At 41.6% G+C, this 63,734-nt stretch overlaps 1 protein-coding gene across 1 annotated transcript; it reads right to left on the bottom strand.

Moving 5' to 3' along the window:
- Positions 1–17,045: 17,045 nt before the first annotated feature.
- LOC309673905 (uncharacterized protein) lies at positions 17,046–45,509 on the bottom strand (the record flags this gene model as incomplete). The annotated part of the gene is made up of 8 exons (XM_082485787.1): positions 17,046–17,240; positions 18,073–18,220; positions 18,866–19,136; positions 20,038–20,683; positions 36,862–37,038; positions 38,227–38,374; positions 41,224–41,494; positions 44,876–45,509. The coding sequence occupies 8 exons, from the start codon at positions 45,507–45,509 to the stop codon at positions 17,046–17,048; spliced, it is 2,490 nt and encodes an 829-aa protein (XP_082341913.1).
- Positions 45,510–63,734: the final 18,225 nt, after the last annotated feature.

Below are 63,734 nucleotides of genomic sequence, written 5' to 3'. Positions count from 1 at the left end.
AATCCCCCACTTCCACGTTTCACATTCCTGATGCATGCCAGTGATCCCCAGGAAGCATATGCCTCTCGACACAATATTTGTATAACCAAGTACTCTCTCAAAACAGGTTATTTTGATCATCTTAGCTTTTTAAAAAAATAGGGTAGGACTGAATTTTTAAAAATTTGCAAATAACTGGAAGCTTATGACCTTTTCCCCAGAGAAAGTTTGAAGTTGGTTTTGTACTCAGCACCACAGGATGGCTAATGCAGCCCTGTTAGTCTTCCTCAATTCATCAAATAATTAGAGAATTAAATCTGTGTTAAACAAAAATGTTATAAAAACACAGAGATCATACTGTCTCGGACCAAAAATTACAAAATACTTCTACAGTTTCTTTAAAAATAAAATATTGAATCACTGTGGTAGCAAAGTCTAAAGCATCTCATTTGTTTCCAAAACAAGTTTTTATTTAATTATGTGAAGTATCTTCTTCACTAGGAGCCAGTTCTTGTTGGCTTTGGCATGTTTTGATTTTTTGCATAACAGGTATATCCCTTTGTTTACATGTAAAAAGGTGCTCTTCCTGGGCAACAACATAATCCCCCAAAATGACACATCCAAATGATCCGAGGGAAAACTGAAAGGGTACTTACAGTGCTACAAAAAGGATCTTGCTGCGTCCATCTGGTCTTGTCTGCTCCTTCTTCTCTTCAGTACCATTGAACAGGATTAAGCAGAGCGCCCCCGTTAATCATTAATTAGTTCAAATAAAAATTGCCAGCGAGGATGCGCAGCAAGCAGTAATGACACTACATACTCAGGACAGTTTGTCCAACCCAGAGGCAAGCTAAGTGCTGGGTGGTGGGGCTGCGGATGAGACCGAGCAGAGCAGGGACGGCATCTCCTGCCTCCTCCATGCTTGCGGACTGACGCGAGAAGCCTGCTGCTGTGGGTGCCTGGCAGGAGAGCCATAGCCGTACCCTTGGTGGCTGGAGTCAAATGCTGTGACTTCACGTGCAGGCCACCCCTTGCCTGGGTCTGGCTGTGGGGGACAAAGCCGCCAGCACCGGTCACCAGGGAGCGCAGCCTCCCTGCCCGACCGTCCCTCCTGAGCTTGGTCCTGGGGGACCCATAGATGGGACGAGGGTACTCTGCTGGAGCTGTAACCTCTCTGTCAGGATTTCAAAACAGGGTAAGCCACCTTCAGATTTAGAAAGTCCTTCTGCCTTACTGTATACCTCTGTCACAACCTTTGACACCACGTTTAACGGTTTTGGGTCTTTTCCTGAGGGGAGCACACCATATGTGATTGGTGAATGGTCTCTAGATTTCTTTAGAGAATAACGTGACATTGTCACTCTAGTGAGACATTTCCAGTCAATAGAGCTATTTGTTCACTGGTTGCTCTTGGCCATCTCCTGTGACTGAGTACAATCACCTGTGACTGAGTATTTGGGGACCTGGTGAAATGTTTCCCTTGGCTTTTTAGAAAATATGCAACCAAAACACCACTGCTAAGAAACCACACTTCCATCAGACAGTTCCAGAGACTGACTGCAGAGAAAGACAAGTGGGCAGTGAATATCTTGTTTCCTCGGGTCAGTCTTCTGTCTCAGATGCAGCTGAAACGGACCCAACAATAGCACAGAGAACAGGCTGCCAATTCACCTTTCAGCCACTGCTAAAGAAGACACGCTGGCATCACTGGATGCCAGGGTTGAATATCATATACAGACAGATCACTCAAGGACAAACAAAGGCGGGAAATGAATTTTTTAACAGATCTGGTGGCCCCTGTGGGACTCCTCTCCATTGTGTAGGGTGGTTCTGTCATTCCACTTAGCAGTTATAATGTCATTCCCATAACGCAGATGTGAAATGTGCATTCTGCATCCTGTTGGTTCCACGTTGCCAGAACACCCCAAGATGTTGATGGCAACCATCAACCATAATCCATGGATTGATGAACCGTTGCCCAGTAACTACAAGTGGATTATGAACTCTCAAATAGTAGCCAGCAATGCAAATGGTCACTGGCTTATTACAGCTTTTAAGAGAGTGAATAAGATTTACAAGACGGAAAACAGGAACTTGAATATTTCCAATTCAGCAAGCTCTGTAAACTCATACCAATAACCCTAAATTTTCATTAATAGAGATCAGCTTGTTTATTAGCAGTGAGGCAGAAAGGAGACAAATGGAGGGATGGCCTGAAGGATGCCTCCTTTTTGACGGGATGCCTGCAAGGACACAGATACCAATGCAGATGTTCTTAGCTCATACTGGCACTGCGCTAATGTAGATATTTTCAACCTATGGTCCAAGTTCAGGACCTGTAAGGGAACTCTGAAAGGCAATCAAGAAACACAAGCCAGCGTGCATCCCCTCGCACTCATTTCTCCCACCATTGCATTTATGCTTGGAGCACCAAAACAAAGCTGTTCCCTGTAAGACTGCATGCTACTGAATGTCACTGATAGCCATTCAAGGAGGATCTATAAACTCTGCTATGCAGTTGGTGATGCTTCTCCATACCTAAATTTCCATCAAGAGGTAAGACATTGGGAAGGCACCGCAGCTGACAGGGAGGTTGTGAGGCCTGCTGGAGATGCTCCTGTGCCATAACCAAAGCTGCAGGGAAGAACTGGTTGCAGCTCTGAGGATTAAGCAACCATCCTGGGCTGCATCAGAAGTGTGGCCAGCAGGTCAAAGGAGGTGACTCTGCCCCTCTACTCCACTCTTGTGAGACCCCACCTGGAGTACTGCATCCAGCTCTGCAGTCCCCAACATAAGGACACGGACCTGCTGGAGTGTGTCCAGAGGAGAGCCACGAAGATGATCCGAGGGCTGGAGCACCTCTCCTATGAGGAAAGGCTAAAAGAGTTGGGGCTGTTCAGCCTGAAGAAAAGGCTCCAGGGAGCTCTTACTGTGGCCTTCCAGCCCCTAAAGGGGGCCTACAGGAGAGCTGGGGAAGGACTTTTTACTCGGGCACGTAGTAATAGGATGAGGGGGAATGGCTCTAAACTAGAAGAGGGCAGGTTCAGATTGAACATTAGGAAGAAGTTTTTCACTGTGAGGGTGGTGAGGCACTGGCACAGGTTGCCCAGAGAGGTTGTTGAGGCCCCGTCCCTGGAGGTGTTCAAGGCCAGGCTGGACGTGGCCTTGGGCAACCTGGTCTGGTGAGAGGTGTCTCTGCCTATGGCAGGGGGGTTGGACCTGGATGATCTTCAAGGTCCTTTCCAACCTAAACCATTCTATGATTCTATGATCTTACAGCATGGAAGAAGGGAAGGTGGGGATGAGAGCTGGTGGGTAAACACCTGGAGAAAGCAATGAGGAGGAAAGAGAGTGTAGGTGTTAGTAAAGGACAGAAACAATGAGGCATTAGAAAATATCCAGTCCCAGCAGCGAGACAAGAGACCAGAACTTCTGAGTGTCTCTACAGCTGTGTCATTAAATCACTGGCAAAACACGTTATGCCTATTCCCATTCTTACAGACGTTTTTATTACGTCAAGGCTGGACACTATTAATTCTGGTATTTCGTAATAAGGCCTGAATGTTTGGCCTTACAACCACAACACTCTGCTAATATTCTTCTTTGGGATATAACAGACAATTTTGCACCCTCTGTTACCAGACCCTCACGCTTGCGATGAAATGCTGTAGTATATCTTACCTTTGCAGAAAACCAGATATACATAACCTCTGCTGAGAATCAAAGTGCTTTCTACTTTGATCATTATACCTTGTTGTTTTCTTCACTTTCTAACCAAAGGTATATTTGTCAGCCTCAGAGATTCTGGAAGCTGGGTCTCTTTCAAGCTACCTTCTGATACTGTCTAAAACCACATAAAGCAGGAAATGTTTATGTTGCTTGCAACAGCAAAACCACATTTATCATGGTCTATAGCTTAGAGAGCATCATGGGACTATGATTTACAGCTCAACTGCATCACGGGATAGCAATTCAGTGATGCCATGTTACCCAGCAAGTAGCTAATCCATTCAGAGGACTTCCTTTTCCAGGTTCCACTATGCCAAAAAGCTATTTATATATATATAAAAGATTATGCACATAGTTCCTTCCTTACCCTCCAAGGGAGCCAATGCTTATTCTTTTCTGTTTTCCAGGATTTCTTGCTTTTATAGCTTTACATTTTATTTCCTTTTGTTATATAGTTTTCTACCTTGCCATGATATTAGAGGGAGAGAATTAAAAAAAAAAAAAAAATCCCCCACTAATTAACAATTTCGGTGTGCTAGGAAAATAGAGCATACTTTCTCAGCATGTTAAATTTGGGGGTTTTAATACTGACAACTTGTATACATTGTTCTGGAATGATGCTAACTGTCATGTTGACAATAAGTTTTCCTAAAGGACTGTTGTGGTTTAACCCCAGCCGAGAACTAAACACCACACAGCCGCTCACTCTAGAGTATAAATGATGGAGATACTAATTTTTTTTTGGATTGTATTGGTGAAGAATTTCACCATCTTCTCAGAAAAGAGCATTAATGTAAATAAGAGCCTGATGCAGGAGGGAGAACTATGGTTATACACAGCAAAGAGCAGTGGCCAGGTCAACACACACATCCCTCTCTGCAAGCTCCCGAGCATCTGGCTCCTGAGCAGGAGCCCCAAGCTACGTCAGGAGCCAGAACGCCCCGCATGAGGTGCTCAACACCTCTGAATGGAAACACACTGGTGGGGAGCTGCATTTAGGAATCTGAAGGCAGAACTGGAAAGGGAACTGCCCTTTCTTCCCCTCGGTTTCAAACCAAGGCTTTTGTCCTGTTGTTGTCTCACATGGCTGCATAGTCAAGCAGCAAAACACGGCAGGGCACACCGTTTTCTTTTTGAATTCAGCAGTACTAATGTTTTGCTTACTAACCTAGTATCCAAACCAATTGATCAAGTGCTCCACAAGACCCTCAATTCTTATACACTGTTCTACCTGAGATAATCAGACCCAAATCATCCACTTGGCAGAGGAATAGCTCAGCTCATCTTCAGGCTGCAAGAGACTGATGAGAAAGTGAAGGGCAGCCTTCCTTCTGAGGATCTTCTGCTTCAACATTGAATAAAATATAAAAAACTACTTGTGTGAGATATGTAGATAATTGTGTGTGAACAATTGTGTGTGTGAAAGATATTTATGTATGTAAGTACACACACGTACTCATGGCACCGGAGAAAGATCAACTAGTATGATGTGTTAATCTAATAACGCAAGCACAAGCCTGGGGGATAGGAAACAGATTTCCCTCTGAGGACAATTCAAGTAGAAGAAGAAACAAAAGCCCCAGGAATTGTTTTTGAATGTGATATGTGATTGCACAAGGTGTTCAAGTGTTATTAATTCTAGTCATATGAATAGTGTGTGAGTAGTTCTGCTAAAGATAATGGTTATCGTTGCTAAATCAGAACCTGTGGCAATAATTAACGCATTATGATTTGAATTGAAAAAAACCTGAAGAAACGCTATCTCAAAGTAATTGCGATGTTTCCATAAGATAACAATAGCTACAGAACACTTTTCCAAGAGCTTTGAAAAATTACACATTTACTAGATTCTATACGCAATTGTTTTAAACCAAATTTTACTGATATGAAGTGACATAAAAGTATTTTATTTACCAAGATTTTGTTGAAAAACCTGAAAATCATTGTCAAGTGCAAATGAAAGGGAAAAAAATAGTATGTTAAAAGTAAGGCAATGAAATAGAATCATAGAACGGTTTAAGATGGAAAGGACCTTGAAGATCATCCAGTTCCAACCCCCCTGCCATGGGCAGGGACACCTCCCATCACACCAGGTTGCCCAAGGCCACGTCCAGCCTGGCCTTGAACACCTCCAGGGACGGGGCCTCAATAGCCTCTCTGGGCAACCTGTGCCAGTGCCTCACCACCCTCACAGTGAAAAACTTCTTCCTAATGTTCAATCTGAACCTGCCCTCTTGCAGTGTAAATCCATTTCCCCTCATCCTATCGCTACATGCCCGAGTAAAAAGTCCTTCCCCAGCTCTCCTGTAGGCCCCCTTCAGGTACTGGAAGGCCGCAATAAGATCTCCTCAGAGCCTTCTCTTCTCCAGACGCCAATCAGATAAGTTGATTAGGCTGAAAATAGCCAGGCTGAGAGACATTAATGGGGTATTCTGTTCTGATGACAGATTTTCTGAAAGAGTTAGTTATCACTATTTTATTTTTAGTTACATGTAGGTTCCTTTCAGCAAGCTGCAGAGTGGTAGAATCTCTTGTCTTTATGTGATCTTAAAGTATTAAAAGGTTTAGTATCTAGCTCCCCTATAGACAAACTATCCTATCATCAACTTCAGCAGCGTCTGACTAACAAACTGGCCTGAAGAAATTAATGAGATTAAAAATCTGAGTTTATCTCTCTGTTATGGTCTAAAGCAGATTAAGAGCATAAGGTTAATGCACAGTACTGATTCACATCACACATTAAATTTTCATAGTACAAACATTCATGACCTTCCCCCCTCCACCCCCCCCAAACTGCACTCCTAGAAAAAAAGAAAAAAAAACCTTAAACCCAACTCAGAGTAAACACAGTGGCACTCATAACACTCTGATAGAGTCAAGACAAAACAGAATATTTAGCAAACTGTTCTGTAAGCAGTGGAGTTAATAAATCCTAGTTTACTAAGCATTTATGGCTTTCCTCACCGGAATAACCACAGCTTTACTTCACAGCCTCAAGGGTGACTCCCACCAGGCAGGAGAGCAGAGCTGGGGCTGCTGGGCTTTTTTAGGCTCCTTGTTACATACTCATTGCCAGCTGTGACCAGCAGAATTTAAAGCAGCTGAGTCCTGCCTGCCTTCCCCACAGGAGGCACAAATTTGGATTTCACTGATTTTCACAGAGTAGCATAATGGTTTCTCAATCTCGTACCTCTCTGTTAAGCCGGACTGAAATTTGCCAGTAAGCTGCAACGTTATGGAGGGTAGCTAAGAGAAGGCAAGTGGCTACAGACATGAAAATTTGATGCTGTTTCCTTTGGAAACTAAGCTGGTTGTTTTATTTTCTTTGCATTTGAGGTTATATGAGTCACACTTTCTCAGTTTTCACAGTTCATGTTACTCCATTTCTCGCTGCTATCATGAATATTTTCATCATCCTTACATTTACTTATGAAGAAAAAACCCCCAATTTACTATATATTACCTTTTAATAATGATGTATCTCCATTTTTCTCATCATCAGCCTTTCTTTTTCATCCTCTACAGGAAGGTCTTGTAGACAGTCCAACACTTGGTGGAGTCATTTAGTGGTACAAGATGAATGCAGAGTAGGTTTGGTAAACACTGAAACTGATTTATAACGTTTTATAACCAGATGGGATGTTCCAGATCACCATGTATTTCGACTGAGGTTCTGTGTCATTCATTAATAGGTACCATTGCAGGAGAGAACTTTCAAAATCAATTTCTAAAAGCATAATGCTGCTGAATCTAAGCTTTACTCTAGTTACCCGATAAAGCCCACTGAAGAACTGTGACGGTTTGAGCGAATATTCAGTTAGCAAATCCAGCAAGTCTATGTAAAAGAATGAGACATAAAAGACATTTGCTTAGATGAAGTAACAGTGACTGGGGAGCATTGTGAGCCAGCATCCACCTCGGTAAAGCAGACAGGCTACGCCTCCATGTGTAGGCGATCTGGAGCAGAGCAGCCCAGCCGTCCTTCAAACTGAAATTATTATCTGATTCTAAGTGAAAGACTTTGAGCCTTAAAATAAAGTCCTGCAGAAGCACTTTGGAAAGGGTTTTCCAAGTGTTGACAGTGAATTACAGAACTGGAAAATGATAAAATTATGCATCTTTGACCTGTACGCTTTGGACTGAAAGTGGTTTGCTTACCAAAGAAATGCAGCTGACCTCAGTTTCCACTGTTTTACACTCAGTAAAAAAGCTACAGTTATGGATAGATAACACTAAACATTTACTTTGCCCATGCAGAAATACATTTCTAAGGTAGAAGATACCTGTTTACAGGTTAGATTTATCTCAGGCCAGTGCCTAAGTAATGGAAGAAGGACACAGCACGTTGCTTTCTGCAGCCCATAATAGGGAGTCAAATCGCACCTGGTAAACACAGGTCTTTTCTGACCTTTCCTATTATATTAGCTCACATCTTCCCTCAATAAGAAAAGCCTGAGGTTGGCAGATGGTTGAGAGCTGACTAGGGCTGGGGCTGAACACTCCCCAGAAAGTGCTCTCAGCACAGGTCTGTCATGCAGGAGAGCACCAGGAGGAGATGCATGAGGAACAAGGATATGTTCCTCACCCTCCATCACCTTCACAGCTTTTTAAATACAAAATTCAGTCCCTTCTTCCCTGTGGCAAAAAAGCATCCACACTCCCCTGAAAGGTGCCCATAAGGTAGAGGAACCCCTTACTCTCTGCACTAAGTTCCCATCCCCAGACGCTTCCCCACTCCTGTCCGCCCCCAACCAGACACATTGCCTTCGCACCCAGGTCCTGCCCTTCCTTGCTCCACCAGTGATCCAGGCTCCCAGAAAGAAGGGTTTCTTAGCAGTGGTTACGCTTGTGAAATATATAACAAACACAACATGAAATGGAAAAACAAATTATTGAATACCAACCCAGCAAGCTTATGGTTAATAGGTTGCATTGTGCATGAAGACATGACTTTACAAAATGCCATATTGATCATCTGGAATGTGTCTGTGTCAGGAACACATGAGGAACAAGTACTGGGCTGGTACACCTTGGTGGTTGCGGGATCACCCTGTGATGTGCCACTCCACACGCATTGTCTGCTGTGTGCAGAACCACCTCTTTTTATTGGCTTTGAACCTGGCTCCTGCATACTTCATGTGGGAGGTGCCCCTGCCCATGGCAGGGGTGTTGAACCAGATGATCTTTAAGGTCCCTTCCAACCTAAACCATTCTATGATTCTATGATCCTATGGTCTGTAGCTCTGGCATTAGGTGTAACTCTCTCCATTTACCCAATCTGTATCAGAAATAATTTTTGCTTTCTCTTGTCCTCTATGTTGTCTCTTCTCCAGGCTGAAGATCTGTCACCTCCAACAGCAGCTGTTCCAGACCTTTGATTAACTTTGCCACCTTTTTCTAAAGATTTTCTAGTTCTCATTTATCCTTTCTGTTATTATAGGACCAGAATTACACACTTTAATCAATGTGTGGACGATTCAGAGATTTAGACAGTGTCACAATGTTCCTATCTGATTTACTCTTTTTTTCTTTCCCAATATTTTCTAAAATTTAATTTGCCTCCTTCCCTAATACTGAGCTGATCTGTATATGAACTACCTACCGTAACACCAAACCCTCACTCCTGAGTGACAGCAGTCAGACCAAGTACAGCATTTTACTAATCCTGAAGCTAAAACTTAACACAAAAATCAAAATCCCCACTGACAGAGTAACAGCAAGCCAGAATGCTACTGTTCTTTCTGGTTTCAAAATGAGACAGAATTTGTCACGTCCATTCCTTGATTTTACCAGAAGATGGTGGCACAGGGCTCCTTTTCCTATAATCCACAGCACTCGATGCTCCGTACTTAGAGTTCTACCTGCAGAAAGCAGTGCAGCAGAATCACACTGAAAGTTTGGCTTCTTGCAAGGATCTTACAACTCATAACTGGTATACTGAAAAGATCACAGTTTACTAGCAGAATTTTCTCTACAGACCTTTTCGTCTTGATACAGAGGAACCCCTTTTATGCAAACAACATTTAGAGGGACAAATTCACCAGAGAATAAAAGTTCTCATTTTGGAATGAAGTTGTCTACACAGAGCAACCTCTTGGCATTGCTATTTAAAGTTAAATTGATGCCTTAGATTATTTATCTTTCTGTTGCCTTAAACAAGCACTAAGAAAATCCCTTATGTAGACCTTTTGGAATTACACTCGAAGTTTTTTCTCCCAAAGCCAGAGAGAGAGTATTATTTGCAAAGTGTTATTATTTAACAGATTAATATTGTTGACCACAGTGAAGAAGCAGCAGGCAGATCAGCTCGCTGAATGAATATATTCTATAAAATGAAATTTATTATATGATTCCACTGTGCATATCCCTTTTCTTAAACAAGTCTTTGACACTGTAAGCTTTTTGAGGATTCTGACAGGTCACCAAGATGGTTTAATGCAGCGATTCTCTTCCCTGTTTCAATGGAGGCAAAAGAAGAGACTGTATGGCTGCCCTTAGTCTCTGCAGCTCACATTCTGGCAAGTCAGCCCGATCCCATCCATGGCTTACATTAACGTTCCTCCACAGGACACTTTGCGATCTAGGCTGGACCTACACAGGCTTTCTGTCATGATTGCTGCACCATCTTTCCCACCCCCCAACCAAGGAGCAGCTGGAAGTGCTGGAGTATATATGCCCCCGTTTGATGCCTCTTCTCAGCCACCCTTAACACAGCTGTGAATATGTCACGATTATGACACACAGCACAAAACCAGGCATGGGCACGAGGCAGTAATCTCCGACGGGGGCAACTGAGGCCCAAAGTGTCTTAAAATTTCACCCGTAAGATTTACTGGAGGGATAGAGATCAGGCTTGAAAGATAGAATATACAGGAACAGAAAATAAATGGAAGTTGTATGTTCTAGTGTCTGTCCCTTGAACATGCGAGATATGGTATGGCTTTTTTTTCGATGGCTAAAGAATCTGCATCTTTCTGAACAGCATACCTAAATGAAGGCTAGGGATATAGCCTCTTTTGCATTCGTATGCATTTTAGGACCTACTTTTCATTACATCTTTCATCTCCTTTGTGCATAGATGTTTTCTCTTGCTTTGAGATTCTTTCCTGGCTGCAACCAAAGTTCTTATGACTACTACAACACTTAGTGAATTATCTCATTCTACGTTGTTTTTTCCTTTCAAACATTTTTCCTTCGGCAGAGCATCTTCCATGTGATCTCTGCTTCCTACATGAGACATAGAAAAAATATAGCAACTTTTCCTTAATGAGATATTCGCACAAGTCAGGCAAAGCCTTCTTCAGATCTTCCATACAAGCACCACATTGCTGTTAACAAAAGTTTTCCAACCACAAAGGATACTTTCTTGTTTAGTAAAATAATAAATCATAAGCATTTTTTTCCACATGGCTTATGGAAAAGAAACAGAATGCAATCAAAAATAAGAGAAATAAAGACTCATTTGTATAAATCAGGCTAATTCACTTGTAATAAATTCATCTCCAGGGGTAGGATTGACCTGAAAAGCTACTTTCATCATGGAAATTCTCTTTTGCAAGAAGGCAGCAAAGTCATTTACAGCAATATTAGTGCTGAGCTGAACTTGTGTAACCAGGATATTAATCATACTCAAGGACATTGACATGAAATGAATGAATTATATTGTTTTCTTTAAAACTGTTAGTCTGAGGAAAGCACAATTACCTAGTTATGTAAAAATGGATTCTCTGTTAAACCCAGGACCGGGAACTTACAAAGAATATTTTCAGATCAGTCTTTGCTGGCTAACAGTTTACAGGGAACAGATGATATTACCATTGCACACATGTGCTAAGTTTAAATCTAATGAAAGCAGCCCTGCTCGGGTGAGGGCAGAGGTGCACTACCCAACAGGGAGTGTTGGATGGTTGGGTACAATTAGGAGGATGTGTCACAGGGCTCAGAGATACAAGGTGGTCTTCATGCTCCTTTCCCTCCTGAGAATTTGCACTCATCCTAGATCGCACTGCAGTGAATATTTAGAGTTTTCATTGAAATATTTGCATTTAAAGATGCTATTATTTCTCTTGCACTTCTTTCTGCTAGGAAACTTGAACGCCTCTGTGCTTTGGAGAGAAGACTTGGATGCTGGATTAGGGACTAACAGCGCTATGAGCTCTTTTGTTGTTTTCTACCTCCAAAAGCTACTTCGAGTCACGTCTAAGGCAAGCTGGGTTGTGAGGCATTGAGACTGCCCTGTAGCTGCCATACAGGTACTCCTGGTTCTCAGAATCCACAGTCAAAAACCACCCTGCACAGGAACTATCATAATCAACTGGTTTTTAAGAGCTTAGTGATTCTCTGCTTGAAACGACTGTGAGTACAGGGATAGAGCCTGCTGCTTTTGTTCTGCTGAATCTACTGAAACAATTAGAATAGGGTTGGCATACATCTAGGTGAATTCCCATTTCCTTGAAATAGTAGCAGCAATCAAGGGCTGAACAGACGACATAGCTGTGGGGAGAGGGCTGGTGTGCCCATTCAAGGGCAAGTTCTCCAGATACCAGGGTTGGGGCTCAAATAACATAGCTGGGAATAAGAAAAGAAAGCCAAAGTACTGCTAGCATCTTAATAGCAGGGCTTACGTGAGCAACTGGTGATTCTGTGATTATCTGATTGCTTTGTGCCTTTTGGCATTCAGTCAGCTCCTTTCCGTACTGATGAAAGGTAAAATGCATTGAACACACACCACATTAGCCCTGAAATACAACTGCTTCATGGTTTGTGACATACTACGCGGACCCTGCCATGGAGCAAAGCAAACACAGCTTTACTGACAGAAACTCTCCCATTAGCAAACAGAGTCTCAGTGGACCATAAACAAGGTCAGATAGAACAAACTTACTGTGTCCCACATGGCTCAGAGGCTGCAAAGAGAAGTCTGGCACTCAGACCTGCTGGGGCACAGATAGGCTGCCCTTCAGGGACCTATCCCAGTGGGTCCATCTTCCCTTGCAGGGGTTCTTGCAGGGGTTCTTAGCTGAGATATGATCTCTTTAGGTTCTTTTCCTCAGAGCTTCCTGTAATTATGTCAGGTCAGGGCTAATGGACCCACAGCAGGTCATTGATCTTGGATGGTTATGATAGGGGGTCACCTCTTCACTGTAAGCTGTATTGTCCCCTTCTGCTGACTGTTGCTGCAGGAAGTCAAGTGGACAACACTTCACCGAGTATAAAGAAGCTCTAGTTCTCTTTCAGGGCTTAGTTTGGATCCAGCTGTCCACTAGACTGAGAGAATGGATGTGTGGGATTAACCTGTCCTAATCACATCTGGTTTTGCTGTAGTGGAAGATACAAGGGTGTTAATTAAATCACCTACAGATGAATGAAAGACACCATAAAATATGTGTGTTTACTGCAGACAAAATGAATACACAGTATGTAAATGAATTTTTTAGCTTATTTCTATCAGAATCCTTCCTTTCCTTCTTTACCTTTAATACCACTAGATAGCATGAAGAGGAACATTCCCTATCACACACTAAAACAGACAAAAGCAACACAGACAAATGATGAAAGGCAGATGAACAAAACTTTCATGGAATGTTTCCCCTTTTCCTGCCGACTGGAAAAGGGGAAACATAACCCCTATTTTCAAAAAGGGAAACAAGGAAGACCCAGGGAACTACAGGCCAGTCAGTCTCACCTCTGTGCCTGGCAAGATCATGGAGCAGATCCTCCTGGAAAATCTGCTGAGGCACATAGAAAACAAGGAGGTGATTGGTGACAGCCAACATGGCTTCACCAAGGGCAAGTCATGCCTGACAAATTCGGTGGCCTTCTATGAAGGGGTTACAGTGGCAGTGGACAAGGGAAGACCAACTGATGTCATCTACTTGGATTTGTGCAAAGCGTTTGACACTGTCCTACATGATATTCTGGTCTCTAAATTGAAGAGACATGGATTCGACAAATGGATCACTCATTGGATAAAGAACTGGCTGGACAGTCGCACTCAAAGAGTTGCGGTCAACGGCTCAATGTCCAAGTGGAGAGCAGTGACAAGTGGCATTCCTCAGGGGTCGGTACTGGGGCCTGTACTGTTCAACATCTTTGTCAGTGACATGGACAGTGGGGTCGAGTGCACCCTCAGCAAGTTCGCCGATGATACCAAGCTGTTTGGCGAGGTAGACATGCTGGAGGGGAGGGATGCCATCCAGAGGGACCTGGACAGGCTGGAGAGGTGGGCCCAAGCCAACCTCATGCAGTTCAACAAGGCCAAGGGCAAGGTCTTACATCTGGGTCGGGGCAATCCCAAGCACAAATACAGGCTCGGCAGGGAATATATTGAGAGCAGCCCTGAGGACAAGGACCTGTCAGTGTTGATTGATGAGAAGCTCAACATGAGCAAGCAGTGTGCGATCGCAGCCCAGAAGGCCAACCGTATCCTGGGCTGCATCAGAAGTAGTGTGGCCAGCAGGTTAAAGGAGGGGATTCTGCCCCTCTACTCCGCTCTCGTGAGACTCCACCTGGAGTACTGCATCCAGCTCTGCAGTCCCCAACAGAAGAAGGACATGGACCTGCTGGAGCGTGTCCAGAGGAGAGCCACGAGGATGATCCGAGGGCTGGAGCACCTCTCCTATGAGGAGAGGCTGAAAGAGTTGGGGCTGTTCATCCTGGAGAAGAGAAGGCTCCGGGGAGTTCCTATTGTGGCCTTCCAGTCCCTAAAGGGGGCCTACAGGAGAACTGGGGAAGGACTTTTTACTAGGGCACGTAGTAATAGGATGAGGGGGAATGGCTCTAAACTAGAAGAGGGCAGGTTCAGATTGAAAATTAGGAAGAAGTTTTTCACTGTGAGGGTGGTGAGGCACTGGCACAGGTTGCCCAGAGAGGTTGTTGAGGCCCCGTCCCTGGAGATGTTCAAGGCCAGGCTGGACGTGGCCTTGGGCAACCTGGTCTGGTGAGAGGTGTCCCTGCCTATGGCAGGGGGGTTGGAACTCGATGATCTTCAAGGTCCTTTCCAACTTAAACCATTCTATGATTCTACGAATTAGGACAGAATGTCATCTGTCTCCACAAAAACTTTGCAGAATTGTCCAGTTCTTAAAGAATATCATCAGGACTGTGCTGAGAGTAGCATCAGCCAGGTATAATTAGCCCCCTGCTCTGTGGATCTCCATACTGTGAACTATAGGCATTTTTGTGCCCTGCACATACGTATGGCACAAGACTAGGTTTTTTTTCCTGTTGTCTCGACATCCTCCCCTTCCAGGGAAATTTAGGGCAATCCCTCTTTCCACTCCAGGTCCCTCCCACAGCTCAGGCCAACCTGCTGGTCTGGAGCATGAAGTTCCTCAACTGGAGGACAACTGTGGTGATGCCCTATATCTTGGTAGATACCTCCTAAGCCCATCCAGCATTCAAAGGTGCCATGTTTGATACTTTTGCCAGGAGCAGTTACTCCTCGCACTCCAGTGTGAAAAATCCCGGTGCAGCCCTCCTCCAGCAGTTCCTTGCCTCCGCTCTCAAAAGCAAAGGCCTGGGAGGTAGATGGGGCAGGAAGTTGCTCCATGTGTTATTTCCCGAAGCCTCTGCTTTGTCCTAGCAACTGTGAGACTTTTCCTAACCTCTTTCCCTTTAGCAATAGGATGAGAACCTGTTTTTCTGCCACCCCCCTCTGATAAAAATCTCACCGTCCTACCTTTTAATCAGTGCTGGTGCACCGATTTATCAGGGAGGGATCTCACTGGAGCTGCTCCCGGCTCTTGTTGAGTTTGTACAGTCACTGCAGAGAAGACTGCCTCACACCACAGCAAGTTATCATTGATCTCTCTAGTCTGTAAAAGCCGCTGCTTCGCACAGAGGCGTGGTATCTCCCAGTCCACTGAGTGATGGTATCTTGCCCCAGCAGAAGCAATAGCTCAGGGCTTCCACTGAGTTCTTGCTGCTTGGAGCAAAGGGACTCAGGCAAGGCAGCAGTCTCCAAGCCCCCCTGAGTCAGAAGCATAGACCCCCATACACCATACCCGTGCTACAAGTACTGATGGGTCTTAATAAAGCACCTTGGTGCAGAGTCGACCAAGTTTGGGAGAACAGGTCAGAGGACCAGAGAGTTGTCAGGGGTAAGGAGCTCCTTGTTGATTTGGGGCTTGCATCGCCTTCACAGTGCTTGCAGCACATTGCCAGGATCACTGTAGTAATGAGCAACGTACGTTAAGGAGCATGACCTTCCCAGCGACAGGGACTAAACTCCGCATGCAAAAAAATTGTCCGGGGTCAATCCATAGTGGCACGAGTCACAGCAGTGCAGCAGGAGTCAGTGTCTCTTGAGACAGCAGCTGAGCGAGGAAGGGTTTGCTATAGACTTCAGCAATGCTGAGCACTGGGCCCCAGTGCTCCACTGCAGTAAGAGTGGGTGCTCTGCAGACCCCCAGCAGCAAGAGAGGGTTTATGTATTTCTTCAAAACAGGTTTTACCCATGTAGGCACATAAGGAGAGAATGCAAAGAATCGCCATCTCCATATGAGAAAAGTTAGACTCACTTAACAGACTTTAAAACATATTTTACACTGTTATGTTAATAAGTGACTGAAAGTTTTCGTTGATTTTGAAAGATTTATACCAGGATAGGAAGAGACTGGAGACACTGACAGTCAGTCCTTAAATGGTGGATTTAAATTTATTCATCAGCCATAGCAATAATTCATGGATGACATTGTAGTGGGACAATTCTTTGACAGTTTATGCCTAATATCACTGCCTCTCAAAATTTTTTGCCGACATGAGTGCTACAGCAGCTAAGTCTATTGTCTCAGGGATTTTCTCTTTTTTGTTAGTGGCTTTTTTTTTTTTAAGATGTCCTAGGCAAAGGGTTGGGACATGTGAGAAAGAACAGGTTGGTTGAGGGTAAATGACAGGCAGCAAAGTGCCATGTAATGAAGAAAGGACTCTGTAGGGACTGGCTCAGGTGAACACCGATCCTCAGCAATTCCCTGAGAAGATGTAATAGAATTACAAATTAACCTGTTACCTGTTGGGATAAAGCTTTTGGTGAGTAACCCAGAGCTGAATGCAGTCTAGACAAAACCACTTGTAAAATTAGCAGCAGACTTTACAAAAAACTGTCTTCTGAGGAAAATTTGGAAAATGTGTTAATAACTTGAATTACTCAAGCGGGGAAAACATTACATTTTAAAACTGTGTGTTGCTTGGGTGTTTTTTACAAATTTTTGCTTATTAGTTTGATAAGGAAATTTCTCATTTACTACTGAATAACCCTCAATCGGAGAGTAGTTAGTAGCACTGACTGTAGCCATTATAACTCACGCTGAAAACCAGCATGGCCAATAACTCAGCAATTACTTCTGAGTAGGATTGACAATCTTCCCCACGAAGAGCGTGGTGCCGGTCACTTTGTCAGTAATCAATATAATGAAGGGCCTGTTGAATTTGATGGTAATGGAAGGTTGGAGAAGTCTGGTAAGGATTATGGCTGTGGCTCCTGCAGCCTCAGTTCCAGACTCGTCAACTTCCAGCAGCGCCTTGTGAAGTGCCTGCAGGGAAAAAGACCAAACGCTGTGGTTCATACATGGGACAGCAAGCAAGGGGTGCATATACACGCTCTTCTTGTGGAATATTTAGGAGAAGAAAGGAGCTATAAAACCCAGTGGACCAAACCTTCTTGTATGGTAAACCTCCAACAGCCTGCACCAGGAATGTTGTCCATGTCAGGACTGAACGGGGAAGGCCAAAAATAAAAGTGGACCCACTGTAGATGCAGCCTCACCAGTGCTGAGTAGAGGGGGATAGTAAGAGTCCATGCACTAGCTGGTTTATTTTCTTAGATGGTTTGAACTTCCACTAGCAATGCTTTCTCTGTTACTGGAAGGTTAATGGAAGACTGCTATTTAAACGCTAATACAGGGGCAATATTTGGCATCTTTGCCGCATTAAATTGTAGCTTACACTGACGTGGTGAAATTCTGCTACTGCAAACTGGAAGTTTCCTGGAAACTGAGAATATTAAAAGACTTAGGTACTAATCCACACAAATATCATAATATGCTCCTCATTTATAATTTACTTGACACAATTGCATGTAAGCGATCATATTCCAGTGCCAAGAAACCATTTAAAATCTTGTCCAACTTTTCCATGTACTGAATATCCAGCCTTTTCGTAACAATATTTCAATAATACAAAGGCGGGACAGCAGGCCCTCTCTGTAGAAAAGAACAATTACTAAGCAAGCCTCTACGCATCATTGTGAGCTTTACTTATAACTTCAGTTGGACAAGGAGGGAAAGCGAACCTTTAAAAAACCCAGATATAATTGATCAGAGCAACCAGCCGCCGCCTTATCACCAGCTCTGTCTGTTCACTTACTTGTGAAACCTGAAGATTATGGCTGCCGCTAATTCCAGACAGATCAGCATTACTAGAGAATACTTCAGTAATGCCCATTTCCATGAACAGGTTTTTAACGTCGTAAGACCCGCTAATAGAAATCTTTGGTAACTGCAGATCTAATCTCCTGTTGAACAAAGAAAACAAAACAACAGTGAAGCATCAAGGCCTTGTTTCAGCCAGCAGGCCGGATAGTGTGCAATTCAGTGACCCTCCAAAGCATTCTTTTGATTGCTAATTTGTTTGATGGTAGTATTTGTATTCCTTGAGCAACTGTGGCATCCAGAGAGATGCGCCATCTTCTTGTACCTGCCTTCTCCCTTTGATTTTGGAAATAAAAACTAATTTCTTCCTTCTTATTCTTCCATCCCGGTGCCATATACAGAGGTAGCAGAGTTTTGTGGCTGGAGGGCTACAGAGAGTGAGCGGACCAACTGTGGAAAGGCTAAAAGAAGGAAAAAGGAGGATAAAATCTAAGACACAGTGAAGCAAATGAATTAGGTTAGCACCATGAAGGAAGAGGTATGGTAGCAAAAGGTAGCCAAGCAAGTCTTGAGGCAGTTGTTACAGTGCTGTGTCCGCTTCTGTCAGGACAGAGAGCCTGCAGCTGTTTATTGAATATGCTCTACTCTGACTCATCTTGGCAATCATTTAAAACGCGTCTTTATGAAATCAGGACATTATATCCAGGAGGAGGCAATCTGAAATTAATGCTTTCTCTTAAAAGTAATGGTGTGCACTCAAACATAGTAATCCATCCACCTAGAGTTACCTGGTCTCAAGTTTGTCATCCCATTTACAAATGGTTTCCTTGGAGAGAGCATCTTCCACTTGCATCATCTTTCCATCATCAGGCAGAATGAGCAATGCCCGTGCAGTGCCCGTGTAAGGCAGATCTATTACCTCGCAAGACAGATCCTGGTCGTAGTAACTGTCATAGCTACCATCACGCTGCATCATGTTGACTCTAACAGATTCATTTGCGTTCACAAAAAAATCATCCTCATGTGTACGCAAAGGATCAAAAGAATTTTGCCAGGCAGCTAATGGGGGAAAAAAGAGAAGATGTTGCACTCAAACATGTAAAGATCATAAAAAATGGCTGATATAAATCAGACCAGCTTAAATGTCAGGATGCTGAAGGGCTGTTTGTGGGAAAAGAGGATCACCAAATCACTTTAACCTTCTGCATAACATACAATAAAGAATTTAGCTGTGCAGTAAGTTCAGCATAGTGTGACTAAGTCCCATCTCGCTGAAAAACAACTGAAGGTTGATGAGGACCACTTGAGAGAGTCCTGCTTCTGTTGTAGCCATATGTTTCCACCACTTGTGCCTTTTACGTCATTTAAATTCACTCACTTTAACATTCAGCCACAGATTCTTGCTGTGCTTTTCCTCTTAGGCCTTACCCCGTGCAAACTGGCGGCACTCAGCCTGGTGAGGAATTCATCAAGAGAATAAAGGATCCTAACACTCAAGCAGGGCTCCAGAAGCACAGGCCCTCAAAATGCTGTGTCGCAAGTTTTCATGCATGTACCTAGTAGATCTACCATAATATTGGGGACCCTGGAAGTGCAAGGATGTCAGCCCACTAGGTTTGACGGGCACATACAGTCAGCATAGAGAAGGTGGAAACATCTCTGGTCATTGTGCTCTCAGACCAGCGAGCCTGAGCGCAGTGCGCCCCTGTCTATGAGGCAGTCCACTAGAGCGGGACTTTTCTGTCGTCAGTTTTCAGGCAAACTGGGCCAATATCAGGCAATCAATATTTCTCAACAATCAGGTACCCTGCCTTTGGCCAGATCTAATCTTTACTTTGAAGTTCCTGCACAGTTTAGCTTTTTCCTAAATAATCACTCTGTTAATGAATCATCAAGAATTCCCTACAATTTTTGTTCAGCATCAAAATCATCTATTGAAATATTATGTTAAATATCTTACCTTTAAAATAAATGTAGTTGACGAGAACTAATACAGTACTTGGATCAAGATGACCAATTAATTCAGGAATTTTCCCCTTAGTTTTCTCCTCTACATATTTATTGACTTGCTTCGTAGCTTCTTCTGGTTTATGGAAATTGATAGAAAAAAATTCTGCATCGTAAAATTGTTTGGTGTTTTGTAAAAATGTCTCCTGTAGTTCATACCCAATAGCTGTGAAAAGGGCATTCCCTGTATTTAATGTGATATTAACATCAGCGCAGTTCAGTAGTGCTAAAACTTTATGAAAACTTTCATGTATATCATTCATGCGAGCCTCAGTCAGACCACCAAAGCCCAGTCCTTCAAATATCTGAGACAGAGTGGTTGACTTAGCACCAACAGCCAGCATGGCAAAGGCAGTGGAGATGCTCATGGGAGAAAAGAAAACATTTTTATCGGCTTCTTTTGACACAGCCTGCTTGTAAAAACTAAATGCAAAATCTGCATAGTTAGAGCCTTGCTTGTCACAGTTATGTGTTAATAAATTTTGGGTTCCGTCGTGCAGATTAGTATTATTGACTTCATGGCAAACTTCTTCGTGGTGGCAATGGGTTATGGCACAAAGAACAGCAAGGAGTAAACACAGGCACAGGAGATACTTCATCTTCTTTTCAAATTATTCTGTCACAAAATAAACAGTCATTAGATGAACAGAGGGTAATGATGAGCTTGGTAGTAAGAAGTAATGAATAGTTTGTTAACATAAATAATATATACTGCAACTATAAAGCTCTAACATTCATAGGAAATTTAAGGTGCCCACAGACACAATGTCAAATGTCATTAATAAATTCAACCAAATTATAAATTGTCAGACACAATAAAACAATAATATTCCATCGTAACTGCCCTGAAAAGGCAATTCTCTTCTCCACTGTTGATGAAAGTGTAGAGCCAAAGTCCATAATAATCTCTATTAACAATGACATTGTCTTCTCTGGATCATTGTGTCCTGTACAGTACATCTAAACAAAAAAGTAAAGTTAACGTGAGGTAAGATGGGGTGTGGGTTTCAAAGGCATCAAATACTCCACAATACCTGCCCAAATGCAGTTTGGTAAATGTGAGAAAATGTGAGACAGCTCACTTCTCGTGGGAAGTGGGATAAATTCCCTCAGTTCCATCAGGGCAGCTATCACGGACTATCTGGTGCTTGTTAAATTCACACCACTGATTACTTCATGGTTACTTACTCACATGGCCAGTCATTGGCCACAGCTGGTAAGTGATGGATGAAAGTCATCTGCATAAACTTCAAGGCAAAATTCAAGTTGAAAGCCTGGAGTGTCCTGTGCCGTGGCAGCAGGGCATGCAGAAGTGGACTTAAAGACACTCGGGAAGCAGCAGGTTTGCATCAGATAATGAGGTGCATATTTCGAACAAAGAGCCCCACTTTTCAGGGGGCTGCAACAAGTGTCTGTAACTTGTTAAGTGGTGTTCTGCCCCTCACTATGGGTTAAACTGTGTGGGATGTGCGGCTGCCTCTAGAGACACAAGAAGGACCTGGGTCCAAGGGCAAAAAAAGCACAGATTCCATTCGGAATTCAAAGGACACTCAGACTAATCCCCTTGGAGATGACAAGTTTCTTCATTGCGCTTGTTCTCCTAATGCTGACATGATATATTTCACATGAGCCTCCTAACTTCCACAGGAGCTGGAAGAAGTCTCCAGTTTACTGAATGCAGTTCCCTGCTATTCTGGGGAGGCATGTCATATAAACCCTCTTCAGAAACCTAACAAACTGTCTATGAAAATAAGATTTTTGCCCTCGCATCTTCTACATGACAACATTTCTAGAACTTTCCTACTGTTAGGGCTCCTCTTCTTCTGGTTTCCAGCCAACATAGCCTGTTTGTATCCTTCTCTTCCAGGAATGCATTTTCCCTTGTCCTGCCAAGGTGAAATTCTCTCGATCCTGTACTCATTCCCAGATGCGAAAGATGACTGTATCAACTATCTAAACAAGATTGAGACAGAGTTTCTGAGGGCAGCCCAAGTTCCAGGGTTCTTGGTGATTAACCAGTTGCTTTATTTTTTTCGTTTGTATGGCGGTCTTTCTTGTTTTTTATAGCAAAAGTATATACTAGCTGTGTGTTCTCTTATTTGTTATAGCCTGAGTATGCTGAGTATGTCTGAAAGCAGATGGTGACCACTGCAGGGACCTACAGTAAGAAGCGGTAATGCTAAATTTTAATTTTGTTAACCAAAAGATGGAGTAAAGCCCTGGGTGGGAATATGATTCAACTAGTTGCATCTTTGTTAAGCAGAACTCTCCCTCTTCCTCCCAGCCAAAAAAAAACCCAAAACCTTATGTACTGCAGGGAAATGAAGCAATCATGTAGCACAGAGGATGTTTCTAAAGCATTTGCTCTTCAACATTTCATAGACAGCTTTTCTCTAGCTATATGAGATATTGCATACTTAAGTGAAAAAGAGGGTAATTTTTGTCTGTCCATGACCACTTCCTGTGTCCAAACAAAGTATAGCCTAAATTTCAAAGAATTTCTGAAGCAAAGAGTATGGGTTTTCTGCAGCAAGCTTATATTAGGCATGGCTTTGTTTTTAACTTCTACTATAACAGATCAGTCAAAAAACTTCTCTTGATATCACAGCTCTCCACAGAAATATTAAAGAGGTATTTCTACCAGAATCTGGAAAACACTGAACGATGTCATCGAGTTTTGCCCACATACTTTTCCCTTTAGAGATGTTAATCTCATTAATTTCAACATTGTGAAATTAGAAAATTTCAGCCACAAATATTTTTTGGTTACCATTTCAAAGATGAAGAAACTGGAAAGGATTTATTAAATCTGGCTGTATTTTTAATATGCAAATTGGAAATTCAGAAAATAATTCTCTGCCAAACCACAGATTAGTTTGTCTATGGGAATAAAAGGGATAATTAAATTTAAATTGTGGCCTTCCACCCACCCCCTACACTCACCCTAGTGCTAATTAGAGAGCTTGACCTTAGCAATTCAGTGGTTGTTTTATACATTAAATGACCAGAAGAGTTTATAAATGGGACCTGGTTGTTCAGTCACTAGTGCGATTAAGCTAATTTCAAGTCTCTGTGAAGGCTGTTTCCAACCTAAAAGGTGATTTCATCAGTATTCAGTTTTAACAACTACTTAACAAGTCCTTGTGACTTCAAAGGTTATTTTATTCTAATTTCAGGCTAAGCATATTTCCCCAGAACAGCAGGTCCCGCTGGTCCCTTGCATGTTTGCTTGATTAATATTTCATGGCACCATCCGCACGCAACTGAGTCACAAGCAGACAACTGAAATTAACCTAACATGGAAATTCCACCAGCCACAGAAAGCATCATTTGCAAGTCTCGAAGAAAAATACACGTGCAGTACTTACAAAATCAGAAGCCCTGCTGCATTCAGCTGACCGTGCTATTCTCCACACTGTTACTTATACTGCTACATCATCTTCTGCTTAATTTCCATGGTTAAACATTAAACAGGCCTGATAAAAATTAGAGCCAACCCCCCAAAAAAAAAGAGGGAACAGAGCAAATATTGATGAAATAAGGTTTCCAAGGATCATCTCTGCAATTCAGCCAATGGAGCTGGCGATCTTCAGCCATTTGAATAGTAGCTGTGACTTTCTGGCTGTTGCCTTTGACCATGTGGAGGAGCTTAAGGTAAACATTGGGTAACTAGGACCCCACTGGAAACCAGGAGGTCGTGCCTGGAACCACTGGAAACAGATGCTAACTGGGTGCCAGAAGTCAGACTTTCTGTGCAGTGCTGAAGACAGCCGCACATCACAGCAGCTCGGCGCTCTTCCAAAGTCGGACCAGAGCCAAATCTGCCTCCTGACCCTCAGCCTGAGTATGGACTCTGAACTAATTGCCTGTACCCTCTCAATCTGACTGTAATTGCATGCCATCGGGAGGGTATGTGATAGACGTGTTTCCCTGACGGGTTTCCTACTGTGACTGATGTGGTCCCTTCATATATCTCAGTTCTGAGTGAATCTGAGTTACTGCCCCGGGCAGGTGGTGGGAATACCAGTGGAAAGCTGTTTTCTCTGCTCCCACACACGCACGTACTGCATGTGCACACTCATTTCTCCTCCTTGTCCCTTTCGCAGAAATTTAAATTGTTGCAATGAAAAGAAAAAGTACTGTTTGTTTCTATTAAGTTTTTCCAAAAAGAATAAAATGCTAATGGATCAAGCTGACTGAATTTTTCCCGTTAACAGCAAAGACCATGACTGAACAGTAACATGAAATACGTTTCCCCATTTATGATGACATTTTCCCTTTGTACTTCTTTACTCATATGTGTAATTTTGTCATTACAAACATAGATAAACCTTGTCTTGGCACTCCCTTTCTTTGTTTTCCTCTTTGTTTCTTTTTCCCCTTTCCTTTTTACTTGTTCCTTCTAATTGTGTCTGTAAAAGGTCACAAACACAGAGATTATTTTACTCACCAAAGCCTAGGAGAATGACGGGTCATGGTGGTCAAGGACAAACTGTGTTACAAAGTGGCTATAAGCCTCTTGTTTTCTTTTTCATTGTGAGGCCTTGTAATTACTGTTTTGTTTATAATAATGTTGAGCTACACTTTAACAAGGCATTTCCCTAGCGTTTCATTAGAGCAGCAGCAATAAGGTGCTACACCAGCTTTAAACCGAAATGATGAACAGATGAATGCGTGCCAGGTGTACCACATACTGCCATGAGCCATTTACAGTCCCACCTCTCTCCTGACCACAATTTCAACGCTAAACTATGTCACGAAACCACGTTAACCAGATTCATACTGATCAATCATCTACTGAACTAGATCTTGCTTCTCTACTACCTATTTTTAATAGAAATAAAAGGTCAGAATACTGAAATAACCAAGCAGATGTGGTTTATTCTTCCCGATAAGTAAAACCATGACAAAGTCTACAATACCCAAGTCTATGTTACTGCCGTGTACTTCATGTAGGTCGGTATCTATACCACACCCCAACTCACATTTTGATTTCTTTAGAAGAAATAGAGCCACATGATATTTCATGCATTTACCAATATCTTGCAAACAGCTTTCTGCCAGTTTGCTTTGTTTTGAACAAATCATTCTGAAGCAGGTTTAAAGAGATCTTGAGGAAATGGCTTCAAGTTACACCAGGGGAGGTTTAGACTGGATATTAGGAAAAATTTCTTCACCGAAAGGGTTATCAAACATTGGAACAGGCTGCCCAGGGAAGTGGTGGAATCGCCATCCCTGGAGGTATTTAAAAGACAGGTAGATGTGATGCTCAGGGACGTGGTTTTGGCAGTGTTAGGTTGATGGTTGGACTCAATGATCTTAGAGGTCCCTTCCAACCTACAGATTCTATGTTTCTAACCAGTGGCTGGTATATTTGATGACAACAGAACCATTCAACTTGTCCAGTGTTTTTGTTACACTTCTACACTTTAGGTCAGGAAATTATAGGTTTCGTGTTAATTTAGCAACAATAATAGCTGTTCTGGGATTATGGATCACATACACACAGATTACTTCAAATATCTAAAAAATCTTTATCCCTATAGATCTATTATACCCAAAGTAACACAAAGATATCTAAGTGTAAAGTACATAGACCACAAGTATATTGACATAGCAGCAAGGAAGGAAACTTAATGTGGAGTTAGGAAGGAAAGGGACATTGCCTTCCCCTCCCTTCCCCCCAATAGTTTTGAGTTATTTAATAGACTTTGTGAAGGATCAAGCAATCAGAGTGCAGAGAAAATTCTTAAGATTGAAGATGTATTCATGTCTGGTGAGTTATGGTTCTTCTAGTCTGGGTGAGGTATATAATGAAGAAACAAGGCCCAATCTGCCCACAGTGGTCATGCCATGCTTTCAATACTTCTTGGAGCATCTCCTCTACTGTCCTGCCAGGAAGGCAAAATTCATTAGTTCAGAAAGGGAATGTGAAATGGGGATGAAATACAGTCTGTATATAGTGACGAGAACATTCAAGAGAAGGGGGAAATTCTGCTCACACAAATTATTTCATTTGAATTAGCACCACTAATAATATGTATAAACTAAGTAGAGAGTAGGGACTAGAATTTAAAAAAAATATATATATATACTGTACCAATGGCAATGACCATGAATTAACACTCATCACCATTTTTTGGTTGGAAAACCAATGCCAGTTACAAATTACCTACTAAAATGTAGCAGGTGTGTTACATGTATGGTGCATCAATAGCAACTAAGCCTCCTAATGCTTCTTCAGAACTGTGCAGGTTGACAGATATGACACAGGACCTATAGCAGACTTGAGCCCTCCTGAAAAAGGAGCAGGACAGTAGGCAGGTTGTTCTAACATTAGAAAACTTTATTTAGACCCCGCATTCCGTTTCCTTTTCCCTCTAACCCTGAAAATAGTTGACAAAATAGCCCCATTGCAATCTTATTCACTATAAAGATGTCCAAGAGTACCTTCCATTGCCCAAATACTGTTCAAGATACTGGAATGACTTCAGGATGAGATAGACTGCATGATGAGAGAACCACTGGGTTGAAAATTCAGTATAGGTTGCTAGCTGTATTGAGCAGCTCAGCTTTGACCTTGGGAACATGTCAAACTGTCATGGTTTAACACCAGACAGTAACTAGGACCATGCAGCCACTCGGTCACTCCACCCCATACGGTAGGGAGAAGAGAAAGAAAATGAGGGTGAAAAAAATCTCAAAGGTTGAGATAAAGACAGTTTAATAGAACAGTAACAGAAGAGGAAAATAATAATAATAATAATGATGATGATAATAATAATAATAGTAAAAGAATATTCAAAATAAAGTGATACAACACAAGTTGCTCTCCCCACCTGATGAATTGTTGCTCAGCCTGTCCCGAGCAGTGAACTCGGATTCCTGCCCCCCTGGCCAACCCCCATTCATATACTGAACATGATGTCTGTAGTAGGGAATATTCCTTTGGCCAACTTGTCCTGTCTACGCTCCCTCTCAGCTCCTATGGGAAGCTGAAAAAGTCCTTGACTAATGTAAACAATACTTAGCAATTACTAAAACAATATGTGTTGTCAACCTTATTCTCATAGTAAATACAAAACACAGCAGCTTCTAGAAAGAAAATTATCTCTATCCCAGTTGAAACCAGGACACTAACACAGTCTGATGGGCCTCAGTTTTCTCATCTCTAAGATAAAAATGACACATACAACTTCCTCACTGACATAAGATGACATGAAAACAAAAAGTTACTTTCAATGGCCTTGAGCATGATTTCAGTTCTTTATTGATTTTAATGATGACAGGATAATTTTTTAACAGTTTGGTACCATGGCATCTCCCTCAGTAACAGTGATACACAATTTGAAAATCCATGGTCTGCAGGATGCTATATAGCTTCAAAGTGAAGTTGGAAACTCAGTTGCTTCCATAAAAAGTCTTCTGGACTTTACAGAAAGTGTCTTCTTCCCTGGTGTGCTTGGTACTTGCATGCAAGAGGTGCTAGCTACCTAGGGACATTACAGCATGGGGAGAGGTGATTAAGCACACATAAGTTTCAATTATTAATAGTCCGCATGCACCACGTGACACTGCCCAAGCCAACCCTTCTACCAGAAGATTTTTTCACTCATAACCACAAAATGCAAATATCTGTTGCCAGTGCCTACAACACAAGAATCTTGTACAGAAAGATAGAGAAGGATAAGATCATTGTGCTTACTAAAAAGTTTTTTTTCACCTTCCGGTTTGACCCAAGCACCATGCCAGCAGGGATCATTTCACCTGAACCTCTTCATCTACTGTCAGTCCAGTGTTGTGCTTTGAAAATCATACTATTTTCCTATGGTAAGGCACCTGCATCCCTCTCTGACTGTTTCAACAAAGCAGGAAGGATGGTCATCCTCAATGGATAGCTATAAGCGGACAGGAAGCTAAGTTTGTACAAAGTGAACCTGTGACTGAGCTGGGAAGGGAAGCAGAAACTCCCAAGTCCCAGCCCAATGCTGTGTAACTACTCACCCATCCTTCTTTCCTAATAATGTTCTTGCGTTAAAGAAAGAAAGAAATTAATCAATTAATTATGGGTTTCCAACAGCTATATAGTACTTAAAATTGTAATAAATGTGTGTCTATACAACATGAAAATATAGTTAACAAGAACCATCCCAATGAGTAATTCAAGACTTAAGCAACTAACATTATTTTGAAAGCCTTCATTAAAAAGTTCTTCTTCACCTTCCCATTTGGTCCACTGACCCTGCTATCTGGGACCATCTCACCCGAGCTGCTTCCTTTTCCTCCTCTGTACTCCCGAGCGATACTGAATCGAGTGCCTACCTTTAATCACTTTGATCAAGTAAGGCTGATCAAAGTGGCTTGAAGTAAACAGTAATGACATTATTCTGTGACTCAGAAGCTCAGCTGCCCAAGCACACAATATGGATTTTGGCTAATGCTCAAAGAAAGGACCCAGAAAGTGGTCTTGCAAGGCACAGAAGCAATTTACCCTGATTCTTAGTCCTTGTCAGTCTCTCTACTCACACAGAACAGCTCTGTTGAAAATGAGGGTACAAACACAGGAGTCCACCAGGGTAAAGACGCAGAAGGGAGACAGGTTTCAGTTTTATTTTGCATGAATATAGCGTAGATTAAGCTATGTTCTGGCCACAGCTTTTAACTTTGTTGGAAGACGACTTAGGCCAACACCACATAGCTTTTAAAAATCCTACTCTACGTCAATATGAAGACAAGTAAAAAAAGCCATTTTTCCATGTAATTGACCATTTCACAAGGATCTCAAATTTATTAGTTTTAACAAAAAAATCTTGGAATTTTTACTATTTCAGTACAAATAAAAGTTTCTCTACATCAAACTAGTCAATACCCTGTCTAGTGTTGGCTTCTGCAAACTGGTATCTGCTCTGACATTCTTTTCCTGCCTTTCTTCACAGCACCCAGAGTCACTTGCAGACCACTCTCACCTCCTTGGCACACCATGCCTCTACCCCCTGCTCCCTCCATCAGGTTGGGGACCAATGACCAATACAGCCTGGTGAAGAATCATGGAGGAAGGCATTCCCAAAGGAATCACAGAAAATCCTTCATCAAAAGTCAACCTTTAGGGACCAGGGAAAGCCCAGACTGATTTTCACAAAATACCCAGGTGTCTTCTTCCACAGAGCAGCAGAAAGAGCATTACGGCACTCTTGGGGCTCGGGTCAGTAAGAATGGGGCTCAGCTGTAGAGAGCAAAAAGGTTAATCAGGTCACAAGAACTTCTAGGTGACGATGTCCTGCTCTCAGGTTCATTGATCAGCCAGTGAGAGTAATTTTTTTTTCCTTGATGATGCAACATTTTTAAATTAATGGCTTTGGTAGAACTTAGGTGGGTGGGGATTATGAAAACCAGTTTGAACTGGTCTCCGGCCTTTGTGAATGCTCCAGCTCTCATACTAATGATGATTGAATTAATCTCTTAACAAACACGTTTGTTTTTCTAATTCGCCTCCACACTCATAATTACTATAACTCCAACCCCAACACCCAAATATTACAGCACAGATGACACTGAGCATCCCGTGCTCTTCGGAGATCTCTGAACTATTGAGATCCCTCCTGAGGTAATTTGTGAAGCACAATGACTAGGATCTCCTCACCAGAAACAGAATCCTGCAAGCCAGGACAAAGACTAAGAGGATTCACTGTCTCCAAAGGAGGCATTTTTTTACCGGCGTATTCTAAACACATTTCCCATCATAGTTTACCACAAAACCAGTTATTTCTTCTACTGCTCCATGGGCACACAGTGCACAGCCAGAGCTAAGAAGTCCATAAATCTGTTGAGCTGAGGGTCCCTAATTCGTCTTTGATAGCAGTAGGCTTATAACCGAGGTACAACTTCAGCATTGCGTTACTTACAAACTGCTTCACAAATGTTCACTTCAGCTTTTTCTGCATCTGAGAAACTTTCCTTTTTCTCAGGACTGTGCAAGCACCCAGACTCTTCCTGTAGCCCTTATTGTTCCCCTTAAAAATCCTTTCTCAGAAAAACTTCTTGGAAGTTGTCTGAGGGAGCAATTTCCACGTAAGAAAGCAGAGTCAGAGAAATCAGAATATTTTCGGGAACGCGTTGGCTTTGTCAACAGTTTCACACAGAAATGACAAAAATGTTCCACACTAACTTTTATTTTATAAGATCCTATCAAGTGATAAACTTTTCTACAACTTTCCAATAAAATGGAAGAAAATTTCAAAACCACTTTCAGGAAAATTGTTGAGATTTTAAATTTTTGTCACATCTTTGGAAAATTCAACCTCTTGAAATTTCTCTTGGGAGAGAAATGTCATTTATTGGACGTGAAGATAATACCAATATGGGACTATGGGAACTATCTAAAGGCTATTGTAGAAAAAGACTGACTGGAAAGAAATTCTTTACAATAAAGTTTAGATCAAGCACTTACTTATTTTTTCAAGTCAGGATGGAAAAAACTTCTGCACCAGTTGTAGGAGACCTGAACAATGAGGAAGAAATTATTTTGCCACTCAAGGTTTTATTCTCATTCGCCTATTTCATGGACTAAAAATAGACTTGTCATATACTGTAAAGTCATAGATATAGAGGAAAACCATTTTAGAACTGGTACACTGAGAGCTAATTCACATTAAAAAAATAAATTTTAAACGGGAAAGTTTGGTATGAATCCGATGGGGAAAAAAAGCTAGTCATGAGATATTCCCATTTATTTATATATATATATATGATAGAGAAATATAAGAACAAAACTCAGAAACGTTAAATAAGAGATATGATGCATCTGGTCAAAGCCTTTGTGAAAGTACATTGGTAAATAACAAGGCTTTCATGTCATTGTAAAAAGTACGATCAATGATTGTATAAAGACCAAAACTGCAAATAAGCTACAAATGTAAATTCACCTGCTTCCATCGTTCAAAGAAGTGGAAAAAAGACCCTTGTAAACTACCCCAAAAATGCACTTCTTTTTTTTATAATGAATGCTCCTAAACTACTGAGTCATGTAAGTCGGCTTTAATTTTGAGTTATTTCCTATTGAACGACTGAGTTGATAGAAGTGTTGCTGCTAATTGAGGAAATAAAAACGCTCTTAAATGCCAGCCCCATACTGTTGTCTTAGACACCCTCGGGCGTAGCAAAAGGAAATAAACAGTTAGGCTTTGGCTCTGAGTTGAGCCCATAGATAAACAGTATATGTACAGATAACATTACCCTACAAGCCATGCAAAGTGGCCACCCTTAGCTTAAACTAAAGGTTCGTCAGTGCCCAGTGCTGCACACAGTGTGAGCAAACCATGGCACAGGGCACACTGATGGTTTTTTCTCTCTCTTCCTTTCTTTGTATCTCCCACTGCTTGGCTTCTTTTTTCACCAGCGCTGAGCATGAAGATGGCTTATTCAGTGGCCTGTACAGTATCACTGCAAAATGTCTATCCTGAATGGCAATGTCTAACTTAAGAGACCACCACGCCACATATAAAACAGGGGCTTCTTTCCTCATATTCTTTGCTTTGTGTTTATTGGCAGTGATTTTCCTCTGCCATTTTATCAGCCAGTCACTGAGTTCTGCAAGACCCCTACCCATGAACAAGGTGGGACCACCAGCAAAATATGTTATCTCACAATTCATTCAAGTCCCACATGATCTCTGACTTCTCTGAATAGCACATGCCTGAAGTTATTTCTTATAAAGGGTCTTCCCTCCCTACTAGCTTAGGGGTTTTTTGAGATCCTTTGTTGAGGAATCATCTTTTTTCTGATATGACATAAACCAATTAAATCATTGCAAACAGCACACATAGCAACTCTTTCAAAGAATTCTTTGGTAAAGGATTCTGGCTACTGCCATAAAAGACAAAAAATGTTTCTATAAATACATTAACAACAAAAGGAGGGCCAAGGAGAATCTCCAGCCTTTATTGGATGTGGAGAGAAAACATAGTGACCAAGGAGGAGGGAAAGGTTGAGGTACTTAATGCCTTCTTTGTCTCAGTCTTTCATGGTAAGACCAGTTGTCCTCAGGGTACCCAGCTCACTGAGCTGGACGACAGGGATGGGGAGCAGAATGAACACCCCATATTCCAAGAGCAAATGGTCAGTGACCTGCTACACCACTTAGACGCACACAAGTCTATGGGGCCAGATGGGATCCACCCAAGGGTACTGAGGGAGCTGGTGGAAGTGCTCACCAAGCTACTTTCCATCATTTGTCAGCAGTCCTGGCTACCCGAGGAAGGTCCCAGTTGACTGGAGGCTATCAAATGTGATGCCCAGCTAGAAGAAAGGCTGGGAGGAGGATCCGCGGAACTACAGGCCTGTCACCCTGACCTTGCTGCCGGGGAAGGTTATGGAGCAGGTCATCTCGTGGCTATCACATGGCACAGACAGGACAACCAGGTGATCAGGCGCAGTCAGCATGGGTTTATGAAAGGCATGTCCTGCTTGACTAACCTCATCTCCTTCTAGGACAAGGTGACCCACTTTGTGCACCAGGGAAAGGCTGTGGATGCTGTCTACCTAGAATTCGGTAAATCTTTGGACACCGTTTCCCACAGCATTCGCCTGGAGAAACTGCCTGCTCATGGCTTGGACGGGCGTACGCTTCGCTGGGTGAAAAACTGGCCGCATGGCCGGCCCCAAAGACTTGTGCTGAATGGAGTTAAAAACGCTTGGCGGCCACTCACAAGTGCTGTTCCCCAGGGCTCAGGGTGGGACTGGTTCTCTCTAATATCTTTCTCAACCATCTGGACAAGGGGATCAAGTGCACCTTCAGGAAGTTTCCAGATGACACCAAGCTGGGCGGCTGTGTTGATCTGCATGAGGGAAGGATGGCTCTACAGAAGCATCTGGACAGGCTGCATCGATGGGCCGAGACCAAGGGTTTGCGGTTCAACGAGTCCTAGTGCCACGTCCCGCACTTGGGTCACAACAACCCCATGCAACGCTACGGGCTTGGGGAGCAGTGGCTGGAAGGCTGCCTGGTGCAAAGGCACCTGGAAGCATTTTGGTCGACAGCCGGATGAATATGAGCCAGCAGTGTGCCCAGGTGGCCACGATAGCCAAGAGCATCCTGCCTTGTAGTAGAAAAAGTGTGGCCAGCAGCACTAGGGAAGTCACCGTACCTCTGCACTCAGCACTGGTGAGGCCATACCTTGAGTACTGTGTTCAGTTTTGGGCCCCTCGCTACAGGAGGGACATTGAGGTGCTGGAGTGTGTCCAGAGAAGGGCAACAATGCCTGGTGAGGGGTCTAGAGCACAAGTCTTATGAAGAGCTGCTGAGAGAACTGGTGTTGTTTAGTTTGAAGAAAAAGAGGCTCAGGGGAGACCTTATTGCTCTCTACAACTACCTGAAAGGAGCTTCTAGCCAGGTGGGGTCTGTCTTTTCTCCTAAGTATCAGGCAATAGGACAAGAGGAAATGGTCTCAAGTTGTGCCAGGGGAGCTTTAGATTGGATATTTGGAAAAATTGCTTCACCTAGAGAGTTGTCAAGCATTGGAACAGGCTGCCCAGGGAAATGGTTGAGTCGCCATCCCTAGAGGTATTTAAAAGACAGGTAGACATGGTGCTGAGAGACATGGATTGGCGGTAACTTGGCAGTACTAGACTAATGGTTGGAAATGATGATCTTAAAGGTCTCTTCCAACCAAAAAGGTTCCATCATTCCATAATTCTATGATTAGTGGTGGACTTCTCAGTGTTAGGCTGATTGTTGAACTGAATGATCTAAAAGGTCTTTTCCAACCTAAAAAATTTTGTGATTCTATGAAAGTCATAATAGTTCCTCAATATTTTGTCATAGTTATCCACACAACTACCAATTCTACAGTTTCCAAAATATCAAAGTTGGATGAACTGTCCTGCAGTCACTGCATGCTCACTTGCATCTTGTTTTTAAAACTTATGTCACACGTCACTTCTTATTACCCTGTTACAGAGACCAGTGTAAATGATGCATCACAGTGGAAAGCTTAACATTTTTCTTCTTGAGACAGCTAAGAGCTTTTGCATGCATCCTAAACAGTCCTGAAAATTTGCTGTTACTTGCTCTTTGCTTATTTTGTTTTCCTAAAAACTCTTCTATTGTTAGTTCAACTTGAAATAGTTGAACTATGGCTCAGCCACTGCAAGGGAAGAACATGAGCAATGGATTGAGCTTTTCTATTTTCCCAGTACCTTCTTTGAGTATTTCTTTTACACTATGAACATCTACTGTCCCCTCAGGCTCTCTGGCAGGTTTCTAATGTCTCTGAAAAAGAATATATTATCATATGCTATGACTTCTGCAAGTTTTTTTTTCTTTAAAGTTTTCCTTTTCCTTTCTTATTATAGTTTGAGATATAGTGTTTTGTGTTTGTTCTTTTTAGCGGGGGGCATTCCCCGATTTGATCATTACTTCCATTTTCTGAAGTTTTTCCTCATAATTCTAATTTACTTTGCTGTGTGGAGACGTCATTTTTGTTTTCCTTTTTAAGTTAGATTTTTTGGATTTACATCTAAATCCATTGCTATACATTTTTACAGGAAAGCAAGCTGTGACATCTGGTTATATCAGAAAACTATTTGTGACCTAGCAAGATCTGCAGTACCTCTAGATCAACATAAATTTCAAAGATCTGTAAAATCCTGTAAAAAAATACCCTCTGTCAATGTTTGCTATGGATGCAGTGATGTAGTCAAAGGCAAATGAAAACAAATTGAGTACATCTAGTTTCCAGTTTGGGAAATACTAAATTTATTCTTACTTATTGCCTGATTTGAATGCCACACAGATGAGTTGTTCTTCACTGTGATTTTAATTTGGAAGTGGGTTCCTCTACAAAAAACTGATAGCTTCTAAGAACTGTTCCTGTTTTCCTGTAATAATCTATTAAAAAAAAAAGGTATGGTCTAGATGGCCCATATTTTGTTTATGGAATAACAGGAACAAAACACAGGCCGAGACTGGTAACATAGCTATTAGAGAGAGTCAAGAGAGAGATTTTTAGAAGAGAGATGAAAGACACCCACGAACCTACACACTTGATAGAGTAGAAGCAGCATGCTGTCTATGGCCTTTGAAATAAACCACCTCTGCGTCAAAGAAACGTCCAACCTTCCCCAAAAGTTCTCCTCCTACCAGAGACAACCTAATACGTGCTGAACGGGGATTTACTGCTCGGGCCAAAGGCAGAGGGCTTTCTGAAGCTCATTACTGGCATTACTATGCTGATGTAGTATATACAGGAGCAGTATATTACTGTTTATTGACACTGGTCAAAAAAACCTCCTTGAACCATACTTAATTCTTAACTCTGAATTACAGAAATAAAATAGCAAAATTAGAAACTTTTTAATGTCATGTTTATTCATTGTTTTTCTTCTACCGTAGTACATTTGTCTGCATATTTCAAGGCTGTACAAAGACTGGTGTTAATGCTTAATACCTATTAACAGACTAACCCGTTTTAGTCAATAATTTACCCCTCCTGCAACCAGAGTTCAGATGTATACCATGAACAAGAGAAAAGAAATAAAATAATGACAGATGTTGTGAAAAATAGAAGAAAAAATAGGTAGGAAAGTAAAGAAGAAAAAATAAATAAGCATGTGCATTATGAATGTGACTTTTAGTATTGTGTATCTTAATTGTGAAAATAGTTCTCTATAATATTGTGGCTATACTAACCATGAAGCAGATGAGAAATAGAGTACCAATGTTGTATTACTGGGCAGTCTGGGAACAGAAGGGGTTACGTCAAGAGACACCATAAGTGGCACTTATGGGGTGCAGGTGTTACCGGTAGGGTGCTTGATCCTACAAACAATACTGGAATGGTGCTTACTACCATGGGTAATCCCCCAGGGCCAGACGGTAACGGTACAGGTACTGGCACCAGGGGGAGATGGCTTGTGTTTCCTGCTGCTTGGGGGCTTCTAGAAGCTGGTTTAGGTGCAGGCATAGGCTAGAAGTAGTCTTGTGGCTGCTCTGAGCTGTATATCTGATTTACAAAAGTTGGCTCCAGGGCACTGAACTGCAGAGATCTGATCTACCTCTTCTTTTCTTAGACCCAATTCTTAGACCCTCTAACATTTGCCCTGGAATGAGTCTGGACTGTAAACTCTCACAGAAACAGTGGGCAGGCCAGTATATATCTGCAGGGGAAAAAACACACCTTCTTTGTGACCCCTTTGCAGCAGCCTAGCTGGGACAACAGCTGAAAGGCAAGGATGTAATGGACTCACTGGACAACAATGGTACTATGCAAGGTAGTAAGCATTATGCACGGTAAGATCTACGCTAGGTATGAACTTCATGTTGGTAGGAAAATGGACACAAGTAGTAAAGTGCCGTTAACTTGTACCCATTTGTCAGTCAATGCAAAAAAAAAAAAAAAATAGTGAGAAGGCAGCCGTGAGGGAAGAAGCAGGCTTACACAACCCTCTCCACCCACATGCTCCTCATCTTCCCTGCTAAAAGATGTATCTGTGCTGTCAGTATCACACAGGCCTATTTTGTCCCAGATGTATTGACAGTTCTGCCTGAATGCAACCTTCTTAAAAAAAAAAAAAAAATAAAAAAAAAACAACCAAGGCCCAAACAAACATGCAACTATGACAATTTAAATTGATGAAGTGTCTCATCTACAAAAACCAGTGAATAACATCAGGTAAGAGCTGGAGAGCCCTCTGTAGCCACGCCATACTCATCAGGTCAAACGCTTGATTTAACAGTGGTGATCACCGCACACCTCATATGTACATCAACTTAATCTTTTTTCAGAGGGTTCACAATTTTTCCCATGAAGAGTATATTGCTCTCCATAGTTATGATCATTAGGAAGGGCCTGTTGAATGTAATGGTAACCGGAACGGACATAGGCACTATTTCCATGCCTGTGGCAGCTGCTGCTTCGGTGCCAGTCTCATCCACCTTTACCACAGCCTTATGAATAGCCTGTGAAGAAACAGACGTGTTACAAGTCAAGGGGCTACAAAACTAGTCACTTAAAGAAGCACTTGAGCTAAAAGGGCCTGAAGAAATTATTGGTCAGAAACAAGCATCAGACGGAGAGGTGAGAGTCCACTGCACGAAGAGAGCAAAACTGGGGAAAAAAATCAACAAGCTACGTGCAGCATAGCTTTCCTAGCCTCAGAGAGGAAAAGCTCATCCCCGGTAGAAGGGCATGTCCCTGCTAGTGAACACATTTGCTTCGTTTCTTTTCTTATTCCCTTCTCCCACTCGTGCAGATCTGTGGGGCTAGACTAAAGGCTAAGAGAGCAAGATCATATTTAACTGTCTATTAAAAGGTCATATAGTTGAAGAATTAGCATGTAGATTAGCATAGTGATAGCATCCTGAAATTATGTTCACATGTTCCTTAATGTCTTGGAAAAAAAGTGGGAGCAAAGAAGAAGGGCCGGAAATGGAGGGTTAGAGCAGAGAAACATGTACGTTTAACTTGCAAAATCAAGACATTCACAGATGGTAATTCACTAACTTCCACCCGAGGTCATGAGGGCCATTGTTTTGTTCATATTAGACAATGAAATCTGCAGTGATTGCCGGCTTTAAACTCCAGGTTTATTGAAGCATGACTTACCTGTAGCTTTTGCCTGGCCCTGGCACTAAAGGGAGTCATTGCTCATAGGCTTGAAGCCAAATGTTTTTAATAACTGCATTTTCCTTTCCCCCAAACAGCTGAAAAGCAAGTGGTGTTTTTCCTCTCCCCTCCCTTGCGTGAAACAGAAGCAGTGATACATCCTACAGCTCCCTACTTGCCCACAGGCAGGTTAAAGAAGGTAGACACAAAAAGAAGCAGCAATGTAATGACTGTAAGAACGCGCAGCAGGAGGGTACCAAGGCGTGGACAGATGATGATTTGGTCATGTCTGTTTTATAAGGTTGCCCCACGCACATCAAAAAGGCCTCCTAGATTCAAAAATTATAGACTTGTAACCCGTTCCAACCCAACTGCACTGACAGCGCAAGTTAACACGGGCGAAATACTCTGTATGCCAACAGCCGCCTGTTCATGTGAAGCAAAGCCCATTTACACGAGTTTTGCATCATGAATAGTTGTAAAGAAAGTGATGTAAGAATCGGTAACCGTGGGCCCATAAAACAAAAAGCTGTATGACTTACCTGGGAAATTCTGTGCTGGGGCTGCCCGGTGATCCCAGACAGGTCAGCCTTATCAGTGAATACATCCACGATGCCCATTTTATATAATATATTTTTTAGGTTGTATGTCCCATAAAGAGTGAATTTTGGAAGATACAAATTTGCTGAGCTGCCAGGAAAAAAGTGGAAGAATATGGTGAAACTTTTGATCAGATACCACAGTATAACACAGACTCCCGACAGACAAACTCATTTTGCTTTCTCCTCCACTGATGTTTTGCTTGTAGGCTCTCTCCAGCCTACATGGGAGATGTATAATGACACTAATTTGAAAAGAAAAGAAAAGAAGGTTTATAACAATGTTGGAAGGCTGTTTGAGAGGACAGGGCTGTAGGTTGCTGGATCACAGTCTGCAGTAAGCCAACACATGAACAGTGAGATTGACCCAGTGATCATTCAGCACAACAGCACAGCTGTACCTCCCTAAGGATCTTCATCTGGCGTTTTCAGAAGTTAGTGATATTTTGTGCGTTCTGCTGGAAGCACTTTCATCATGCCCCATTACGGAGGGCGCAGAGGATTAACCTTGTGCAAGCGATTCTTTTAGGTGTCTCAGGCTGGGCACAAAAAATCCAACACATCCAAGTTCACCAGTTACTTTTGAAAATAAAATAAAAAAAAAGAACCAAACCAAAAATGTTGGCCTTGTGTGTTTATCACATAAATCAGGACACAGAAAACAAAAAGATAAACCATAGCAGCAGGACAATATGTAATGGTGATTGTATGGATGAAAAAGAAGAAAACAAAAGAATATTGACAGAATATAGTTCGTCAATAGATAACTTTTTCTATGTCAAGTCCAATGCCCGATTTATTCAATTTTCTTTTTTTTTGGAAAGTGACTAGTTTGCTGCTTTCCATAAATTAATCAAAGCTCCAGATTTTTGACTCATTTCTTCCTTGCTCTTTCAGTAAGGATCTAACAATTCCTTTCCAAAGGTTAAAACCAACATTTACAGCTAGAAGCAGCATAATGAGACAGAAGTTAGTGATAATGGTGACAGTAGGTACTGTTTTCTGGTGAGAAACCAGGACAACCATCCAGGGTTCCAGGTCAGGGAGATGTGGAGCACTTAACAAAGCTGGCCGAAGAGCAAGTCGTCCAGTAGAGAAGGGGGAAGGAAAGGTCCTGTACCTCCAGCCTAGCACAGCATCTAATGCCAAGTCTGACTGGTACCCAAAAATGAGAGTGCTAGTGGGTTGATAACAGGTTGCAGATCTCTTACTTCTGCCTAATTTCTGACTGTGCTGATTGCTGTCTCAAGTGAGGATGCAACTATCATTGAATCATCTGTCTTGCTATTACATCAAGACACTCATTCACAAGCCCCCACTTGCTTTCAACATGCAGGAAAGGGAAAGCCGTCGGCACATAGCAACAATGCGACCAGGCAGGAAGCACTGGGATACACTTTAGAGAAGAGAAAGTGACGTTTTCTCCACAGTTCAACCATTAAATACATCTCAGCTGCCTGTACTGTCAATACTTTGGCACTACCATTGTTCAGCAGCCAACAGCAACGAAAAATGTTCCTCGCAACTCTTCTGCAACTTGTGTCAACGGCAGTTTGCAGACAGAGAAACAGGGACAAAAATTGCCCACAGTCTTTAAATCACTCAATATCCTACATGAAACCCATTTATTAAGACTTCCCAGAGACTCCAAGTAATAGTAAAGGCAATCAGCTGCTTTGAAAACCAGAGGGAAAAGGAGTTTGTGGGATTAGTTTGCAGCAGAGAACTGTCATGATGAAAACCAGGGAGCTGCATGAAACAAGCTCGTCTTTGCCAGCGATGCCTTTTATATTATAGGCTGACATCTCCCATTCGTGGCTTTTAGGAAATATAATTCCCCTAGTTGTATTTAGCATCTTTCTTGTTGATTTAAAGGCAATTGTGTTTCATTGACAAAAACGATTCATAAGTATCTTGATTCCCCATCTTATCTGTCCTACAGTGATTTTAGTCCCAAACCACATAGCTGCTCCCAGAAGTTTCAAAACTGTGAATGTGCACAGAGGATTACATATTTTTTTCTGTCCTTTTTTTTTTAAATGAAAAATAATTAGGTTCTATTTATAAAATTTAACAGTGAATCAGAGTTAAGAGCATGACACTAGTTTGGGCTTTCTGTATTAGGATGTCATTTTTGCCTTGTGAATTGATCAGCTAAAATATGATTTTCAAATGTGTATGTGTGAAGGTCTCTAACATGACACATCAAATTAATGAATGAACACAAGGGCTTGATTCTGTAAACATGTTGTGCCTATGTTTGTACGCATATTTTGTCCCATCAAAGGCTGCTACTACGCATGACACTAAATGGAAGGAGTCTAAAGTTGGTTTTAGAAAGCATATAACCTTTCTGCCTTCTAGTCTCAAAGTTACCTTGAAGCGAGCGTAGCTTATTCCAATTTTGCCTTCCTAAGTCTTCAGAGAGCCTGAATATAGAGTCTCTGCAATGTGCCAGGTGCTCCATACCCTTATCATTGAGCTTTGTCCTCATGGTTGCCAAATGAAAGTTGTTATTTCAGCATCAAATTTGCAATTACGGGTAACTGTAATAGGCAGAAAGGAAGCAAGAGACAAGAAAAAAGGCTGAAGGAAAGCGGTAGGAATTTACTTGTAAATAGGAGCAGGCAGAAGACCTCCCCCCAAAAAAGTGAGAAGAGGTTTTAAGAAAGAAAACTGGGGGCTATAGAGAATTGAAGGTGGGAAACAAAAGGCAGAAATGGCAAAAGTCCTAAACCTGTGAAGGTTTTCACTTCATGCAGTGCTGAATGTGAAACCACGGGGTAACCAGAGAGCCAGATTTCAACAGTGCTCAGTGGGAATTCTTCTGTAGATTAAAACAGAACTAAAAATAGTATCCTGACTCTGTGTCATAGCCCAACAGACTGAACTGATGTGTCTCCTTGCCTACCATGGGAACAAAGAACTGCAGAATTTTACCTTTTTGTGACTAACGACCTCCACTTTGACATACGTTCGCAAGACAATCTTTTCTCCAGCTTCCTCATTCTTCCTTGATCAGGCAGAACAAAAAATGCCGAAGCACCTCCTTTGTAATCCATTTGCACCACAGTGGAAGACAGCTGTTCATCATAGCCATGCTTGAACAGGCCCATTCCAAACATCATCGGGACTTCAACAGCCTTGTTCCCATCCACGAAGAATTTGTTCTTTTTAGTGTATTTTGGATCGAAAGGTTTTTCCCATTCAGCTTAAAAGATAAGAGACAGAGTTATAGGATATTTTGAGGACATGAAACCATAGGCCATGCCATCATAGGATGCATTCATAGATGACAGAAACTGGTACAGCTGGATCAGCTTCTCAGACAAACCAGTTTGCAATGAGCACTTGATCTTACTGAATACTCAGAATAATTCCATAGCAACACACAGTAGGTTGAGTGTGATGTAAAAAACTCCCTCAGATCTTACAGCAGGCCACAATATCCTTCATTCAGATGAGATACCAAGTGTTCTAGCGTGCACTTTTCCTCCATGACAACAGTTTCAAGGGGCCTATAAAGCCCTTATGATGCAGCCTTTGGGTGAGAGCTCAGAAGAAAAGAGGTTCTCTTCTTTCATTATTCCCGTACCTAACCAGACTTGTGAAGGGTGACGTGAGGGATGAATTCTCCAGAAAAATGAAGAGATTCAGGTTACTTGCAGAGAGAATGGCTTTATATGCCACTTTAGTTGATGGCCAATAAACTCATGAAGAACTTAATTCTACCAGACTGCTGGGTTAATAAACAAACCAACAACGTCCGGAACCTTTTGTACTGTCATGTTCACAATATTAAATTTCCAAAGGCTCCTTGGTTAGTCATAGTGAAACAAACTGTCTCCATTTAAACTCTGAAAGATTCTTATCCTCAGCAGAGAGGAATTTCTAAGCCAAATTCCAGCTACCTACCTCATTCAATGAGAAGACTAAAAAAGGGGGGAAAAATTGGGGGTGGAGTGTTTTTTGTTGGGTTTGGCCTTTTTTTTTTTTTTTTTTTTTAAGAAAGAGGTGTTGCTCTGTAGTAAATTTTACCTTCTAGAACAAAACTATTTTTTTTATCTAATTTAGTGAGCAAAAGTAAAGCCACAACGCTAAATAAAATAAGTGCCATCAAGAAAACATGAAACAAGATACAACCCCTTTTGACTTCTGATTTCTATTTGAACAATGATTACTAGGCAGCTTGATATAAATGAAATAATTATCATCTGCTGTTTCCACCATCTGTGAAATAGACATAAACAGCACTTATTTCATATTTGGAAAGAGTGAAATGAGACTTAGTCAGTGCATATCTTGGGCTCTGAAAATATAAATTGACAACTGCTGATACTCTGAAGGTGGGAAAAGTTGCTACTTTTATGTTTCTTCATTAACAGTGACTTCTTCTATCATCAGATATATAACTGGCAGGACTTCTGCCTTGATATGCTTAAGAAAAAAAAAAGCAGATTGAATCACAGAAACATGAATGACAAGTCCTGAAACACTCAAACAACCTTCATCTACTGCTCAAGTCATACAAAACACCTCCAGATTTCAGAAAGAGCTTTGCATGATTAAAAACAGAATAAGATGTTAGATTTTAGTGCACAGATTAGACAGAGAGGATATTCATTTATCATCTCCTCCTTATTCCTGTGCTCGCCTCTCTCTTAGGAGGATACCTGCTAGGAATGGCACCTTTCTCAAATGCTTCGCAGTGTTCAAGTGAAAAAAAATGAACCTCAAAGTATGATACTTTGTGGTGACCAGTTCAGTTGGGCATGACAAGGGACTGGTCTACTGTAGTGGAATAGCATGCCCGCTGGCTGAGAACCAGGAAAATATTGCCAGACTTCTGGCCTCAGGGAAGGACTTCTACACTATGTAATACCACAAAAAAACCCAAGGAGGAGAGTCACCAGTACTGTGCAAGGAAGGCTGTAATGCACAGAGGGTAGACAAGGCCCTAGAAGTATAGACTGTTTATAGAGGTACCTGAGCTTTAGAGATCTTCTCCAGATGAATCCCAGCCTCTAGATCAATTAGCATTAACCTACTCTCAATTTTAAGATAAAAATCCTTACTATTGCTATTAACACTATACTTTAATCTATTTTCTTTAGAAAAATGATGAGCTAAAACTGAATCACCATCTTTGGAGGAGCTGGGAAATCATTTCACCAATAAGAACAAATATCTAATTTTAAACAAAACTTATTTTTAGAACATGTAAGAGTTGTCTGTAATACAAAGTTATCTTTAATACAAAGCTTTTGTCCCCATTGTGCTACTAAATCTATTGCTCCTTATTGAAACACCTTTCAGTAAAAGAAAAATCACCAGCTTCTTTCCTGTCTTGAAAGACCTGACTGATGCAAAACAACAGCTTATCTTGTAAACATTTGAGACAAACAAGTATGTGTTCAAGAGAATAAAGAAACATCAACCACCTGTATTCCAAACAGCTTCATTTACCTGTGGCCAAAACTTCAGAGATTAATACAAGGAGCAGAGACACAGATGAAAAGCAAAACAAAACAGAAATATGGTTTTGAATTACTTTCAGGGGAAGCCACATATTGTGAAGGAGAGTGGAAGTATCAAGGTTAATAGTTTTAAAAGTATAACATTTCTAATATGTCTTCTTTTTTTCAATTAAAAACCTTAATGACATTTTTATCAGATACATTACAGAATCTTATTTTTCTGAGTACAATTGCTTTGTTTTCAGAATACGATAAAATGTATAAGAGAGAGAAGGTTGGAAAGAGGACACAATATCTTTTGTTAGACCACTGGTTGAGCCTTACAGCCTTGCTCCTCTTCTTCTCATTAGATCAGCAGTCTGCAAAGCACTGGGAAGATCTGTTGACTGTATCTAAGCAGACTGCACAAGTTAATTAAGAAAAACAAGCTTTTTGTCATTAGGCTTGTATTTGATACTGGCGGGTCCATCTCATCACTGGAAAATATTAGAATCTGTAAATCAAAAAAAAAAGGTTGAAAACCTCTGCCTCTAGACACATCAGGACTACAGCCATACTATCAGTAAAGGCACAGTTAGTGAAAAAAAACCAACGTGAGTGTGAAACTAAAGCTACTTTTACATGTTTAGCTTTGGACACATGAACACACTCAGTAACAGCAAAACTATTGAGTAAACTAAGTTTTACTTTAACAGTGTTCTTTGAATTTAACTCTGAACTTGCTAAGCAAGAAAGCAGCTGCAGTGGATTTCAAATTAATTCCTAGGCAACAAAGCATTTAAGAAAGTGCTTAAATCCCACTAGACTGTACAGGACTAGATACTTCACTGAATAGAGATGCCTTCCTCAAAGTATATTTCACTTAATCTTCAGCAGGAAAGAAATGTATATATCAAAAGAGATAGGAAAATTTGCCATAAATTTTGCCAGAAATTATGATCAGCATCAAGCAGAACATCATTTCCGATAGCTTTGTTTATAGTTAAGTGAGGACCAAAAGGAAAACAAGATATGAGTCTATCTGCAAAACCATATTGCAAAAAAAGGTGATGAAGTCCAAGACAGACCTGAGGAAATAATGCATGAAGTGGGAAAATACGATATGTATATCTTACCGTTAAAATAAATATAGCTAATAAGGAGAATTTCAGTAAGTGGATCAAGGTTATTTATGAGGTCCTTGATTTTCCCATTGGTTCTTTCTGCTACGTATTTGTTGATCTTTTCCTGGGCTTGATCAGCCCTCTTGAAGTTCATAGGATAAGCTTCTCCTTCAAAGAATTTTCTGAGATTACTTAAAAATCTATCTTGTGGCTTCAGTCGGTCAAGCACGAACAGGACATTTCCCATATTCAGCTGTAACACCGCATTCTTTCTGTTTACCATTTGCATGAGTTGACGATAACCTTCATGTATTTCATTTTCAGAAATCTCACGTGGGTTAAAGCTAAGGACCCTAAGAATCTGTGTCAGAGTGTCTGATCTGGCACCCAGAGTTAGCATTGCAAAGGCAGTAGAGATGCTCAATGGAGAGAAGAAAACATTCCCACTGTTTTCAAGAGAAGAAATCTCTTTGTAGAAACAACATGCAAACTGACAAACACTGTTCCTTACAGACTGCTGTAGCATGTTTTGGTTTTCTTGGCCTCTTTGATTTTGGTTTCGGACACCTTGGTGATTGGGCTCATAGCAATGACTGTTGGAATGAATCCCAACAATTAAAAGACACAGGGAAAACAACGTCTTCATGTTTCTATAAGTCTGTAAAAGAATAAAAAGAAAAATGACATTCGCCTTACAAATCTTTTTACCTTGTGCTTAGCAATAAGTCGATCCCTTCACTGTACAGAGCGGGCTTGGTACCAGTGATTCTAAGCCATTTGGATACAGGGATAACAGCTTTCTATTTCAAGGAAGCAGATTCTGGAAAATTACTCAATCTACTGAAGAAGTTATGAAAGAATGAAAATTAAAGTCAAAGACGGATGAAGTAATACCAAAGACGCCCTCATTAAGGTTAGGCTACAACTCCTTTGAAACTCTTTTGTTTCCAATGTTCCATTCTTAATGTGTCTTTAAGTAATAAAAAGCTGGAAGTCAAAAGTACAGGTCTATAGAGCAGAAAGTAAGGGAGCCAGTCAAGGCTAGTCAGTTAAATTTAGAAAGATGAAAAATCAAAGCAGAAGAAAGGCACAATATTCCTCCATTGTGAGACTTAAAATATTATACATTTTTGAATGGGCTGCATGTAAACATATAGGCAGGCACCAGAGAGAAAGTAAATGCACTTGTTAATGAGGAAGTGATGAACATTTACATTGATTCCATAAAGCTTGAACAACTAATTACCATTTAAAAAAAAAACCTTCCACATAGCTGCCAAAAGAGAGAAATATACTTGAGCAATTAGGAAGTTATCAACATCCTGGAAATACATTGTTGCTTATTAAGAAAGGGAACACAGAACAGCAAATGGAAATAAGTGTGCCTGCTGCGTGCAAAGGCACGTCCAGCCCAGTGACTGAACCAAATCATCTGGAAAAAAAAAAAAAAAAAACAACAAAAAAAACAGCGGGGGGGGAGGGGGGGGGAACTCTAGAGCAATAGTGGTGTTCATCATCAGAAAGACAGCAAAGAGCAATTTGGGCAGATAAGGCTGCGAGGGTAAAACGTGAAGATGAAAGAGTGAATTCTGGAGGAACAAAGATACTAAAAGGTACCAATAGAACAGGAAAGCCTTTTCCAGAGCAACATGGAAAACATCCATTCCACGTCTATAGCAATACTTTTCATTCTAGAATTTAATAACTGTACCACACTTCGTTCAATAACTTTTCTCAACAGACAGAAGGAAGTAAACATGTGGAATATCTGGAAATCCAGAACATCCTCCTGTCATATACGATTACTTCACCTACAGAATCTTTTATAAAATAAAGTACTCTTCAGAGGAAAATGTAAGGATTTTCAAAGGAGAAAAATACCTTAGGTTTCTGACTTGCAATGAGAAATGATATTCAGACTCTCCTGCCTTGTAAAAATCATTGAATCCTTATCAGCTCCCAACATGACCCCGCATTTGTGTCCTTCACTTTCCAGCGTCTTGGTTCTCCAAAATTCAGTGAACTCAGAATGCTGATCTCTGCTTTAATAATATATGCTATAAATATTCCTTAATTCACACCCCTTGAGTATCGTGGTTAGAGCAATACTACCATCGCTAGGAAGGGCCTGAGCCCCATGACAAACCACTTCCAGACAGGTCACTTTCATATCCAGAACACATTTACATTTGAGCTCTTTGATTTGTTTCTGACTTGTTCCACCATCACTCTAATTCTTTTAGCCTTTACCTCTATCCACCCTTTCTTTTTTCCCAAACTCTCTAGAAGCTTTAGAGGGCAATCCTTAAATCCCCACTTCCATTTCATTTCATGCCCTACATTTGTTATTATCAACCATTTACTTTATTTAACTCTCTAAAAATTTTAGAAATGCAGTTTTCTTAAAGACAGTTGTGCTATACAAACATGCCTATCTCACAGAGGACTTATCTTTTTTATTAAAAAAACCCAGAAGAATAAAACAATACAAAAAGCTTTAAATTGCAACTTGATATGAACACGGTAATTTCTCAATTGATTATTTGGAAACTGTTGTCCAGCATAAAACATTTGACAATTTTCCACAGAAAAAAAATGCATTACTTACGGTACGGTCAAAAGGGTCCTGTTGTATTCACCAGGTCTGCACAGGTCCTTGCTCAGTTGTTTATGCTGCTGAACACAAAGCAGGGTATCCTCTAGTAAAGGTTAAGATCATCTAAGGGCTGTGACTCACACATTATAATTTTAGAGATTAGGTAGTGCAAACAATGTTGAAACTAGTTTTACTGGACACCTAACTTTGCTGAATATATGTTTCACACGTGACTTTTTATTATTCATGACTATCTGATCACCCTGGTTAGATTCAAACCAATTTCCCTCAAACTGAACCCCCTGCTTCTTAATATCAAACATTCATACACGCCCCGGTTACTCAAATCTACTATTTTACGAACAAGTCAGTCACCAGAAGTAGTAACTACAGAGAAATACCTTGAACTTATTTGCCAGTGACTATAGCATTGCTGCCTCCAAGGCAGGAGGACAAGGCTTGATGCACTGGGAGAATCTGAATTTTTGTGACCTAGCCTGTTTGTCTCCTGCATATCCATGCCTGGGCTTGATCATCTCCAAGTGAAGACAGTGATGATCCTAATAGGTGCAGGGCTTAAAACACTGTTTTGCTTCATTAGCAAGCGCTGCCGTAAATGTGCCTGACTATCCACTCCCACACGGGGAATCCGCTGGCAACAAGAGCTGCGATAGCGACTCCTGGGCCACTCGCAGGGCTGTGTGCCCGGGGAAGAAGGAATGCGACTGGGATGCCATTGCACGCAGGTGATCCCGGTTACAAGCATGGCCTGGGGACAGGGGGCGGAAGCTTAAGAACGTGGGTGTTAAATAGAGCAAATCTTTAGACCTGCTCACTATCTTGTGATCGGGGATGTGGGGAACAGGCCCCTCTGATCGTGTGCCAAGTTCAGCTGGGTCAGATCAGACAGCCGGGTGTCCTGCGCTTTGCTCTGCTCACTGCAATAAACTCCTGCGACTGCTGGGGCAAGCTGGTGGGCACAGAATGACAGCAGCATTGAAGAAGGGAGCTCTGGAGACCATGTAGTCCAACACCTTGCTCAAAGCAGGGTCACCCACAGCGAGTTGCTCAGGAGGGTGTCCAGTTGGGTTATGACTTCCTCCAGCGATGGAGGCTCTGCAGTCTCTCTGGGCAACCTGTTTCAGTGTTTGACAACACTGACACTAAAGCAGGTTTTCTCTACATTTAAATGGAATTTCTTGTATTTTAATTTGTGCTCATTGCACCTTGGCCAGTCACTAGATGACACTGAAAAGAGGCTATCTCTTTCTTTACTCTTCCCATCAAAACTCGGGTATTTGTACACATTGGTAAGACCTCTACAGGTCTCTTCTTCCTTGGGCTAAGTAGTTCTAGCTCTCTCAGCATCTCCTCATACATTAGATGCTGCAATCCCTCAACCACCTTTGTGGCACTTTACTGGAGTCAATCCAGTATGCCCATCTCCCTCTTGCACTGGGGAACCCAGGACTGGATGCAGTACTCCAGATGCATACACAAGGGATGAGTAGAGAGGAAGGATCACTTGCCTTGACCTGCTGGCGATGCTCTTCTTGATGCAGGTCAAGATGTTGCTGACTGCGTTTCCTGCAAGAGCTTATTGCTGGCTCATGGTCAACTTGGTGTCCACCAGGAGCCCCAGACGCCCAAGCAAAGCATCTCATGTCTCCATTTCTAAAACTAAGATAATATTTTCTCTCATTTTCCCTTCAAAATACAAGCACATTTTCAGGGAGGGACCAACCCTTAATATACACAAAATAGATGGAGTACTGATCTCAATGCTGTTTCTAAGCACAATTGAAACATTAACCACAGCAATAACTCAACAACATTTTCTGGGAGGCAAAGATGCAACCAGTGAAAGTTGTTGATGATGACGACCTATCAAGCGACTCAACAGAATGCAAAAAAAACCCCTCTTCAACAAGTTGCTTATGAACTAAAGCTTGAGAAATAGAAGGCTTTGAGGCAGTATACTGGACTCACATATAACGTGTTCTTCACGTGTGGCACTCATCTGAAAGAGTACTTGAGATACTATTTTCACTGCTTCTTGTATAAATAAGAGCCAAGAATCTCACTCAGAGCTAACTTTTAATAATGGGCTGCAGTTTTCATGTGTATAAAAACTGATTTCTGATGAAGGAAGGAAGGAAGCCCAATTAAATACAGACGCCATGCTAATGACAAGGTGACGGATGGATGACTAAGCTAGATTTGAACACACCTAGACCACACCTCAGGACTCTTACAGGAGAAAGCCTGCTACTGAACATGGAAAACCCTGCCCTGCAATCGGAAAGAAAGCAGAGAAAATCAATACAAGATCAATTTATATGAATAATGTGAATCTCTGGACACTAATATTAAAGAAAGTCCAAAGTATTTTTTCATGTCTTTCTAGTGCCAAGCCATGAGAGGAAGGAAGGTAAAGGAAAAAGTAACAGTTCCTGACCCAACTGCACAATTTCTGTATTTGATGAAAAAGCTTCAACAACTATAAATAATCATTTATATCATAACTATAAGCAGAATACTGATTTACAAACAATTCACCCATTTTATTCCATTTTGAAGACTGGGATATTCCAGAGTAACATTGCATGTGTTGAAGATATGATATGGATAATGAACAGGAAACTCCCTCGCCTACACTAGGGACTTTTCTCAAAGTTCCCACGGCTTTTAATACAGCTAGCACTGAATTGTTCATATGTGCTTAAGCCCCAGCTAGCAAAATTTAGTGTAAATACATCTGTTTGAGCAAAGAGGTTGAAAGAGGTTTGTTTATGTGAGGTTCCTCTCTTTGCTATACCCAGTAACCACTGGTGGCATGAGTAGGGAATTCTACTGCATAAACAAAGCCCCAGAGCCTCTCCTTAGCCTGTGCTAAACCACAGATACGAGGTGTGTGTATATCTTCAAAGAGATGGAAGAATCTCTTAATTTGTTGTCCCATTGAAACTAAAGCACTTCCTCATAACCATAATTAAAAAGGGAGGCAACAGGGACTGGAAAACAAATTTATATTAAGTTGTACTTTTCTGGAGCTGGCAGTACTTTCTCCTGAAAATATAATAGGGGAGAGTGTACAGCCTAGGTAACCTGTAGGTGTGATCCATTTGATTTAGGACACGTGTTTCCCCATGATAAAAATATATGGCCCTTTATAAATGGTTCAGATCTTGAAGAATTTCTCAAAAAAATATTGGTCAGTAGGTAGAGCACTGTTAGAGATGACCTACAGAGATAGAAAGCACTCCAAGGCATCTCTGTTTAGTTATGGGACTTTTCGCAATCCCTTTAGTCTCAGGATTTCTTACCAGTAAATCCATTACACTACACAACCAACAGGTTGAAGAATTCACCAAACTATCAGTGATTGGGGTAGCTTGGAGTGGGCTGGCATCTCCAGAAAGCGTACAGCTATATGATTTCTGGTCCCAAAACTATCTGAAGAATTTCTTCATCTGGGAGCATCACCCTGACAGCGTCATTTGGGCTAGAGTCTTGCCAGCATGCAGTGTTTGAGTCCAATAGAATAAATTTGCCAATATTAAGCTTCCTTAAAAAAAAATCAGAGGGAAACAAAAAAAAAAACCAGCTGACAAACAAACACCACCCCCCCAAAGGCTGAAGTGTTCTCTTCCTTCAATGTCTCATTTTTATTTCCAAATATCATTCTCAGTCTCTCAATCCTCTCTCTCAGTGGAACAGACAGCAGCCCACACATACCCCCAGCATCCCGGTCAATGATTCCCTTAACTTTCAATCTCCTTCTTTTCCGGAGCCCCCAAATTCAAAGTCTACATTCACTCTTCAGGGACCTGTGCTAGTCACAAGCAAATAGACACCCTTTACTCTTCAACATTTCCTAGATACGCTTAGTGATACCTTACCTATCATTGGAAATGTGTGGCTGTATGTAAAGACGCACAACTCTCTTAGAACACCACTATGAGCTTCTCTTGAGCTAGGTCACTATTGCCAAACCCAGTAGGGTTTTGTCAGAAATAAGAACACCTTTCAGGAAAAGGGCAGAAGTGGCTGTGGCTTGGCAGCTCTTCTCCCTCCTGTCCAGCTCCCCACCTCCCTTTCCCTGGAGAGGAGGTAGGGAAGGACCCTACACCACTTCTCCCAACATCCCTTCTTCCGCAGAGGATTCAACAGGGCCATACAGTATCACTGAGTCCTTTCTCCCCTTTTGGCTGTTCTTGCTTTCCTAGCCAGAAGTAAGGGTGCCAGGAAAGAAGGCAGGAAGAGTAAGGAAGAAATGTTAGATAGGACAGGCCTCTTCTGTACAGTCCCCCTCTTAGCAAGACTGAGACCAAATCTCACTCCCTCACACACAGCCCTCCCCTGAAATTCAGTGTCCTTCCAGCCCTGTCTTCTCCTGCCCCTTTAAATCCCTCACCCAGTAACACAAGCCCTCCAATCACCAACACCATTCCAGTCACTGCCTCCTCAAATGACTCAATGCCAAGTCCCCTTCAGCTGCACTGACAAATTTGCCCTCACCTCCAGCATCTCCGTTAGCCTCAGTGTTACACAAAGGGGAGAAGGAGAGGTGAGGACAAGAAGTAGGTAGCAGTTTGCCTCAAGAAAGCTGAAGAACCATCACACTGAAGAACTGGTATTGGTTTACTGCTCTAGCTTCTCCTCAAAGCCAGCAAATTGTTTTTCCCATGAAATTAGCTCCCTTCCTCCTCAGCACATCCCTCGGTTAAATATGACTTTCCTGCTACAAAAGAAAACTCTTTTCCTTTTTCTCTTACCAAGTGGTCTGCAAATCACCATCCCACTGTCCTGGTTTGAGGTAAAACAGAACCAATTTTCTGTATAGTAATTTTACTTTTCAGTTAAGTCTTTTTTAACTAACTGCACTCTCTGAAATTAATGGCATATTTTTCATACAGTGCCCACTCTCAGAGTGATAAGTCTGATGTTTATAGCTGATGCCCAGGGGTGGTATGCGGAGAGGCTCGGGGTTAGACTCATTGCTCTAACACCCAAGGGCAGCCAGCTTTGTTATTTGCCCCGTTGGAGGGTCAGAAGCAGAAAAGCATAGAGGGGTCTCACCTGTGGGGAGGAGTGGACAGGACAGGTGACCCAAAACTGACCAACGAGGTATTCCATCCCATCTGCCTCATGCTCAGTATAAAAGCTGAGGGATCAAGGAGGTCAACTACTCTTCAATGGCCAGTGTCCAAGGAGGACTCTGTTCGTTTGCCTTTGATCCCAATCCCTGCATTCCTGAATCCAGTTCCTGAGTTCAGCTCCCTTCTGTCACTGAGTCCAGTCTGGGACTTTCCCAGTGCCTGATGGTGACGTGATCGTCATCCTGGGAGCTCAATAAGGTTTTGGAGCTATTGTGTATATTTTCTTTTTATTATTAATACTTCATTAAAGTAGTTATTTCCTTTTAAACTCATAAGTTCTCTCTTCCTCTCATTTTGTCTTCCTTCTCTGAAGGGGAGAGAGGTAGAAGAGACCATCTGATGTTCATTTTAGTGGCCAGCCCTGCCCAAACCACGACACCCACGCTTCAGATCTTTTGCAATTTAACGGCTTGCCCTTGCAAATTCTCTTTGATCTGCCGTCGGTGAACTCTTACAGCTTTTAAGTTTCTGTCTGCTGAGAAAATCCACATAATACTGTTTTCTTCTAAGTCTCAACAATCTCTTTGTCCCAAAATACTAACACCTTAGTAGGAGACAACAAGGTTAGTGGCTTTCTACTGTCAGCCCTTATCAGCAGCTCCTGACATTTTAAATAAATGAGGAGGCAAAAACACTACAGAGGAGAAAATCCCCCTATATTCAAAATGAGATTCACAGCTGATGACAGAGAGAAAATTCTCCATATTAAATTAATAAACCATACATAATCAACCACCCCAAGAAAGCCTTGGTTCCTTTTTCTTATGTCTTCTCACCAGGTTTGAATTCCCTTCTGAATGGCTTTCCCAAAATAAACAAAATTAAAGAAATCTGTGTCCTGCACAGATGTCAGACTAGTGGCAATCCCAAACTATAGTACTCTTCTATGACACTAGAAACACGCACTTGAAAAAAAAAAAAAAAAAGAGTGTTTACTCAGGCACCAGACATGAGCACATTTTTCATCAGTAAATCTCAAGGTGTTTCATTTCACCAAAGAAACATCAATAGTTGTTTTGCAGAGAACACGCACAGAGCAGTTTACTCCGTCAGCACAAAAACCAGAACCAGGGATGAGGCAGACAGTCATCATAAGGGATCCTTTTTTTTATTTTTGGACAAGGTCAAGTTCTGATGTGTTTTCTTAAATTCTGAGTTATCTGAGTACTGTTGAGTGTGTGTCCTTGGGCAAAGCACTCCTGGAATGCAGATTAGATCTGAGAGCTGACCTCTCAATGGGACATATTTGGACTTAAATGAACACACTTCTTAACAGGGCATACTTCATATTTCAGCAAGAAACAACTTCTTCCCTGCTGAAAAGTTGCAGGTGAAGATTTATTCACACTGGTTGGAAAAAGAACATGTATTTTTTTCAAATTATTATTTTTACTCCTGTGAAATAGCCTTAGGGTGAAATATTACAGCTTCACATGTGGTTGTTCTACTGGTCCATTGCACCAACCCATTGTTCAGGAGATAGGCTGTTTCCAGCTACGCTATTACAACAATTTGCAGTTGAATTCAGAAGGCTAAACTCCATTATCTCAATGCTGACAGGCTGAAAAGTTAAATTCTGATCTGGACTCTGCACTGTTTAGCAACAAGCAAACAAATGAGCAAAATGGGATTTGACATGTGCAGATATTTAACTCAGCAGAAAACAAACACCCTGAATGCCTTTAATGTCTTTAAGCTACAGGCAAGAGAACCGTAGGCCTACACGACTCTAAAGAAATGAAATTGTTTATTTGGGATGCTGGGTGCATCCATCACTCCATGATCATGATCAAAATCACACTTATAAAAGAAATTTATGATCATAATGAGCACATGTTCAGTGGTCTATGGAGATCATCATCCAAGAAGGGACATAAATGCTGAGGATTAAACAACACCTCCACATTCTGAAAGACAGACAGACAGACAAAGGACATCAGATTTGCTGCTCTTCCTGAAAAGGCTTCTGTTAGGCAGTGTTGACAATAGCCCAAAGAAAATGAGCTCTAGGACTATAAACAATGGGATGCAATGACATTGGAAGAGGGAGCTACATGTCCAGAAGGCAAAGGACCTCAGAGGTGTACCTAACTTGGTTGGTCGGGGTAACTAGTAAACTGGTTCTGGGTACCGTTTGCAACATCATTGCATGGCTAATAAGTCTGAGGTGGGGAGAAAAGGTCTAGTGCTGAAATTCATACCTGTAATGTTTTAACTCAGCGGACACAGAAAATGGGGGGTGTATCACTGAAGAAGGATTGTGAGTTACAACTGTGGCACTAAATGAAAAGCGAGTAACCTTCATCACAATTGCCATGTAACACACACTAGATGATGTGTGCTCCAAATGATTCAGTTCAATTGTTTCACAAATGCTTTTTTTTTTGGCAGCAACCTGTGAAAATCTTTAAAAGCTAAATACGCCTTTAAACCTGTTTGGAAGCAGAGAGATTATAACTGCATCAACAGTGAGCATGGGAAAGCTGGTTGACTTAGGACGTTCTGTAGAGGTGTGGTGGCAGATGAGCGGCACAGCACAGCTGCTGTGCCTCCCACCCCACTGCGGGCAGGAGGACTCCTTATCCTTACTCTGTGATATCACATCCCTTGCTCCACAAACAGCATGCCCCTTTTCCTATCCTGCACGCACAGGTACCACCTCATCACAGAATCATAGAATCGTCTAGGTTGGAAAGGACTTTAAGGTCATCGAGTCCGTGCTGGGCACTTTTCTCTGTCACCTCCTCTATCTGCCAAGCGTGTGCCTGAGCGGCCCAGCAAGTGATCTCTCTGATGGAGCGGCATTTGGGATGAACCCTCTCTCCTCAGAAAAGACTAACGCATGCAGATACCAGAAATGTGAATTTGCTAGGGAAAATTCCACAGCACCACAAGGGGAGAGACATACCTTCTAGAGAAAGAAAACAAAAAGAAAATCCAGTAACTTTGTTTTCCTCAGGCCATAACAAGACCGAAACCTCCCACAGACACGTGTCCTTTCTACCTCTTCAATCAATGTACAAGCCAGTCATTGAAGAATGTATATATTATAGATCTATGTATGTATGCATGTATTTTAAAAGTTGCTTAATAATGGGCTGTGGCATGAAAGGAAAGAAATAAAGGAACAGTTGCTCAAGAGCTGTTAAGTGAAGAGATACTCTGCAACAGCTACTAAAGCAGGAAGAGCTTTGGCAATGGCGGGACAGAAAAAATATAAAGGAACTCACATTTTGGACTTGTCCGGTGGTGGCTGCTGCTTCCTGGAGAGGGCCTCATCCAAGCAAGCTGATGAGAACAGGGGCCCTCTTCCCCCGTTTCGGCAGGGTCTGGATTTGCAGCGCCTGCTGCGCTCCACTGAGATTCCCAACCCTCTCCAGGGCAAACTGCAGGCTCACAAACGGTTCACGTGATGGCAAAATGATGTCGAGACTTTACGTTTTGCCTCAGCTGTTCACAGCCTGGTGCAACCTCAAGACATTGTCTCTGAACTCCTGCAAGTTTGCAGCAGCCTATTTGTGTTGCTGAAGGACAAAAGATGGGGCCTAATCCAAACCCAGTTGAAGTCAGCAGAGAAAACGCCAACTGCTGCTGCTTTTTCAAGGCTTTTGGAGGAAATCAAGTTTCAGTCTCTCGGAGTTTCTTTCATATATCACAAGCTTTGTTTACAATTTTCCCCACTGCAATAGTTTCCTAAACCTATGGGAATTAGAACAGGTTACTGCAAGATAAGCAAGGCTGGGAGTCTGTAGGCGCCAGATGCTCTCTGATAAATCCCTGTATGCTCCAATCCTGCAGTAAAAATGCACTAATCTACTTTTTTTTTTTTTTTTTTTTTTCATGTATGAGCACGTTACCTTTCATTTACTGCAGGGTAACAGCGGTCGCTCAAGCAAACGTACATAGGACAGCGTAGGACAGTGTCCAACGAGGCAGTTCTCATACTCCAGTGCAAACAACACAACACAGAAAAAAAGCAGACAGCAGCTCCTGCTTTTGTTGTGAGATCAGTTCCAGAACTACTGGCTTACTTTTTACCAGCTCCTTGGGAAAATGAGCTGTACATTACACATAAAAAGGTATGGCAGTGCTATTTTTCACATCAAGTCAGGACTAATTTATATTTCTAAATAACTTAGTGACTCCAGGACACATTTTGCTCTTCACTCCTGCCAGTTTTAAGGTACTTATCTGATGGGTTTGGAAGCTTAATGGGATTCCCTTCATAGCTCTTCTAAAAATACCATTCCGATTTTTGTACGGTTCTAAAAGACAACCTGTGTTTGCCAAAGTACACATTCTCCAGATAGAGCAACCATTGTCAGCAGTCTCTGCAGTCTGACTCAACAGGACAAACGTCGATGGGAACACATAGGGTAATAGTTTTGGAAATGTTATAATATTTTCAGAGCCTGCGTCCCATTTTCAAAAGTGAATGAAGTTCTAAGGAGTCAGATTTTCAAAGGAATTTAGCATACAAAGAAATTTGAGTTTTCATCAGCATATACGCAGGCTTGTTACCAATTTGAGCACTTTAAAAGAAAATGGTAGTTATTTTTATGTGCATGAACATTTTCAAAAACCCATTCCTTGAAAGCTACGCTTCCAATGCTTTAAAGAATTGGATTCTCAAATATTACAATATTTTCATTGAGATTTTGCTGTATCTTTCAGAAGTAAAGGAGAACAAAGAAATAAAAAGAAAAAGGAAACCTGAAATTACAGTTGTAGTAATTAGATACCCACAGAGCATAGGGTTTAATAATTAAGCCATAGATGCAGATATTTCAGCACTAACAACTATAGGTATGGATATAATTGGATTTCTTTTACATGTTATATAATTTCAGCTCTCTTGCTTGATGAACCAAACAACAATGGCCAAGTTGTGTAAACACATTTTAAGTGAAAATTAAGTGGAACCACTGAAAACGTGAGTGGCAGCAAGTTAAAATAAGGGAAAAGTTAGAAGGGGAGACAAAGAGGAGACAAGGAGTTTCTGAAAATGAGATTAAATACGTTAGCCACACTTCATACAGTCAGTTTTATATCTATACAAAACAACACCAAACCATTCATAGCCCTATTATTTTCTTTAAAAAAAAAAATCCAATGCAGAACTTTGGAAAAGGAGATAAAAATAAAATCAAAGATCACTCTCTGTTTGAGAGGCAGAAGTCCCTCCAAATCTCTCATGAATGCATGAAGTATAATATTAACTACGTTCTTTGTCTTCCTGCAATAACTGAATAAATCAACGTCTCTAACTTCGGTGTAGAAAAACATTTCAGTAAAAAGTCAACATAAAATACCGTTTGGCTAAACACCTCTTCCCAAAATACTCTTGGTAGACATTCCACCCCACAAAGGAGTTTCACAATAACAAATACACTACCCTACCCACAAATACAAATGCACTTCGTCTCTTACTAAGATGATACTGAGTGCTGGGTTGCAAGTAATACCCTTCTAAGCTCCCTTTCTGTTTGTGTACAACGTTTTGCTGTGGTAAATGTATACCACACAAACAAGTTGCTAAGAGATAACACAGATTGTGAAATTACGGTGCATTAGCAGCAACTGCTTGGATGCCCGTGTAATCTTACCCCCATTGAGTGTCATGTAGTTTGCACCTCAACGGATGGGTGGCAAAGGCCTTACATGTACCATAAAGAGAAGCCATTGGGTGGAGCAGGTGACATACTGTAAATCCACACCCCAACTTGCCTCATGGTAATTTGTCCATGCAGGTATCCCTCGGGTTGCCTGGAGATGGATATTCTTTCCCTCTTCAAAGAAAACAAGGAAACTGTACCCGATGAAAGACGAAACGGAATGTTTATAGAAAGTGCAAGATACTTCACTGTTGCAAGTAACTGAAAAGTTAGAAGCCGTATGTGAAAATTCATCTCTAAGCAGTGAGTTACTTGCAACAACATATTATCTTCTGTTCTGTTAAAGTTGAAAAACGCTTTTAAATTCTTCTAATAGAAATCCACGGTCTGATTTTCCAAAGTAAATGTTTGATTTTGAAATCTTTGTGAACTTAGACGTCCCTAGCATGAAAAAGAGCCGAGATGTACATGGACCATGGTACTAACGCCCCCCCAAAATGAAACAAAGTTATACCCTGAATGACCTAGCACTACCCTGTGTTGTAAATTCAGTTCATGATTCTGGAACTCTGTTAACTAGGCAAACTGTAATTTTTCATTTTTCTTATGATTTGTATATACCTTTTATCATATAAATGAGCTAAAGACAAAACACCGAGAGGGTATTTTTTATTTGCTTGAGATTTGGAGTTTTGTTTTTTACTAAACTTCATGAATATAAAAAAGGCTCTATTTTTCAAATGTTGTATTTTTAAGTGAAGCATTACAAAATCAACAAACACTGTCATGCACAAAAATAAGTACTTTATCAGTGTATTAAACTCACTTTGCTGTTGAACTTACCTGCAGACTTGTTTTGTCGACACAAGTTTTATTCAGTTGACATTTAGTTCTAAAAGCATCACTCTTTTTCCCATTAAAGAACAAAATCCTGAGGCCAGCCTTTTGACAGCAAGTAGTTCCTTTTTAGGGAGTTTTTACCCTTAAGACAGCAGCTACCTCAGCTAAGTAAGTGTTGCAGGAATCATCTTAAATTTTAAAAGATATTTTTGAGTAGAGAAGAGAGTAGAATCACCAAGTAGAAAACCAAATTATCTGAGGATGATGTGTTACTATTTTTTATCCACTATTCTTACTCAATATATATCTCAGATCAAAGACATACCCTGTATAGTATTACACCAATTAGTAGCTAACAGGAGAAGGAAGTCGGGGGGGGGAAAAAAAAGTAAGAGGGAGCAGAGAACGATTAGCAGAAAAGTAAAAGAGTGTTTCTTTGAATGCCTGAATCTTCCAGCCCACACAGTCTTAACCGGCTGACTAACTGCATCGCTGCCTTCACTTGCTAACTTGACTTTTTTTCCATGCGGATTAGTTTTGTGTGTTCTAAGAACTCTCTCTTTTTGCACTGGAATTTCGTGGCTTGAAAAGCAAACAAATGCCTGGTCATTCAGGAAACTTCATGATGCAACAACGCTCAACACACTAACCACTTTGAACTCCGCGGAGATCCATAGTATGGAAGGCCAAAGACAGCAAAACCTGCCGTGACCTCGACAAAGCTACAATCATCTGCTTTGTGTCAATACAAGGGCATACAGCAACGAGCGCGGAGCCAAGTTCAAGCTCTACAGTTAGACGGGCAATCCCTACGTGTAGATGAAGGGCTCATCTCTACCTCCCTCCTGAAGCAGGAGTGACAGACACACCCGCATCAATGACTGGAGAGAGATTTACTTAAGTGAGGCATGCAGGGCCAGGCCAGTACAGCAGGATAGCTGCAACAGCACCGCGCGCATCCCGCCAGACACAACTCCATAGCTATTTGAAGAAGTTCCCATTAAACTCTTACTTCATCCTCAGTACCACCCTGAAGGAAGGAATGTGTTTATGGCACAAGTTACAGGCCGGCCCACACCCTTGTCATGGGGGAAGGCACAGCCCAAGGAGCACGAAAAGAGGTCAAGCCGCAAGATAAAGCCTGCAACAGAAACAAATGGCAAAAATACATGCCAGTATCAACTTCAAAGTAGATAAAGCAATGTAAGGCACAAACAACATCAGGCCCAAAGATATCACCCGGTGCAGCAAATGCCCATAACTTGCCTGTTGGCATTACGGTGACAGCAGAAGCGCATGACATGCTTCCTAGCATGCAGAGGAACACAGGACCGGACGGTTCTCACGAGCGAGAACTCCAGACCGATAGGACTTTGCTGGAGACTGATGTATTTCTGGGGAGGCAGGGGTGCTACTCCAAAAGCACAGGAAGCAAGACTGTTCAGCTAAGTTCATAACCAGCAAACAGCTACGGAAGCAGTGCTCCCTCTTCCAGTACACTCCAATCTCCACCTGCTTTTATAGCATGGTCTTTCCTGACCTCCATCATATACTTCCTCATCACTTCCCTTTTACCACGTGTAACTTCTCACTCTCCCTCACTTCTCACTCTCCCTCGGATTATTCCCTCACATGAGTTTGCTTTGACCACTCCCAGTACAAAAACATCCCACCCTGAGCTGGCTTGTTTCACCAGTATCACTCCATCTTCTTTTCATTCTGAAGCTCTTTGAACACAACCTTTATAGTTTCTACCTGGGGCTTCTCTCCTTGTGTGGCTCCTTCCCTTTGCGACCCAAGCTGTTTTTACCAGAATATTTAATAATACTTCTTTCGCCAGGAGATACATCTGTAACCTGTGATTTGTGGGAAAGGAGGGGGGGAACCTGTGTACAACTTATATATTCTAGTTGATGTTATACAGTTGTTACGAAACCCTTGAATCATGGAAGGCCTTATTATGTGGGGAATCCACCATTTGTTTACAAAAGCTGCATCGCATCCCTCCCAGACAAAGCACAATAATGGGTTGTTAGAACTTTAATGATAACCTATTCAAAGAGCTCTGGCACAATTAGTTGGATGAAGTGTATAGAAACTAGCTGAATAACTACTCTGCGTGAAATGCAGAGCAGAAGAAAGGAAACCAGGCCTTCAAGGAAGGAAATCAGAATCAGAGGCTGGGCAGAGTGACATTAGTAATGAACAGGAAACTTGGGCAGGAGTGATAGGTTCTGCGTAGCTGCAGAAACTTAGCCCTCAATTAATACAAACCAAGCAAAACGTGAGGGACGGGGCATCCAAAGGTTTGAGGGTAAAAGATAGTCTTGTTCTCTTTGGATTTCTATAATTTCCACTGCTTTCTTTCTGACCTCCTTAATTATTCCTTCAATATGTCCCCTCAAAGATGACATCCTGCAACAAAGTCTAGCCGAACTGCTGCTTTTGGGCTACTCACCAAACTGATAGCTGAGGTCACAAGCACTTCACCTTTGACTAAACAAATCCTTCAGGAGTCCAATCAATGCAGTTTTGGGTCTTCAGGCAAACTTGTGCAGTGCAGGTCATCCCCACAGTTCATTAGCCTGTCCCAAATGTACATGGCTTTAAAATTCTACTGTGACTTAAAGATACCATTTTCCAAACACTAAGGGGTTGTATAAGCATTCGTGTTTACAGCCAAACTCAAAAGGCACAAGATAAAAAAGACAGAATTGTATTACTGAGCTCTTGCACATCATTGTTTTGCTTAACAGGCAAAACCCAGAGGTTACAAATCCTAAGAAAAACCACCTAAATATAATGCCTCTTCTGCTAATTCTCGCTTTCTTTGGGAGACCCAGAGAGTCTGTCCATGCTCAGAAAAGCTGTTTCATCCTTCTGCAGTGAGCACCTAAGCTGTCCCTCCCCTAGTCAGAACTTATGAAAAAAAAAACCAACAACAAAAAAAAAAAACAAACAAAGAAAGCAAACAGCTCCATTTTTTTCTTAAAGTTTTTCTTTCTTCATATTATCTTTGAATTTGCTTTTTCTTAAGAACAGGTGACTCACATTTTGTAAGGTCAAAAGCAACTCACTATTCTGTCTCTAACTATGATTAGCACTGCTTCTTTAGGGATACAATATAAGAATGAGGTCAACTAAGGGCTGACACTTCCCTCCCACCTTGTGGCAATCAGTATTTTAGGGTTTTCCTGAGCCGGAGGTTGCCTCCAGAGTTGACTAATCCTTGACAGAAGAAGAGCATATGATTTGTTTCAAACAGTTTCTGAAGCCATTTATACGTTTGGCATCCTGTGACCAGGAGTTTCATTATTTAATTCTGTGCTGCATGAGGAACTATTTCCTTTTGATTTTTGTAAACCTGGCATCTAGAAATTTAATTGGGCTCTCTTCAGTTCTTGCAGTAGAGAAAATACACAGGGAAAGAGATTCTGAGAAATCTGGGTTGAGTGGAGGGAATGGGATGGCTTTCAAATAACACTCCTGCCTGCCCTCCCACCTACTCAAATCTTCCCCTTCCTCCTATAAGAGGTTCTACATGAAAGACCTCTATCATGAAAGACGTTGACCATACCTCTTCATTCATAACAGCTTAAAGAAATTGAATGTCTTTATTGAGAGATTCTGTCACATAATTTTTAGAAGTTCAAGTAGAGTATGTCAACCAGATCTATTAATCCGTGAAACTTGATTTGCTTATAAATAAACTATGCTCATTCTTCCACCATACATCATAATTATTTCTATGTACACTAATCTTATCCTTTATTGTAGTTCCTAATAACTTGCTTGGCATAAAATTTGTACTTGGTGGGGCACACTTCCCTGGGTCCTCCCCTACCCAAAACCCTTTAAAGAAGACTAGGATCACATTTGGACAAAGGCGTGGTGATGTTCCCATTTATTTTCCCTATTTGTTCTACAACGTCTTCCAGATGACTCAGTGTTCTAAAATCTTCTCCTACAGCATGTTTAAGTAAATTGGTTTTCAGGAAGATTGCTCTCTTGAGAAACAAATTCTCCTTCAGAGGATCTGTTTCATTGTACAGGATGTGTGTTAGTGTTAACTCTGTCTAACTGCCCTCTGTTACTGTGTGCCATCACCCTTAAGAACTTCAGCCCCATAGGAATCCAGGGGAATCACAGGAAGATCATGATCACCACTAAGCTAAAAATAAAGCTTGTAATCTCAGATATAAATATGGAGTTCACAAAGTAAAGAAAATACCTTATCTCGAAGAACTTGTCTGTGACTTTATACTGTCACCCTTCCAGTTTCTGATGGGAATTTATAGAATACTGGCTTTGGTTTTCCTCCTCCTCTGTGCCTCTTCCTGGGATATTTCACCCACAAAGGCAGCTACACTAATACTGAACCTCCGGTCTGCCCCTTTTAGCAAAGCTGAGATCTTACCCTGTCCCTCCGTCACCTCTTCGTTGCCTAGACTCCACGTCGAGCTCAGTGCAGCAAAACAAAACTTAAATATTCCTCAAAAGGAATTTTCACTACTGCCTACCATGCACGTATCAGAACAGGGGCAGCTATAGTCTGAAATGTCTGCGCCGCCCTGAGGACATGACACTACTGGGAGACATGGAAGCACACACCACACCAGCTAAAACTAACGCGGAGGTTAAAACTGCCCTGGTCTTTC

The sequence above is a fragment of the Vanellus vanellus genome (genome assembly GCF_965231255.1).
Source record: "Vanellus vanellus genome assembly, chromosome: 6".
Lineage (NCBI taxonomy): Eukaryota > Metazoa > Chordata > Aves > Charadriiformes > Charadriidae > Vanellus > Vanellus vanellus.
This window is presented reverse-complemented; position numbering and strand designations above follow the sequence as displayed.